This window comes from Dermacentor variabilis, chromosome 4, assembly GCF_050947875.1.
Source record: "Dermacentor variabilis isolate Ectoservices chromosome 4, ASM5094787v1, whole genome shotgun sequence".
NCBI classification, from domain to species: Eukaryota; Metazoa; Arthropoda; class Arachnida; order Ixodida; family Ixodidae; genus Dermacentor; species Dermacentor variabilis.
The window spans coordinates 50509947-50582035 of NC_134571.1; the positions used below are offsets into that span (position 1 = coordinate 50509947).

At 45.8% G+C, this 72089-nt stretch overlaps 1 protein-coding gene across 1 annotated transcript; it reads left to right on the forward strand.

The window, feature by feature from the left end:
• The first annotated feature begins 3921 nt into the window (after positions 1-3921).
• LOC142578194 (cytochrome P450 2B1-like) lies at positions 3922-39773 on the forward strand. Its single transcript, XM_075687596.1, has 8 exons — positions 3922-4139; positions 6389-6513; positions 7638-7744; positions 10415-10719; positions 19570-19685; positions 25331-25589; positions 37535-37725; positions 39597-39773. Exons 1-8 carry the CDS (start codon positions 3922-3924, stop codon positions 39770-39772), a joined length of 1497 nt encoding a protein of 498 aa, XP_075543711.1. The 3' UTR covers position 39773.
• Positions 39774-72089: the final 32316 nt, after the last annotated feature.

The following is a 72089-nucleotide window of genomic DNA, read 5'->3' on the forward strand; positions in this document are numbered from 1 at the left end:
GGTTGAAAAGAATAGGGCTTAGAACACCGCCTTGGGGAACACGTCGCCATGTGTAGTTGTCTGTAGTTGGACCATCTTCCGTACGTACGAACAAGGACATTTGTGTCAAGTAGTTTCTGATCCATTGATATACCCGCCCTCCAAGTTCGATTCTCAAAAGTGCGTCTAGACTGGTTTTATGGGAAACGTTGTCGTAAGCGCCTTTCACGTCAAGAAAGAGTGCTACAGATGATCGCTTCCAAGATTTTTGCTCTTCTACAGATGACACTAGAATGATGACACTGTCAATCGAGGAAGTGCTACTAAAAAATGTTAAATAGAAGAAATAGTAGCTGAGTTACAAACGTGAACCCAAGTTAGTTCATTGTTAAAAGGGTAAGGAGAGCGCAAGGGCTGTGTTTCTTAGGGCTCCGCAGGCTACCTCGAGTTATCTAGTAATTTCTGAAGCTCGTCAGCCACCATTTTGGTTCATACGAACGTTTGAAACATGCTGACATAGTTATCGCATCTTAACCCAAGCCGAGAAGCACCCATTAAACCTCGCGCTTACCGACCGAAACGAAAGCTAAATTTATGATGTTGTTCACGAACATAAAGCATTATTACCAAGATTTGAATTATGTAGAGTGGATGTTAGTTACCCTCCTTGTATGTTAACAAGTCCTGAAATAGAATTATCGGTCGACGGGATATATGTGAGAGACATGTACATGGTAGCCGCACAGCAACTCATTATATCCCCACTACACCCACGTGTGTACAGACGGTTCGTGTCATAAAAATCCCTCGACTTCAGCATTCGTCATTCTACATTTAGCGCTAGCGCAATCATTCAAGTTATCCCGAGAGGCATCTTCCACCGTGGCAAAACTGTTTGCAATCCTGTGCGCTTTGTGTTTCATAACATCAGAAAAGCATGCGCAACAATTTATTATTTTTAGCGATTCGCAAGCCGCTCTCACATTACTACAGAGGAATAAAAAGAAGACTGAAGACCTTGCTATTGTATGAGACACTCCAATAACATACAAAAGCAAGCACAATGAACCATGTAATTGCATTTCAGTGGGTATCTGGGCAGTGCAATATTTCTGGTAATACTGCAGCAGCCGCAGCTGAGAATCAGGCGCACAATAACGCAGAAACAATCAATCTTCCACTACTGCGCAGTTAAGTCCGTCTAATCCTGAGACAGATTTCCTGTCATCTCAGCAAAGGTACCAGGTTTGATCAGCAATCTAAGAACTTGGAGTTATACCTTATAGACCCATGTATAAGCCTATCAATGCCGGAAAATCTAAAAGATAACAGAAAATTTGAAAAATTGGTGCACCGGAGGCGGCTCGGTACTGCATTTACGAGACACTTCTTATATAGGATGAAACGTGCCCTAGTCCGCAGTGTTCTTGTGGCCATCTAGACGCAGATGTGTATCATCTCCTCCTCAAGTGCACTAAATACGATCCACAACGAAGGGTATTGGAAGCAAATTTGTTGCTTTTAGAAGATAATTCACTCTAAGAAAGATACATGGTCCATGGCCAACTGCGCGCCTTCAGAATAGAGCAATTCTTGCTTTGAAGAAGCTTTTCGAGGACACTAAAATTCTGGAGAAATATTAAGTTTCAGTTGATCCTAATAAGCTAAATGAGTGATATGGGTGTTGTTCTAGGTTAAAGATTGATTTATGTGGTGATCTTGATTTTTACGCACTGTGGCATTGTGTTCCGTGCTTGCAGTGTAATTACATGTGTTGTGGTGCATATCATATCTGTCTTTATATATGCCATTGTGCACTGAACTCATGCACAAAACTTTGCGATTCATGTACTGTTAGACTGTGTAGTTTTCATTAATCTGGTGTAATATTGAGTGGCATATTTTGTGTCATTATTCTCCCTTATTACGCAAATTTGTTTCCGGTGCCAAGTAACAAAGAGTAGCCGGTGCCACCATAGAGCCGCCAACTTCTCCTATTATTCATTCCAATAAAAAAAAAGAAGAGCGAAATAAGCCTGATCGTGTCCAGACGTGCAACCACTACTCGGGTACAAACATTCGTCGAGCATGGTACACCGCAGGCCTAGGAGGTGTTAGTCTCTCTCCATCGGCATGCTCTGCGCACTGAAAGTGGGACGCTCCAACATAAGGTGCTGAAGTGTATCGCAGCAACCGCAAGAGGTACACGACGGGCTGGCTACACGTCCTTGTCTGTATAAAATTCGCCCACGTTCACACAGCCAACTTTTAGCTTCAGTAGTTGTGCTCATGCTCGACTAGGCAAGCCTCGACCGCGAACACGGCGCACAGTCGCGATGAGCACAAGTTGAAGCCAGCCGAGCAGCTCCTTCATTTCCGACGATCTATAGGTATCAAGGTAGCCAATGGGCAACGACAGATACCCCACCTGATGAAATTTTCTTTGCAGAATCAGTAATGCTGAGCACAACTGGATAATCAATCTGACTGCGTTGTAATCTGCTAAGGACAGCGCGGGAGTCCGCAAAGGTGGCAATCTTCGAGGCGGTTAACTCCTCTTGCTCATATTGCAGCACGACATAATCGCGTTAGCTCCGTAGTTGTTTACGAGGCAGGATGGGCTATAGGAAACTTACGTCGTATACTTGAGTTGAAGGACAGCAAAAAGCTATATAAATATACGAATTAAAGTATCCGACCAAATTACAGTTTCTCCATTTACGCGCATCAGGCTGCAACGCACCCGGTTCATTTTCTCCCTTTGTGGAGATCGTTGGAACTTGAGGGTGTGCAGGGATTGGTTTTACTTCAGACTAAGCCAGCATGTCATCGGTGTAGGAGCGTTACATATTTAAACGACTAGCCTCGCCGGCCCTTGGTGGGAAAAAGGTTAAAGCATCATTGTGCAAGCCAACGGCTTGAGACACTTGGCACGTGAGCAGCGTCGCGTGGCAGCAGCAATTTACTGATAAAAATGAGAACACGCGCTCTTCTAGCTGAAAACAAAAATTACTTTTGCGCCTGAAAAAGACTATGCATTCACGCCGTAGTGCATCCAAAGCCAGATATGGTGAAAACGAATTCTGCAGTGTCAGCGGGATAAAACTCGCTACGTTTGAGAGGCCACGTTTAGGGAAGTCTTTGTTCCTTCAGAAAGTATTGAATCTAAATAAAGGTACCTACAGCAATACTGAGTGCTTCTACATTGCTTGAAAGCAATCACATTCATATCGACAGTCATCGTGAGAAGATTTTTCCCAAGGTGTTTTAACGCATTTATTTATTTATTTATTTATTTATTTATTTATTTATTTATTTATTTATTTATTTATTGAGTAATCTATTAATGAGCCAAATGACATCGCGGAAACGCTTAAGACCACAAAGAAGAAAAAGAAAGTGAGGTAAACAATAGGGGGGGGGGGGTGAGGTGCACATTCTTTTTGCTCTCATGCACTGGTAAAATGGGATCAAGAGCATGAAAGAAAAATAAACGAACCTGGGCTCATTTCCGGAGCTGTATATTATGTCTACAAACAGCAATGCGTCCTGGCCTCTATACAGCTACATGCACTGTTAAATGTCAAACGCCCTGTGTATATCATTTTATTTATCGTCGCAACCACCTGGTGTGACATGCTGTACGTGACGCCAGGCAAACCTCTCCAGTTTTCATTACAGTACTCCTCTCTTTAAACTAGATCACTCTTAAAAGGCATATCGCCGCCACGTGGCTTAGTGTCCGATCGAGTGAAGATCGTCGTGTGTAAACTCTTACCCCTTCACCGAGATCACGACTGCCAAACGAACGTGCGTCTGGTTGAGCACCCTGCTCTGACTTTATTATTTCTTTCTCCCTCTCTATTTCTGTCTTTGCGACAGAGACGGTGATATAAATTCTTAAGATTACGTTGCGGAGCCGTAACTCGTGGACGCACGACAATGATGGACTGGCTCACGCTCGCGGGCAGCCTGCTGGCGGCGTCTCTGCTTTACCTGGTCACGCGGAGTTGGCTACGCGGCAGGAGCATGCCACGTGGCACACGTCTGCCACCAGGTCCGCCCGGTCGACCACTCGTGGGCCACGTGCAGTTCACGCACGAGGACTTCCACTGCAACCAGGCGATGAAGTGGGCCAAGCAGTACGGACCCATGTACAGGTGCGCTCGCGTCACTTCCTTCAAAAGGCTACCTTGCGTCGACAGTCCTCCATTGTGGTGTCGCATGTGCAGCCTCCCAGATTTTATTGGGATAGTAACTATACGCACCCTTCATTCCCTTTGTACACGTTGAAAGAAGAGGCAGCATGAAGGTGAATTTGCTGGCTGCTACTGCTCTTCCTCATGCCTCCGTGACAGTGACGATGGCATTTTCGCCATCGTTGTCAGAGTCGCCTTCACCGTAGACATGATGCTGCAACATCACCGCCGCGCACCGCATGCAGTGTGTGCGAGTGAACGCGTGCGGAAAGCAAGGCGAGAAAGATGGCGGCTCGACCTCGCGTGCATAACAGAGGAATTCGGGGAGGTGGCGTGCGGTCTTGCATCGTGCGCAAGACATCAAGGGGAGGGGTGGAGGACGTTCTACTCCAGCGGCGGCTCAGCGCGGCCGCGTGGGCCTAATCTTCTAAGCGATCAGCGGTGGGTACCGACTCTATAGGTGCGCCGAAGTCTTCGTACGCGCGGCATTATCTTCACTTTGTACACGTTGAAAGAAGAGGCAGCATGAAGGTCAATTTGCTGGCTGTTACTGCTCTTCCTCATGCCTCCGTTTTGACAGTGAGGGTCTGCGGTCGTCGAGTGAGATGTGCTCGTGTTAGCCGTGCGCGGGACATCATGCTTGTTAATTTAGTTATTAAGCACGTCTTTACGACCATATACGGCGATATAAAGCTACTATCATTACTTCGTAAAGATCTCTAACAACTTGCTATCGCAATAGAGGCTTAGCTTTCCAGGTGAAACCACGATATATTTTATGATACCGAGCAAGCGTCGACCGCACGGCATGTCAGCGCCTCCTAACAACGAGAAGTGGCGGGATCGACGATTTCGCGAGTACAGGCGCAAAGCTTACTTCAGCTCGAGCATTGTCTGCTATGCGCTGTTCACTTCAGGAGGATACACGCCCTGCCAGAATTATCTGCGCAGTCCTGTTTAGAAAAAAAAGCGGTCTGATGCAGAATACGGCGTAATGTAGATACATGCATGACTAAGATGTGTCATCTGCGATGCGCTTTCCACTTTCATAGTCTAGATATGCACATTCGCCATAGAACTAAGATGAAAAAAAATCTGGGTAATTTATCAGCACCGGATGTTATTTATCTGACCGTGAATCATGAGGCCTCACAAAGAAGAAAGGAAAGACGCATGCGCCCCTAAAAGGAAGCGCGTCGCAAACGATGCTTCTGCGTACTGTTGCCGAGCTTGTTGCTTCTCCACGTTATGAGGTACGAAAATGCTGTGCCCTTGGCGATCGCACGATATTATTAAAAATCTAGGAAGCTGTACAATGTGTATTTTTAATTATTTATTTTTTTGCGGTCGCTTTTAACCCTTTGATCACTGCTGGGTCATTCCATGTCAGACGCAGCAGATATTGCCCTCGACGTTCTCCAAAATTGCTCTAGAGAGCATGATGGATCTCGCTATAGTGGCAAATGCATCCGTAGCGTAGTGAGAGCCGAAACATTTCTCTTCAGTTTCTGGACGCCATTTTGTTCTCGCGGATGTGTTTTTGTGGATGCGTGCACAAACTACCCGAATCAGTGGACGAATTGATAGCCGTTGCCTTAGAAGAATTGGCACAACAACGCACGCGTAATGCGGAGGTTGTTCGTTCAACTCCCATCGGCAGCAAGCTATCTTTTATTGCACTTTCCTTTCCATTTGCTACATTATTTTCTACTCGTTACAGAATCATAGGTGACAGATTACAATCCCTCAAGTAGAACGTAGTCGAGGTGTCGATAAGAAGTAGCGACTTTTAAAAAAAAGGAAAACTTAAGGCCCTATGCATAAAATTGCGACTGAAAAGGGCTTGCGATAGAATGCGATAGCATAGCGATAGCATGCGATAGCATAGCGATAGCATAGCGACAGGATCTTTAACAAATGGTGTCACCGACATGCATGCTCTTGGGCTCCGCCTCAGTGCACATTCCCACGTGCAACTAGCGCAAGAAAAAAACATGCTGCGAGATTTGAGCGAAATTATGTGGGTGCTAGGCGCAGAACCTTCTGTTGAAGTTGCCAGGCTAAAAACACAGAAAGTTGCATCTATACACACCTAGCATCACGAATCTTCGGGCAATCAATGTAACGGGTTCATCCTTCGTTAATAATTCGCAAATCGGGCGATATAAATTTGTATCGCTGCCAAGAGCACCGTCTTTGCCTTCTTGCAGAATAAGCACCGGTTCAGCAGACATGGTCATACTGAACGACTTCCCATCAATAAAAATGTTTCTCACGAAGAAAGAGGTCCTGTACCGTCCCCAGAACTGGCTTTTCAGGGGACAAATATATGGAGGTAAGAGTGGCGCTACCTTGCCTTAATATCCTCACTTCAAATCGAAGCTTTCTTGTCCTTTTGCACTTAGCCTAGGGTCAGTTTAGGGCCGTTTTGTTCAGCTACCGACTTGCTGCGAACGCACTCCTTGCGGTCCACACATCCTGCACCCTTTCGCACAGCTAAAGCTCATGAATATCTAATCAGCTTCGGTCGACTGGGGCGTTTCATTGAAGCAGTTGCGCTACATTTGCTCACAGTACACACAGGATTCGTGAGACATGCGTTTAACAACAAGCGATATGGAGGCGCCAAAAAGTGTCAGCTAGGGTTCTTTCGACAGTAACAAGGGCAGTCGCATATACTAAATAACTGAGAATAGGTGCTGTGTGCAACAATGGCATGTGAAATACGCTGTTGACATCATCAGGCGGATATAAAACAGGCTTCAGAAGACCCTTTCGGTCGTGAATGGCACCCCTTCAGAAAAGTCAGACAACTGCAGAACAGGAACGAAAGAAACGACCCCAAACATAGGCAGGTCGTAATATGCAAATAAAGAGGCCCGCTATGCACACTGTACAGTGCTTGGCGATCGAAACTCGATACATGGAGCGCATGGCCGCCGGCACTTTTTACGCCACCGATCGGCACTGCCAGCACCGTGCTAATGTGTTGTGGCGCACAACGAAAGCGAGAGGTCATCTACCCATTATGGCTGCATTTGGTTTTCCAGCAAACACCCTGCGCTCTTCGGTGGCGCAAAAAGGGCCGGACACCGTTTGCATTTACTGTTGTCTAACACTAAGAAAGCTTTCGTTATTAGGACATATTGCGGATGTCATGTTCCTAATCTTTTGCTTAAGTGTCTCTTTTCACACCGTTTTACAGTATGCCCCTAAATTCAACCCCTGTTGAAAAAGCATCACTCTAGGATGCCCTATGATACGAAAAACACATGACGGAGTTTCCGGTAGTCTCGAGAACTCGCCTTGTAAGCAGAAGAGCCAAGCTTTCGACCATACCAACTTTGTTGCGACCTCAATAAAACAGGCTTGACTGCAGGAATTCCCGTCCTAACACCAGCAGTACGTTACACAACAGAACAAAAAAAAATTTATGTTGTGTATGATCTTTTTGACCAGGTGTGGCGACGATGAATGGCGATACCTGGATGGACAACAGAAGGTTCTGCTTACATGTCTTGCGCGATATGGGATTCGGCAAGACCTCCATGGAGGAACACGTCAAGGCAAGCACCGAGCATGTTCAATACGGTTATTCGCGTAGCGATATATTTGCAGTCTTCAGTGTTAACTACATCGTCATGGCAAAACGAACTTTGGAATTACACGCTGCCCCAATGCATATATGAGCTGCTGATAGAGCATGGCAATTTGCTTAAGTTGCGTGTTGCTGCCCCGTCTCACTTGGTGTGGCAATGGGTACTGCGGAAAGGAATTTAGCTATGATATATTCACAGTTGTGACTACGTTTTCCCCCACCTTTTCGGAAACATGGGTGGCACCTGTCTCATAGATGTATATTGGTATTGTGCCTGTTTTGTTATTCCGAAGTATAGTTGGGAGTCCGCGCCCGTCCTATTTACGTGCGCCTTCGTGTTGCCCTGTCTATACTGAAAGAATGAACCAAGTAGCGCAAACCAAAGATTTATTGTAGCAGTAACAATATGGTTGCGCAGCGCAGGCCGACTATTGGAAACGACGTATGGCTCACTAGCGCCAGCTGTGTGGCCGACTAGCCCTGAACGGACAGCGCAGTATGGCACATGGCTGACCAGGCCTATGCCACTACGACAAGACGGAACAAGCCCGGTTACTGACTAGCGTTAGAAAACACAGAGCATGTGGTTTACTTTCTATAGACGACTATAGGTAAATATGACATATGGCTGACCAGCTCTCCAATGGGGCAGCTTAGCACAATCTATGTGGCTGACTAGCGCTGGATGACTAGCGCAATGCAGTCATCCATGGTCCGTCATACGTTGTCTTGCCTCCTGTCTGTCCCGTCCCTAAGTCAAGGCTCTGCGCTACAACACAGGATCGTTTTCATGTGTAAGCATTCTTTGGTGGGTACCCCAGTGAACTCTCTCACACGAAAAGTATAATGCCTTGTATCTGCACAAGAATACGCAATTTCCGAAGACATTCAATTGTTATAACACTGCAAATGTAGATGACTGGTAGCTTTCTAAGTCATACGGAACAATTGAAACCGAAAAGATAAACGCTGGGGGCGAAATCTATACACGAAGGCGAGCTTTCTGATAGAAACGTGGGCTCTTGCGTAGGCCCATCTTCTGTTAATCTTTCGCACTTCTGATATTCAAGTCTGAGAAAATTTAACATAAAAGGCATTCGCTGTCAGTGTTTTGTTTTATGACGTTTGTTTGTGGGCTGCCTTCTCAAGATTTCGAGGAATAACTTTGTAGTTAACGTAGGCAAGGTATGAGCAACTTTAGTGATAGAAGAACAACTTTATTGCCGTATAGAATATGTGTCCGTCGGAATGATTTTCTTGACCGCAGACGCCGGCGCCGACACAGGATTTTCTTTGAGACAGCGCCCTCCACACTATCGCATTAAAAAAGATGATCAAGCAGAATACCCATATGGGTACACATGCCCTATGTAAGCATATGTATCCGCCCTGTTGATTGTGGTCATCTTGCCATAAAGTCACTCTTGTACTTCTTGTGTGGACAAGATTACACTTGCATGTATTGCGTCTACAGTACACAACCGCATATTGGACGACGTGTACATAGTAGCTAATTGTACCATAACATAATCACCTGCCTCCTACCTTTGCCTGTATTTCCCAGTTTCCCTTTGCGCAGTCAGGACTAGCAGGCTGAAGACACGCTCTCCAGGTCCACTTCTCCTCCTTTCACTTCACTAAAATCTACTCATCATGACCCTATGCACCCATAGAGAAAATGCTAGGATAGAGTAGGGGTGGGCCTACTTAAATTTGGGGCAAGGCTAACTAGATGGGCCAACTTGAAATTTTGGAGCGGGCCAAGCTCAATTGGAGGATGGATCAACTTAATAAAATCATCGGCTTTTACGTGCAAAAATCACGATCTGATTACGGGGTACGCCTTAATGGGCGACTCCGGACCAATTTGGACCACATGGAGCTCTTCAACGGGCACCTAATCTAAGAGCACGAGTGTTTTCGCATTTTGCCATAATCTAAATGCGGCTTCCTTGGCCGGGATTCGATCCCGCGACCTCGTGCTTAGCAGCCCAACACCATAGCCATGGTGGGCCAACATAAAATTTGGGTTTGTGCCAACTGAAATTTGGGGTTCGGGCTATTGAAATTTGGGGATGAGCCAACCTGAAACTTGCGCTTGGGCCAACTGAGATTTAGGTGTATGCTTACGCATACTTAGACAACCTGAGTGCAGCTTCTGCATAATTTCTAAATGCGAAGCATTTCGTTGCCTAATTGGATGTGAGACGCCGAAGAGATGCGGGTGATCGGGGAGCGCGGACAAGAAGAGAAGCCCACCCTGACGACGTTCGCCAAACGGGCCGCCAACACCAAGCGGCGCCTATTGGAGCACCGCCACTTCAGGCCGTAGACGCGTACTTTCAAATAGCAGTTTGTTGATGACAAATTCTGCGCCGCTCGTAGCGTCTGCGTCTCCCCTCCCCCGATTCCGATCGTACGTCGTCAGGGTGTCGCGGCCCACGAATGTGGTGGTCCTCGAGCGAGAGTTTCGCCGGGAGGACATTAGTTCGTTCGCGCCTTGCGCGACGTGCAGGGGGAGAAATGCTTCGCACTGACTTAGATAATCGTCGAGGATGGCTTCTGCCGTAATTGTTTTGTTTTGTTTTCCTTTTCTGTTTTTCTTCTTTTTTTGTTCGACTACCGTCGTGCACTGCAGAAAGAGTGTCAGTGCCTGGTGGAGAAGATCGCCGAAGCCAAGGGAGCGCCCCTCGCAATCCAGGAGTACATCTTCCCGAGCACCTCGAACAACATCGCGGCGCTGGTGTACGGCAGTCGGTACCCGTTTGAGCACCCGCGCCGCCGTTACCTGGACGAGCTGCTCAGAGAGCTGTTCAAGGCGATTCGGGCTGGCAGCACGGTCGAATTTCTGCCCTCGTTTGTGCGCAACGTCATCAGTTGGCTGCCTTCAAAGCGGCGCACCGTCATCAAATCCAAGCTCTCAGAATTCATCGAATACACAAGGTGCTTGGTTTCGTTCTCTTTCAAGTTCTCTTTCCTCCTTTGATGCACAAATTCGCCGGCTATATTTTTTATTAAGGTCAATTGCATCATAGCCAACATCCCTGGATGAAGTCTCTAACACGCATGTTTCTTTTTACCTGGTACTTTGAATGTTACTTTTTACCTGCCTATATCCTTTCACGAGGAATTTGCAAGAACGAAACAGTGGCGCCATCTCGCAATCAAACAGCAAAAGAAGGCGCGTGCCGTGTTTTGCCCGAACAATGACAAAGGATGCCACCGCTCCGTTTCCACGAGTAGTGCATTTTTCGTTATAGCACCCCCTCAGATGGGCCGTATGTTTATGATTTATCATAGACAAAAAGAAAAGACGCAGGTCGGCACGGCACGCGCTACACAGTCACAGCGTAGGCCGGAGGAGCGGCCCCCGTGGGAGACCGTCGTAAACTAGTTGAGGACGGTAACCGCAAATACTGAGTATACGGAAAGAAGTGTTTCAGTTGGCACACATTTATTCAAACATACTCGTCGTCACGAGAAGGAATTGAACTGTCCGCCCAGCGTCTGCGACGAGCTGCAACTTGTGATGCTCTCTGCACTGCTGTCTGCTGTGCCCGACGTTGCCGGGTTGCAGCAGCGTGCGTAGCTCTATGATTCGTACTTTGCGAGGAGGCGCGATAACCCGTACCCTAGAGTAAGAACAGGTATCGAGACTACGAGGCGGCCCACATGTCACATTCCTTGGCACGTGGCACGACACGATGCAAATGCTACATGTTGTCACACGTGGTGGAATACAACATCACCGCCATACAAAGTTTGCACGTATCTGCGGTGGGTACTGTGGCCTATGCGGCGGGCATCTCCCATCGCCTGACTGCTCGCACGTTGGGACGCCTTTTACGGAATGTTTCTGAGTCGCAAAAGATATCAAAATGTAGGTCACAGGGAGGCAAGACGCGTACGTGAGTCACAGAGTGCTAAAATAACGGCAGGGGCGTAATTAGTACCATTATAGTAGAACAATAACCACATTGCATTAAAAACTGCACTATCTCCGGGATCGGCTAGCCTGGCCTCATTGCAAAAAAAAAGTAAGAAAGGGACAACCAAAGGTCGACGAAAAAGAAAACAAGGTATGCGCAAGTGCACGTGAACTAGGGTTCGAATAAGATATGAAAGGAGTGAATATTGATCATGAGAAAGAGACAGACTAGAAATATACAACCAATGCTTATTCATCGAATCCTGCGAGCTACCATATACGTTGACCTATGTCTTCTTTAGCGTTGACGCTTGGTTGACCTTTCCATTCCTTCTGCTCCATATGCCTGTATTGTCCTTGCATTTTTTACTTCCTTGTGAATCCCCAGTTAGGGGGGAATTATGGGTCTCGTCGGACTGTTCACTCAGATTTTTACCAGTTATTCTTTTCAGGGAGCTTTCTTAAAAGTTGAACGTAATTGAATTAAATAATTATGTCTACGGTAGAGCGTAAAAAAGGAAAACAATACATATATGAAGTCTGAGTCGAAGCGTAAAAAAAAAGAAAACAATAGTCAGACGATGTAGACAAAGTATTTTCTAGCTCTTCATCCGTTCTATTTTTCACTTTATTAGATGACAGGCAGAAACAAAACGGACATAGACCGAGAGCAGAGACGACGTCCTGTGGGTTCACCCTTGTCTTTTAATAGCTATATTTTCCCCAACGTAGCGCAGCATAAAATATTACTTTTCGGACTTCTTAGTCTTGATTGATAATTACGATTCGGTACTTTAAAGTAGAGAGAGAGAAAGAAGGAAAGGCAGGGAGGTTAACCAGATTGACTCCAGTTTGCTACCCTACACGTGGGGAGGAGAATCGGGAATGAAGTAGAGAGAGAAAACGGGAGTCTATACATCACTTTCACATTCACTAAGTTAGGTGAAGGATGTCTATACTCGGGCACTCAACTCTGTTGCCTTCAGGTAGTGAAGAAGCGCTCGAACTGCTTTCTGGGCTAATGAACTGTGAGGCCAGGCTCCCAAGATCTTTGCTTCCGTAAATGGCCTGTCATCCAGTCTATTCAAGGCACACTGGACACTCTCACGTTGATTATCAAAGCGAAAACAGAGGCACATAAGATAAGTGATGGTCTCTTCACACTTGCACTTAGCGCACATTGGTGAGTCCGCCATTCCAATGCGATAGCTTTAGGAGTTGGTGAATGCTACTCCTACGCCCAGCCGACACAGCAGTGTTGCGTCACGTCTTGAAAGGTTTGCAGGTAATTTAAGCTTCAGTGATGGGTCGAGGCTGTATAAACGACACTTAGAGTTCTGTGGTGTATGCCAGTAACTTAACGTGATGGCACGAACGAGACTGCGAAGCTCTCTTGCAGCGTCTACCCTCGATAAAGGTATAAGGAGTGTCGGTGCACCAGCCTCGGCACGTCGTGCAGCGTCATCGGCGAGGTGATTACCAACGAGGCCACAATGTCGCGGCAGCCACTGAAACATATCATGTTCTCGTTCAGAAGCGCAATGGTAAGTTCCGTTGATTTGTAACACCAGCTGTTCATAATTGCCACGTCGTAAACCTCGCAAGCTCTTGAGGGTTGCTTTCGAAACACAAAATATTGCCCATTTGTTGGGCGGTTTTTTTTTTCAATGTATTCGACAGCAGCGCGAAAAGGGGCCAGTTCGGAACCTGTAGATGTCGTTACGTGTGAAGTCTTAAGCTTGATCACGATCGATTGAGAGGGTATAGCAATGGCTCCCATCGAATTTTCCGAGATGGAACCATCCGTGCAAACATCCATTCGGTTAACGTATGAACAATGCACAAATCCCAATGTGATCTACTTGAGAGTCGCGGTGGTCAGGCTAGCATTCTTCACTATTCCTGGAACAGAAAGGTACACAGGAGGATTTTTCAAGCACCACAGAGGGAATGGCTTTCTTGTTACGGGTGAGTGCCTCAATGACAAAGAGTGACGCTTAGCCGCAACTGATCTGGAGAACGCTGCCTTGGGTCTTTTCTCAGGCAAGCGAGCGAGGTGGTGGTCAGGGACTCTGGATATATGGCGAACATGCGCCCGGAGTGCGTTGATAGCTATACAGGTAATTATTGGGTGGTCTCTCGCGGTGGCAATTGTTGCTGCTGTTGAAGCATTTAGAATTAGCCCCAGACATGCACGAAGGGCTTGGCCTTGAATCCTCTGTAGGACATAAATGTTAGTTCTGTTAGCATTGGACAGCACTGGTGTGCTACATCGCAAGTATCCTAGGAAAAGCGTCCTGTATAGTTGAAGTATAGATGCCACGGATGTTCCCCACGTTTTACTGGAAAAAAAACCTTAGTATACGGGTGATAGAAGTAAGCCTATTCTTCACGTATGAGATGTAGGTGCTCCATGAAAGGTCTCTGTCGATAATAACACCTAGGAATCGCTGAGTTCTTGTGCAGGAAGTTGGTTGGTGGTCAATAGAAATGGGGTACCAGGTCATGGGCTTGTGGGTAAAAGTTACTAAGGCGCACTTCTCGGTCGAAATGCTGAGGCCTTGAGTACGGAGGTACGATGATGTTAGAGTCACTGCCTTTTGGAGCCATGCACGCACCTGGAGACGTTTAACTGCCGATGACCATATGCTTATATCGTCAGCATATATGGAAAGGTCTACTGAATGTGGTAGAACATCGGCAAGTGCAAGGATTGCAAGGTTGAACAACGTAGGGCTAGGAAGCCCCCCCCCCCCCCTTGAGGGACGCCACGGCAAGTGTAATGGCCAGCGGTTCGGCCATCTGCACTGTGCACAAAAAAGGATCTTTTGAAAAGATAGCTCCGAATTCACCGAAACATGCGTCCACCAATTCCATTATTCTCCAGGGCATCAAGGATGGCTTCATGGGTTACATTATCATAGGCGCTTTTCACATAGAGGAATAGTGTAATCGATACACTCTTGCGGTATTTTTCTTGTACAGACGAAACGAGGTTGATGAGGTTGTCAATAGAGGGGCGGCCTCTTCTAAACCCAGCCATGGCCTCGGGGTATACGTTGTGGTGCTCAAGATACCCATCTAGGCGTGTGAGAATCATTCTTTCCATGACCTTCCTAACACAGCTGGACAGCGCAATGGGTCGGTAGGATGCTAGGTCAAGTGTCGACTTTCCAGGCTTCAGGAGTGGTATCAAGCGGCTGGACTTCCAGCGCTCAGGAACGACGCCATCATTCCATGACTGGTTATAGCATTCCAGAAGTCTACTACGGCCATCTTCACCTAGGTGGCATAAAGCAGTGTAGGTGATGCCGTCTGGTCCTGACGACGATGAGCGCCTGCATGTGGCCAGGTCAGCGTCCAATTCCTCAAGTGAGAAGGACACATTTAATTCTGGGAAGCCTGTTGCAGGAACCTCACCCAGAATTTCGCTATTGTGCTACTGATGGTGACCACACCACCCGCAATCTTCACACAGAAATGTTCGGCTATATCAACCTGCGAGCGGTCTTGATGGAGGGCTAGAGCTGAGAATGGGTGTCGTTGCTGGGGAAACGAGCAAAGGCCGCGCACCGTCCTCCATATGATAGACAGTGGCTTGTGGGGGTCAAGTGATTCGCAGAACATCTTCCACCGTTGTTCCTCCAGACTGTCCATACGACGTTGGATTTTCTTCTGTATACGTCGAGCGGCTCTAAGGTCACAAATTGACTTGGTGCGCGTGTAACGCCTCTCGGCTCTTCTGAGAATCGTTCGAAGTCGCACAAGTTCCATGTCGAAATCCGTACGTTTTTAGTGGATGTAAATGTGTACTTAGACGATTCCAGTACGCTTGTAATAAGGTTATCAATGGTGCCGGTAAATCCTTTTTGCATGCCTCTTCCACATTTGCCTTATATGTTGACTACATTACTTGTCGGGAAGTAGAAAAGGAGAAGCTTCGAAATCCAGTGACTCTTAAGTAGGTGGGAATATGGTCACTGCCATGAGTGTCGATGTCAGGGAACCATCGAACATTTTGACCAAGTTGCCGTGACACCAAAGTCAAATCTAAGCAACTGCTATAGTTCGAACCACGCAGGTATGTCGTACTGTCATGGTTCATAATGCTGAGTTCGTGGTCAGAAGCAAATTCCACAAGCTTCCGCCCACTGGAATCTATTCTAGAGCTTCCCCAAGCCAAGTGATGAGCATTAAAGTCTCCCGTGATAGTCCAGGGTCCAGAAGTCACCGTCAGGATGTCTCGCAGTCAGTCGCCGTCAGACCGACTATATGAGATGTAGGCGCCGATAAGGGTGAAGCCACTTTATTCTTTGTAATGCGGAGACACACGTATTGGTTTCCATTATGAGGCTATACCAAGTGTGGAATGTAAGTTAGTTCTGTACGGATGTAAACAATGACTTTGCTGGATTGTCCGCCCGTCGACGCCATAAAGGCTTCGTATTCAGAGAGTCTTAGCGCTTTTGACAGGTTCGGTTCACATGTTACCATTATAGGAAAGTGGTTCGTAAAAACCTATTGGCGTATTCCACTGGAAATACTTCATCACGGAGTGAAGGCACGGAGCACTTCATCACGGAGTGAAGGCACGGAGCACTTCATCACGGAGTGAAGGCAGTGGAAGAGCCATTGTACTTACGCAAGATTTGCAAGCACTGGGCTCAGGGCATCCAACACTTGCACTTCGCTTCGATCTGTTGGCCTATTCGAGTTGCCCACAAGCGTGCGAATCGCATTTATCAAAGAGTTGACCATTGTTACAATTCGGCGGTCATGCTCTGTCAGCTCATCTAGGTGAGGGGGGAGCATTGTGGTGCCCCTACTTGTTGAGGTTTTTCCACAGGGCTTATCCTTGGCAGTGGTGGCCATCCTTCATCCCCGGCATTCTTTTCAGCTTCTCCGTTATCTATGCGCGGTTTAGACACATTCTGCACTGGGGTTGGAGCGGATTCCACAGCAAGAGACTTTGCGGCACGCGTATTTTGTGTGCGGAAAGCGTAATTCCTTGATGAGCGTCTGCGACGAGAACAACGTTGCCTGACGTCAGCAGCTGCTTCACGATGAGTCGACCGGTCCCTCACCCTTTTCTTTAAGATGAAGAGGTCTCTCTTAACTCTTGGACATGCCTTTGATGAGGCGTCGTGGGGCCCTTCACAGTTCGGACACTTATAAATTTTTGACTGGCAGTTGCCTGCAGAGTGTTGTGCTGCACCGCGGGAACATATCGCATACTTTCCGCAGGCGACGCTCACGTGACCATATTTCTGGCAGTTTCTGCACTGAAGCGGCTTGGGAACAAAGGCCCAGAAAGCATGTCGGAAATAACCTACCTTCACATGCGACGGAAAGCAATCACTTTTAAAGACAATGTTTATGCACCTGGAATTTCCTAGATGGGCCACCTGCAGTATTTGGGCCCTATAATTGGTAGGCTTTATCAAAAGTGGTAAATCCTCGCCTGAGATGGCCAGATCAATGTCATATATCACACCTGCAGTAGCCTCTTTTCCCATCGGGATGATGGTATGAACGTTCATGCCACCGAGGACAGTGACCACTTGCAGAAAATCTAACGCCGACGCTTGAGCGACGACCTCAACAACGTTCTTCCGAGGGTTCACTCAGATGTCCTCAATGCAATTTGGCAACAGTCTCTCGACTTTAACCGATGCACCTTGCCTGTTGAGGAACCTCATGTTGTCGGAGGGTAGCACAGGTAAGAAAAGGATAATGTACCTCGGCGAACTCTGCGGAGTCCTCATAGTAGATGCGTCCACAGAGGCCCTAAACATCCGCCGCTTTGCTTTCTGACTCAGTACAGTCAGGTAGTCGTCGTCGGAGCTGTCGTCGCTATCGGTCGAGTCTATGAAGGTAGCCTCGCTGTCGCTCGAGAGGCAGTTCCGCTTCCTTAGGGCTGCCGACGCGGACACCGCTACATCAGGTGGGATGGCGCTCCACTTCCATTCCCATCGAGAAGGGAACACTGTTCCCCGAAAGAAAGCGAGAATTAACAGAAAATACTGGTGACGGAGAACAAACACTCAGCAATAGGATCCCTTCGTCGTCTTCAGTTCACTTTAAAGTAATTTAACCACGCTCTTCCGACGCCATTTACGTGCACGTGTACGAAGATCAGCCCCGAGAGAAAAGCTTACTGACTCAAGGCAACTTACAGCCTCCACTCAGCGGGCTCTTTCGCCTGATCATCATACCTTGCTGGTGAAGCAGCGCACTGACGCAGACACGGTGAAGGCACACGAGAAAAGACGACACTCGCTGTGTGTCTTCACCTTGTCCCTGTCAGTGCGCTGCTTCACCAGCAAGGTATGATGATTAACCACCAACTTTCCCAACTTTCCACATTGCTTATCTTTCGCCTGAGTTGCTTCCTTCCTTTACGCTACTTTTTTTCCTTTTCCCTGGCTCATGGTTTCCACAGTTGGCACCAAACGATGGCCACACTCTCTCCGTTATTCTGTCGATGTGTACCTTTTGCTATACTTCACGCTTTCTGATCTCATAACCAGCAGAAGCACCAATATTTCTTTGCGATGGAAATTTCTCTTTTTCAGCTCAATTCACGCGCACTGTGCGTCTTCCTTCAAAGAGATAACTTAAATAAATGCGCCTGGTATACCTCTGCACAAGCGCTTTCGTGCGCCCTATGACTGCGTTCGATTATTAAGGAAATGCTAGAGGTACTGCTCAGACTTCTGCTTACATATGCGAATGGAGATTGCAGCAATTACGGTTCCACGTGTCTGGATGAAATTGCTACGAGGAGTTCTTTTCGCTTCCGAATTCTCGTGGCTGCCATCTCAGGGGTGTCTATAGTTCGTCCAGTTTCATCAAAGTTGAAATAGCGCGATTCAAAGAGGGCAAACAAGAAACCAGTTTCTGTTGTAGTGTTTGCTTCACTCAGAGTGCTTGTCATACTCTTTCCTCCGCTTCATTTCGTTATAATTTCCTCTTCCTTTACTCTAGCAGTAAAACGCGCTCTGGCATCGCATCGCAACGTGTCACCGGTGAAGGTCACAAGGTGAAAAAGCTATTTCGAGGTCATCTCATGTACAGAGATAGAAAAAAAAAGGATAAAGAAGAAGAGACAGCAGCCACCTAAAACAACAACAAAACAGAACGTACGACGATCACGATACCCCGTAATGAGAAATTAGAGCGCAGCTTTATATGTGCTTTTATTTCGAGATATATTGTGGCAAAGAATCTGAGACCGAAATTACCGCACCGATTGGTCAATGCCGTCAGCGCTTTCGCAGAGGGAGGGGCAGTATGGGAACGTTGGCATGATGAGCGGCATCGGAGTCAGCTGTGCAGGAAGACGACTACGAACGCGCGAGCAGTGGCAGGAGCGCGTTCGCGCGTTCACACCGGCGGTGACGCTCAACCCAGGGAAGGGCTGCCTAAGATCTGGGCTCTAAAATGAACCTACTATAAAATGAAACGTTCTTTCACCATTCCGTTTCCTTGGGGGACAATGTGTGACGTACGAAAGAAGTCCATTTCACTTCATACAGGTCCTTACAATGAATGATTGCCATCAGAAATACTTTGTTTCTTTTTGCTTTTCTGTTGCTGAATATTTTGGGCGCATCATGGCGCAGTGGTATTGATTCGTCTGAATCAATACTTCAAAGCTTCTGTATCAACCATTCAAAGCGCTTTATATTCTACATTTTAGTTGCGTATTCACTGTGTTTTGGCGCATATAAATTTCTTTATTCCTTTCGCATTTTTCTGTTCTACTCTTCGCAAACTTGCGCTGAGTGCAAGTTGTGCAGGTTTAATTCACGTGATTCATCCATGCCTCAGAGCGATTCGGAAATTTACGCATATTATTTCAGAGGACAAGTGGAAGACCACAAGGCCACAATCGACGAGCATTTTAACCGTGACTTCATCGATGGCTACCTGAAGAAGATCAAAGAACATGAGAAGGAGCAGAATCCCAACTTTCAACGTGAGTAGCCAGTCGAAAGTGCAGACGCTGTCCTGTGCTCTCTGCCAAATGTTTCCGCACCGCTAGCACCCCTCAACCTATCTTACTCTCCAATCTACCTCGACACATTAAAAAGAGAACGTGCCCCATTTGTCACGTTCTCGTGACTCTTGTGGCAGAAAGGTTGTTCCGCATCCGTCACCAAGGTTTGTGAGTGGAGGCACCGACTAACACTCCTAGAGTTCTCCTAGGAAACATAAATACCCAAGAAAGTGGATTTTGAAACCGCGCCGTTGTAGCTCAATTGGTAGAGCATTGCACGGGAAATGCGAAGGTTGGGGTATCGTTCCCCACCTGCGGCAGGTTGTTTTTTCATTCACTTTCATTTCCTATAATTCATCGCTTCTTTATTTCATTTATTAAGCACAGGTAATTTCCCCTATGTTGTCCTTGGTGTCAGTGTTTGTTGGCTTCTTATGATATGACACAAAAAATCGGGGTCCTCGGTCAACCCCCTTTGTTCTCGTATATATATACATATATATTGTTTGCCTGTGTATGTGTGTGTGTGTGTGTGCGTGTGCGTGTGTGTGCGCGTGTGTGTGCGTGTGTGTGTGTGTGTGTGTGTGTGTGTGTGTGTGTGTGTGTGTGTGTGTGTGTGTGTGTGTGTGTGTGTGTGTGTGTGCGTGTGTGTGTGTGTGCGTGCGTGCGCGCGCGCGCGTGTGTGTGTGTGTGTGTGTGTGTGTGTGTGTGTGTGTGTGTGTGTGTGTGTGTGTGTGTGTGTGTGCGTGCGCGTGTGTGTGTGCGTGCGCGCGTGTGTGTGTGTGTGTGTGTGTGTGTGTGTGTGTGTGTGTGTGTGTGTGTGTGTGTGTGTGTGTGTGTGTGTGTGTGTGTGTGTGTGTGTGTGTGTGTGTGTGTGTGTGTGTGTGTGTGTGTGTGTGTGTGTGCGTGTGTGTGTGTGTGTGTGTGTGTGTGTGTGTGTGTGTGTGTGTGTGTGTGTGTGTGTGGAAGAGTATGAGGTGGTATCAGAAATTGTCGCGAGTGGCTCAATTTGGAAGAAATCTATTTATCTGCATTCACACATTGTCACTTTGCAAGTCACCCTTCCGCACGAATACAGAGCTCACAGACTGTCTGGCAAATTGCGAATATTTCGTGGACGTCTTCTTTCCGCAATTGGTTCGTGACAAGGCACTGCTGCGACAAAACATAAATGGTTATAGTGAAGATAAAAAAGAAAAGCTCAGTATATGGTGAATGCATTTCGCGGAAATCCATAACCTGCACGATTCATCGAATGCAAATTTAACAGCCGCACAATGTGGTTCTTACCTTTGTACTGCGATGTCCTACTTGTAACTTTGAATGAGGATTTAACATCCGCCTTCGTTTGTAGGACGTTGTTATACAAAAGAAACACTTGGGTTTCCATCGTAAGTTGGCGGCGTTAAGGCACCGTTGCGGCAGGGCATTATAGGTTATATGAAAGATAACAAAAAAAGCGCTGCACATGGTGAATGAATTCCACAGAAACCCACAATGCGCAGGAAAATTAACAAAGCGGAAATTTGACCAATAGCAAGAAGGTACAAGGGAAATAAAATCGATTATCCGCCGCTTTGGCATAGCTGCTATGGTGCTGCGCTGCTAAGCACGAGGTCACGGGATCGAATCCTGGCCACGGCGGCGACATTTCGATGGGGCGAAATGCAGAAACGCCGGTGTCCCGAGCATTGGGGCCACGTTAAAGATCCCTAGGTGTTCGAAATCTCTGGGTAGTCCCTCAGTATGTCCTGGCTTATCTTCATATTGTGGTTTCGGCACGTTAAATCCCGCAATTTAATTTAATTTTTTTAACAGAAAGTCAATACAGGTTACTCAGAAAAGATACTTCATGACAGACGAAAAATGTTTTCTCAGGTGCTATAACGTAAAGCTAGTCCAAGTTTTTCTATTGCAATTCTGTAATCAGCCATCCACGAGAGAGAGAGAGAGAGAACAACTTTAGTGAAAATGCCTGCAAAGTCGGTTAGGCTCCCTCCATGCAGGGAGGAAAAGCTTTTACCGCGACGCGGCCACTACGTCAGTCTCGTGCATGGTGCTCCTCGAGGTCTTGGTTCCTCGCTACTTCCGCGGATCCGAGAGGGCCGCCCGCCCCATTCCTGGGGGTGGTGCCCCTCTTCTCCTCGGTTTCGCGCGGTCGCTGCCTCTCTAGAGCTGCCGAGACCTGCTGGACGGCCTTGAGTTGTGTCTGTTGGTCATAGCTCCTTGTTGCAGCCTCTATCCGCGGCGGGATCGATTGGTCAAAAAATTTTCGGGCGAGCCCTACTTCACCTCTTTCGCACGCGACGTCACGAAAACCGCGAAAACGCCCCATCTTATAGATATATGGACATTGATTACGCTTGATTACACCGAACGAAATAAAAATAAATATTTCAGATTGGGCCCCTTTTTTACTATTATGCTCCTACTGTTGGTCAAACTTTTGCGGGATGCGTAAGCTTCGCCTGTCTGTCATGCGACCATCCCAAAACCTCGAAAACTCATCCTGTCAAAGTTACGTGTACGCATTAAAGGAGCGTTAATATGCCGAACAAAACTTCTTTAATTTTACTTTTTTTTAGTAGCCCGAAACTGCACCGTTCAGAAAGGAATAGAAGATGGGTGCCCGCCGGTCGCTCTACCACTAGCTACTCAGAGCTCCCAGAGAACATGGATTCATTTGCACATAATAAAACTTTTGCGTGCAAGTATGACATTGTTGAGACCCTTCGGCACGTTTACGACTTCGCTCTGGCAACTATTCTTTGCTGAGGATCCGTCCTGCTGCCATTTTTAATGTTCCGTTGCCCGTCGCGGGGGTCTTCAACCAGCCGCCACAAGCTAAGGATGGGATATCGGACCAATCGCAGACGCCGCCACCAGCCTGCTTATCCGGTTATCTAATTTCACTGTGGTGGCACGGCCCCACCGAAACCCGCCCCACTTGAGCGTGCTTCTCACCTCTCGTCAGCCAATTACATACGAAAAACCGCCTAATGAAGGTAATGCTATTCGCTTTTAAAGCAAAACAAAAAGTGACCTCCTAAAACGAGGAGTGCGTTTGATTACGCTATTCAAACCACTCTGCGGGTTACTGCCCGATGCTTGCGTCGGTGGTTACGTAACGTGGACGTCAGCAGATCGGAGTAAAGACAGATTGGAACAGGTTTGCATTATAGGATCACTGGTCCGGACATTTAATCCGGAACCAACGCCTTTCCGATATGGTTGCTCTACCATCTGAGCCAGAAGGCTAGCAGATCGCAGACCGCTGCAGAATTATTTGAAAGTGGAAGCTCAGCAACACTGAATACGACAAATAAGATGCGGAAAGCCCTATTCATCATCCATCCGACAGTAGCGTGAAGCTATTGCGTCCCTGTTCTTCAGTTGTCTATTAATTCTTCCTTGCTCTGCGATCGGCTAGCCTCCTAGTTAGATGAGATGGTAAAGCGACCGCCTCTAAAAGGAGTCGGTTTCGGGTTCAATTTCCGAACAGGAACGAATGTAGTTTTGATTGCGAAGCTTTGTTCCTAAGAAACGGGTCTTCTTCGTAGCTTCGTGCTACACTCTCGAATGATGGACAAATTGTCCCTACCAGTACATGGTGAATCAAGTAGAAATCCGTTGTGTTGGAAAAAGTTTGTGGTACTTCGTTGTGTTCCGTTGTCAGCAGTGCGCAAACTGACAAAACCGACTGAAGAAGAACACAGTAAGAATGCTGTCAATTCACTAAAAGCTTATTCAGCAAAAAAAACGTTCTAATACGAATATGGCCAGGTTTGTAACAACTATAGAAGAGTCCTGAAGCCACACGAATAAATACTTATAAACCGTCAATAAAAGTCACTTCTTCTGTTGGCATTAACGAACCTTGGTTAATGCACATACCATGAAGTTTTACAATGCGAAATGCTTCAGCTATTTCCAGCCACCGCTTATCACGATTTTTTGTATTACCAATATGTTTTCAGAAGACGACATGCAACCACACAGGCTTCAGTGAAACGACTAGAGAAAAAATGGCTTTCATTGATGCTTCCCCAGTTCTTTATTTTTCTACTTCTTCTTGTCAGCTTAAGGGTTTTATAAGAAGCCAACAAACACTGACACCAACGACAACATAGGCGAAATTACATGTGCTTAATAAATGAAATAAACAAACGATAAGTCCATCGAAATGAAAGTGGATGAAAAAACAACTTGGCGCAGGTGATAACCAACCCACAACCTTCGCATTTCGCGTGCGATGCTCTACCAATTGAGCTACCGCGGCGCCGTTTCCCGATCCACTTTCTTGGATATTTATGTTTCCTAGTAGAACTCTGGAAGTGGTAGCCGGTGCCTCCCCTCACAAACCTTGGCGGAGGATGTGGAACATCCATTCTGCCTCAGACGTCACAAGAACGTGATCTTTTTGGGTGGAGGCAACCGGTCAATAAACCCACACATGCTACATGAAGGCATCAATGTTGCCGGATTCGAGACCCTCGTTATGTAATGAACGAGAGCAAAGGAGGTTAACCGAGGGGCCCGATTTTTATAGCTTAAGGCACGTGTATCGTGTGTCAAGTGGGCCCAATGCCTTAGCGATTTCATGCAGATTACTGTGTCATCCTATATTTTATGGTTGTGCTTTAGTACCTGCGTTACTATATTTATAGGTCTCTCATTTTCCTTTATTCAGCTGCACAACATTATTTTAATGATTGCCTGTAGCAAATAGCATAATCTCAGTTATCTAGAGAAAGTGGCCATTGAGGCAGCCTTTACTTTTACTAGAAATCAAAATGCTTAATTTTTAAATACCATAATAATAATAATAATTGCTTTTTTAATAACGTACTTTCAAAGCACACATTCCATTACACGAATTGTAGGTAGGTAGTATGCAAAGCATATCGACTTGGAATTATGTTGCTACAGGTTTCGAGATATGAGCCGCGAAGCTCTGCAGTAAAAATGCACTGTTGTCCGATCAACATTTTTATGAAAATACTGCTTTTTGTCTTGAAGCGCAAAAGTAGCTGGAACACCAGTGCATTTTGTCGTACACATGGAAATTATTATCTCGAAACTGATGTAGTTCTGTTAATTTGTTCCAAGTGGATACGCCTCGCTAACTCACTAGCTAAACCTCTTAAATTTAAACATTTGCGGTAACATATTTATTTAAGGAAGGTAACCAGTGCAATTATGTTACTCATTAAATATAGCATTCTGATTTCTCATAGAAGTAATGGGCACCACATCGAGTAATTCAGCTCGATGGTTTCGAATTCTATTATCTGTCAAAGGCTATTTTTCTTTAATTTGGCGCGTCCTCTGGTATGTCAAAAATCTGGTCGCATCCGCATCTTGTTTACGCGTCGTGTGCCTGTGTGTACCGTCTTAGCAGCACAGCCTGACACTTCAAGGTTTTGTTCGTTGTTGCTATTCCAAGGCTGCCGTATCCATATTAGAAGGTTTCTTTTTTAACAAAGTTTCTGGTCACAGACAGCGTTCGTCCTGTATCCTTCTTCAAGTCTACTTGGTCACTTTGCGCGCAGCTTACAAAGCTTCACTGCCAACTTGTCCACTTCACCATCTGTGTACGCTGCGTTGCTTTTCTTCTGACGCAGATCGGTTTCTCCTTGGCAATGTGCTCAGTTTCTTCCTCGCCGGCTCGAACACGGTGGCCGTGACCATCCACTGGCACGTGCTCAACTTCGCCAACACTCCGGACACGGTACAGGCAAGGGTGCAGCGAGAAATCGACGAAGTGGTGGGCAGAGAGAGGCAGCCCACGTGGGAGGACAGGAACAAGATGCCGTACACGATGGCCTGCATCTGGGAGATGTACCGCTGGAAGACCGTGTTGCCTCTCGGTGTGCCTAGAGGGTACGTGGAGATGCTCTCACATTTTCAGCTGCGCAGAAACTCAAAGTTTAGGTATCGTTTGCGATCCGCGAGTATCAGCGACTGCATATTATTTCTAGTTCTGATTTATTTATTTATTTATTTATTTATTTATTTATTTATTTATTTATTTATTTATTTATTTGTTTATCGGTGCCTTCAGATCACAGGATAACGCTCTTACATTTGTATGAAATTGTCACCGTCTTTCTCTACCCACTGCTGACTCCCTGATCTATGTGCGCTTTCACTTCCTTAGTATTTCTTTATTTACATTCTCTTCTGTTGAATACATCAACCACTCCGTTTCTCAATTTCTTTCTTTCTTATTCATTGGGCTGCCTACCTTTCAACGACTAAGTCACTTACCTCTCTACTCGAAGGCATAACCTAACGCAGACGCGCTACGTTATCCATGGTAACGTACGTCTGTGTGCAAAGCCTAAAAAACACTCTGCAAAAGTCCGCCACCACAGCTGCGCCACAATGCAGATCTGCATCCGGGCTAGAGCTCCAATGCTCTGGAACGCCTACTGTAATGCATACTCTCAATGCTTTCAGCTCACTGTGTACTACTTACATTCCGCATTACACGCCCAAAAACTCTTCAGCTGCTTGTTCGTATCTCCTCTGAAATCAGTTTCTCGCGCAATCAAAGCACTTGACTGCTTGGAGTAGCCCGTAAGAAAAGTGGAACACTGGTGCATTTGCCTATTGACCTACGCTAGCGTAAGAACCAAAAAGGCAACAAAAATCATTGGCCAGCTTCTGTCTCCTTCTCTTCGATGTCTTTATTAGCTACAATCTATGCTATTGCTGTAACCCGCTCATTCTTGACATATGATGTCTCTGCTACATTGTAGGTCAACAATTAACGCCTCGCACAAGTCTCTCCCTTCACGGCTGATGGAAGAGTACCGTTTACACCGAAGGATCACAACAACGCAGCTGCCGGCTAACAACGGTCCTCTAATTCATCCCATGTCCCGCCCGCGTCCCACAGGGTTGTTTCGCCGACGCCCATCTGAATCCCACAGTCCATCTTCTGAGGGCTGGTCGTCCCTTTGCCTCCAACCTCAGCTTCACGCTAGATGGTCTGCGTGCATGTATCCCAGCTCACTTTAGTTGACCGTGGCAAGTTCCGTTCGGGCGTGTCCCTTAAATGTGTCACCGCGTGAAACTTTACTATTCTGCATTTTACTGTTCACCTCTGTAATGCACGGTATGCACTATTTCACAAATATCAATGGCTGAAATGATTCCTTAGAGTATATACAAGGCTCAGTGCCAACCGGCTTATTTGGGCTCCTTGTAGACCTCCGATGTGGAGCTGCTAAATATGTACTGCATTAATTCATTCAATCATTTGATCAATCGTTTGATCTGTTTTACATCAAACATATCGAAACGCCTCAAATGTGTGACACCTGGTCTTAGGGAGACATCGGATTAGCTGCGACTACATTTCGTTTGCATCCTGGTGAGGTGACTTTACTGAGAAATAATGCCACACGTAACAGAAGCAGTGCGCATTCGTGTGTCGGGTTAATTTTTTAACTAAACGCAGTTTAGCGGAATGAACTACAACGGACAGTCACTGTTTTTTGTAGTTGCAAAACAAAGGAAAGGAACAGTGCGTAGGAGATGCCTTTGTCAACTATCGTGGTTCGAGTGAACTGCTAAAACACAACTAGAGAAAAGAGATAAAAAAACACGATCACATAAAACATAGACGTCGAAACGCACACTAGCTCTAAAGATTTTGGTTCTTGGTGATTTTGGTTTAGCTCTCTATCTCTACATTTATACTTTTTCAGCATTCTTAGCAGCCGGAGGGATAAGGTTAACTAAATATTAGGTTCACGCAATTATGCATTTCGCTGCTTTTGTGCCCTTTTCCATTTACGCCGCGTCTACTATCTGCACTAAACCTTGCTATAAATAAGAATTTTTTTTGTCTGCCGCACACCAGGAATCCTACGAAGGTAAATGACGCTCAATTTATCGTCACTAGTGCTTGGGGTCCTTTCCCTACCTTTCTAAGAGTCGGTGGATAACAACCACGAGTCTGTAGTAAAGCATGGTCGTGCGATAAAAATAGAACGTTATACGAAGATAATATGTATATCTAAAACAGGCTCAAATACGTCAGATCGCGTGTAACCCTCTTTATAAAGAGCTTGCGAGCAATTTCTTTCACTACCACGTAAACCCATTTACCACGGCGAATGTTGAACTCTTCCCCAGCGACTTCTTTAGCAATGCTCGTTCGATTTACGCAGCCTACCCACCCCATTGCTACAAAAAAAAACAAGAATCAGGAATTACATTTTAAACAAAAACGCTGGTAGAGTCCTAAAGGTTGCGTAAATAATTCGGATCCACATTACCTCGACAGAGAGAGAGAGAGAGAGAGATGCAAGTGAAAGAAAAGCAGGGAGGTTAACCAGAGTTAATACCTCCGGTTTGCTACCCTGCACTAGGGCAAGGGAAAGGGGAAGTAAAGACGGAAAAAAGAGCGGCGACAAAAATAAAAGCGCGAGAAAAAATGAAAAGGGAGGGAATGGGATCATTATAGTCTTCCTAATAGGTCACTGCCACGTAAAAAGGTCAACAAGGCCTTGACCGACTTTCGGTGCGACGACACATCATGTCGGCATTCCAAGACTGACTGTTGTGAAAGTGGCCTGTCGTCAAGGCGTGACTCAAGCAATGTTTCTTACGCGGATGGTAGTGCGAAAAATGCCATGACAGAAAAAAATTCTTCAGAACCCATCTTATGATGACTGTCGACGTTAATGCAATTAGCATTTAAGCAATGTAGTGACAGATCATATTGCTGAAGACACCTTTATTTAGAATTTTTAGTGGTCATTCAGAGATTTACATTGCTTCGGCTATATGCGACAACACTGTCTCCTAGATCAGTCCACTTGGATATGACAGTGGCTCGCCAGTGATCGCCATGACCATGACGGCATGACGACGACTGTATGACGACAACGCAGTGACCACAATGGAATGGCGGAGCAAGAATGATGTTGATGGAATTACGAAGGCTGTACGATAAGGACGGCATGAAAACAATTGGGTGACGATTCAGAAACGATGACTGCTGTACAACAACAGCGTGACAACGAAGGCTTGGGGACGGTGGGATCACGACGAGTGTACGACGACGATAGCATGACATTGGTGGCATGACTGGTGATGTTGGCGCGACGACAATGGCATGACCAGGATGGTATGACGCGAATCGGATGACGAAGCTGAAATGACGACGACGAACCGACCATGACGGGATCACAATGACGGTATAACGACGAAATTTTTGAGAACCACTGTATGACGACGACGCAGTGACGACGATAGCATGAAAACGGCGGCATAATCACGATTGAATGACGACAGCATAATTAGACTAGAATGGCGTCGATGGAACGATGAAGCCGGCATGACGGCGAGATTATGACGACACTTGGATGACGTTTCGGAAATGGCAACTGGGGCATGACAACCGCGAGAGGACCACGGCATGACGAGAGTTGGATGACGATACTGGAATGATGATGATGATGATGATGATATGATGATGATGATGATGATGATGATGATGATGATGATGATGATGATGATGATGATGATGATGATGATGATGATGATGATGATGATGATGAAACAACTACGAGAGCATCATGATCACGAGCACGTGTACCCTAGTGGCAGAAGCTAGTAGTCAACTTGGGTCACTGGGTCGGCGTAAGAGGCCATATAAAGACTCGAAGTGCTGGAAGTAGACTTGAAGAAGAATTCTAATGGTATTACAACGTGTGCAGAAACCATGGAAAAAAGATTTTCCAACAACTTCAACTCCAGGCACAGTGAAATACATAGAGTTAGCTGAACACCTCAGCGCTCTTTCCACCACAGCGCCACACCACAGGATTCTAACTAGAGCCCTGTGGTTTTTATCTATGTCCTTGCTTCTGTGTTTCCTTGCATGCTAAGGAGCCCAAGCATCCAATCCATCATATTCGCGTGACCGCGAAGTTCGACGGGCAGCGCGAATATAGTTCCACGTTCCATTTTACTAGAGCCTCCTAGACAGCAAGTTCAGTGCGGATTTTTACCCGCGACGTATACGACGACAATCCATATACAAGAATTATTTGCGCCCTTTGGATATCTGGATTTTGGAATATTGCAGATCACTGAATAGGTGAATACATCCTTAATCCACAGGATGGCCCTATCTTTTAGTGGGCTGAAGGCAACGAAGGAAAGTCTACATCAATACTCGTATCGACACTGCACGCCACCTTCTACGACTATGTTCGGCAGCGCGTTAAGAGCGCCGCGTGCGTTAGCTGCAGGAGGCTATAGCCACTCGCTGAAGGCCCGCATTGTCTTGGCCTTCTAATGATCCCGGAATCTTCTATGCAGGCCTGAACACTGCCACAGCAATTGCCCAATATCCACACAGCGCATCATGGAAGTGCATCTGAGTATTATTTGCTTGTATAGTACTTCATTAAGGAACAAATATGATAATGAACATCAACCTTAATAAACTCGAGACAGCGTAAAGGCCTTCTTTCCACAGCCGGCACGGTGGCTAACGGACAATGCGTCTGATGGTGAGCAAGAAGTCGCCAGTTCGATGTTTATTCGCGGGGGTCGCGTTGCTTGTTGAAAAGCTGGCTACGGGGACATCCTTAGTGCGGCTGTACTTTTGAACTGAACTCTGCAAGGTTTCACCTTCCTGTTGGCTTCCGTCTTGTATGCATAAGCTGTATCGTAAATCCATCTTTTTCATTTTATTTTTCTGCAAGAAAAAAATAAATAGACTAGCGGTGCTATTTTCTACGTCCGTCTCTCCCCAACAGCTTGTTTAAAACCGGAATGAACATAACAGCTGTTCGCTACGACTTTTCTCAGAGCCCACGGGGCAGCTGAGATAGTGGACCTTTTTTTTAGTCATTATGTATCACTCGCGTTGTCACACAATAACCGCTACAGACTGTCTCTGTCTATATCTGTGCGTGCGTGCGTGCGTGCGTGCGTGGGTGCGTGCGTGCGTGCGTGCGTGCGTGCGTGCGTGCGTGCGTGCGTGCGTGCGTGCGTGCGTGCGTGCGTGCGTATCTACATGACTACTATACAACTCGCCTTGCGAAAGAACAATCGAAAAAAGACAGGATAAGGTCAACGTTACGATCTGAATAGGTTAACAGTGCTAGCGCCCGCATGAAAATGAACAAAATAATTTACAAGTTCACAGCTGTCATCCTATCTCGGGTTTAATACTTCATTCCCGCTCGCAGTTCCCGCGATGCTTACTTTCATGTCTATTTTTTTACTATGCATGAGCAGGAAATTGTGGTGTATTCCTGCTTCGATGTCGTGAAAGTAAAATATCAGACTCGCAGCTCGTGACCCCATCATCAAATTTTTTTTCTGTTTTGCCTGTGGAAAAAGAGACGTCAGATTATATTTATGGAAGTTTTTACTCAGTTTCCCGTCTATACTCCATCTCAGAAGTTGTTTTCAGCACGGTGGAATCTGCAGGACTTCATAGCCAAAAAGAAGGCCAAATACCCCTCAAGATGTGTTCATCCGCGCATCATCTTCCGTTCACCACCGCAGCAATTCGCGATATCCCGCAAGTGCTCTAGCGTGTCACATATCGCTGTATCGCCCCATGTACCAACCAAGAATAAAATTCTCTAATCCCGAAAATAATCAGACAGTTACACCCGGACCTACATTTTCACTCTGAAAGAACGTTGTCTGTCTATCCCTCATACCTTCGGTAGTAATGCAAATGACTTGTTGAAATGAAGTTGTTCTTGGACATTAAAACGCATGGAAGCAAACACAACCCCCAAGATCAAAGGAATGTCTAACACGTATACCTCCACCACGATACGAAGTATAGGTTGGACCATTTTTAAATCTTAGATTGAGGGCGCTTGACACAAAGACCTCTCGTGTGGACTTCAACAAGATATCAACGAAACGGCACAGACGGCCACGTGCACACTCACGTGTTCTCCAAGGTACTCTGAATTCGACCTGGAATTGGAGCGGCTTCACGCGATTTGCCGTCGTGCTGAAAGAAGATACCGACGCCCTAAGTCAATTCAGGATCTAAGAACAGCCCGGTGAATGCAAAAAAAGATGCAACGGCGCATGGATAAACTAGAGGCACACTGGTGGTCGAAATTTTGTACGTCGCTAGATCCCCGCAAACCGATATCTCAACTATGGAGAAATGTGCGAGGTCTACGTTCTTTTCCGGAACAGGGCTTTCCGTTTAAGGCCCTAGCACTGTTCCAGCGCCGACAAGACATTGATGTGGTGGAAGACTTCCGTGCTATAATTGCAGGCCAGCCAACTTGCACAGGTTCGCTTACATTGAACCATATTCCAGATTCACGAGATTCACGCATGGGTGTGCCTCTCACAACGCAACAGCTTGACGCGGCACTCGCCCAATGTAATTGGTCGTCGTCGCCTTGTCCGGATGACATATCTTACCGTATGCTATGTCACCTCGCGGAATGGGCACGAAGGGCGCTCCTAATATCTATAACGAGTCCTGGCAGGACGGCAAAGTTCCTCAAGACTGGAAGATCAGCCACCAGGCACCGCTTCATTAGCCTGGCGAGTCTACCTTAGAGATTATTTCATACCGACCGATTGCGTTGGCAAGTTGCGTTGGAAAGGTAATGGAGCGAATGATCCTCCCCAGACTTGAGTGGTACCTCGAACATTAGGAAATCTATCCAGATGCCACGGCTGGCTTTCGTCGTCACCGATGTTCTATCGACAACGTTATCAATCTGATAACGTATGTTCAACATCAAAAAAAGTGTAAGAAATTATCTGTCACAATACTCTTAGATATAAAGGGAGCCAATGACAACGTTCTTCATGACGCCATACTTGAAGCATCGGAATCGGTTGGCCTAGGTGGTCAATTATATCGTCGGACACGCAGTTATTTATATCGGCGGACTGTATTTGGTAACACTGAAGCTGTCCCAACCTCGCAATATTACACGGACCATGGAGTTCCGCAAGGCGGTGTCTTGAGTCCAACGCTCTACAATCTTGTACTCATTGGTCTCGTGCAACGACTTCCGAACACGGTTAACGTATCAATGTATGCCAACGACATCTGCGTCTGGACATCTGGTGTGACACGGCCGCAGGTACGCGCAAGGCTTCAAGAAGCTGCGACGTCAACATCGACATACCTAAATGAACAAGGTCTCAAGATCTCGCCAGAAAAATGCGAATTGGTTTCGTTTAGCCGAAAGCCAATTAGATCATACGATGTCTCTATCGACGGTCAAAGCATACGTTACATCAGGACGCACCGATTTTTAGGTGTAATCATTTCTCGTGACTTCTGCTGGAGTCCTCATCTAGCCTATCTAAAGAAACGCCTGAGGGATGTTTCTAATGTGTTCAAGTTTCTTGGAGGAAAAGCCTGGGTCAGTAAATGCAATGATGCAAATGTACAGGACGGTCTTTCTTGGATATTTGTGATACAGCTTGCCTGTGCTGACCAACATCTGCAGAACTAATATCCATTCACGGGAAAGCGTCCAGGCCCAGGCATTTAGAGTGGGTCTTTGATTGCCCCGGTGCTCGTCACAAGCTGAAACAATTGCGATTTCCCAGCCAAGACCCATATAGTCATGGAAGCGCTCGGAGCACATGTAAGGCACCTTGCTCGAGCCCCTGTCCATCATCTAGCCTTCCGCCAGAGAATCGACCACGTGCCTCCTTTTGTCAGACAGTCCTGTCCTATCGTTCATATCTTACATCAGGTGAAACAGCTCCAGCGAAAGTTCCGTTTCCATCATGGTGCTTGGCTCAAGCAAATGTTCTACTAATGGTACAAGGAATACAAACAAAAGCAGAACTCTCGTCTCCAGCACCCAAGGAGCTTTCACTGCTCTTGCTGCACGACACATACAACGACCATCATCATCTATATACTGACGTTTCAACCATGGTGAATGGGTCTGCAGGATCGGTGATCTATTCTGCGTCGACTGCCGCGGAACTCGCTGTGATTGGTTGTGCACTTCGCGTAATTTCTGATGAACTGCCCAAGAAATAGAGCGTGTTCAGTGACTCCAAGGTTGCTCTTCATTGTTTGGTTTTTGCCTTGCGCCGAGGACCCCACGAACAACTTCTAGAAATCAGACTGTTGCTTCACCGCCTCGTCGAGCAAGGACACGACATCACGTTACAGTGGATTCCAAGCCACTGTGGCATAATGGGAATGAGCATGAAGATGCAGCAGCACTATCTGCACATGAGGAGGGCTTGCAAGGCTTCCATTCACAAGAACAGACGCAGCAATGAACATTCTTGTGCTTGCAAATGAAGCCATAAGGTCTTCATGGAACGCACCAAGCTTGAAGCACCCACGTCTGCACCGACTGGACCCTACCCTTCGACTTCGACCCCATCTCGACTCTCCCGACTCGAGACAGCTGTACTTTGCCGACTGTGGCTTCGTGTCGCTTTCACAAGATCTTTCGCCTTCCGAGTGGGTATGGATGAGAGCGCGGCTTGCAGTCACTGCGGAGGCGAGGAGACTATAGAACACGTACTTTGCCATTGTCCTCGATACAGCACGCACCAGCTGTCATTAGCGGTCGTGTTGGCATGCCTTGACGACAGGCCACTTTAAGAACAGACAGTGTTGGAATGCCGACATGAATTGTCGTCGCACCGAAAGTCGGTCAAGGCTTTGTTGGCCTCTTTACGTGGCAGTGGCGTATTCGAAATACTATAGTGATCCCATCCCATCGCCCCCTTTCAATTTTTTTTAACGCCTTTCTTTCTGTCCTCGTTCTTCTTTCCGTATTTGCTTCCCCTTTCCCTTCCTCTGGTGCAGGGTAACAAACCGGCGGCTTTATCTCTGGTTAACCTCCCTGCCTTCCTCTCGTTTGCATCTATCTCTATTTATAACCGCAATATCTAAATGCGACGGGCCTAGAGGCGCTCCCGCTGCTATGCCAACGATCTAAATAGAAGGCGAGTCAAGTATTATATTGTCGATACGTAACGTATACATGTAACGTGTAATTGTTTTATATCTAGCATTGAACTCTGTTCAGCTATCACTCAGGCGACAACAATCAGGTGTCTCCATATTTCATGTGGTTTGCCGCACCAGCGTACATCCAAATCCATATAACTGCGAAGCTCCGAGGAAACGCATTTTGCCAGCTTTCGTGCTCCTAAAAATTTTTAGTACAATTTTCTAAACATTGTTTATCTGGCATCCGGGCATCAAGCTTTCTATCTCGATCAAGAAGCTGTTAATATGAATAAAATGAGCTGATGATAGTGACCGCGAATGTGCCACGATCAACCAGACGCACGCTCGCGTCGAAAGATTATGCGCGCTCTTAGGTCTCTAGTGGTGCGTGTGCGTGCAAGGGCACCTCGCCGTCTCGAGAGAGCTGAAAAACTACGAACTTACTCTTTGCAACATCCACATTTTATATTCTGCAGTAATACAGTGCGCGATGAGCGGCGTCGAGAGCTTGCCGGCGAGATTCAGAAGCACAGCTGGGACCCCATGTAAACTAGGGCCGGCCGGCACACGGTAGGCATGGTTTCGGATACGGAATGGAAAAGAAATAGCACACCTTCTTTTCTTGGTTAGCGCGCACTGTTTTCATAATACGTCCTCGGTCAACTTCCACTATAACGTTGGTTGTCAAGCATGATAATGTTAGATCACGTTTGAGGAGAATAAGTTTAATGTGCGTGCACGAAGAAATACTTCATCCATTCGCAACAGCTGACCGACTCGAATACGCACCTTTCTTTCATATCCCAGTTCGATCATGGGTGCCGAGTTCCGAGTTTGTCGCCGAGCACTCACTGCGAACGAAACCTTTCGAACAGACACGCGATGGCATCAAGTCATTTCTGTTTATGCTGGCAATACAAAGCGGACGCTTGTCTGCTATCGCAGCGGCAGTGACCACTAAGTCGGCACGGCGTGAAGATGCACTTCACGCTTGCGTCCGAAGGTTACTTTTTCAGCCAAATACTGCAGAGTGGCAGCCAGTCAACCTTGAGTCATCTGACATCGCATAAATTCCAGACAGAGCACGTTGGAACTGCACTAATTCGCAATTAAACCGCTACCTTTCGAAGCTGTCGCTGACAGTTCCTCCTCGCCGATAAAGTGGTCTATAGGAGGTAACATTTCTTTGCTTTGAAAGCAAATAGCACTGCCTACATTGCTGTGCTTTTTTTGTTTTTTTATGTAATTGGCAAACAAGAGGCGAGGACCACGCGCAAGCGGAGATGGAGTCGGTTGATTTGAGATAGTGCAGTTGAAAGTAAATTACCGGACGAGGAGTATAGTGCCGCATTTCGCGATTGATCCACTTCTACTTGCTTAGCTTATTGTTGCTGCTTGAAAGTAAGGGCGGCGTGCAACGGAAGGTTTAAAAATGTCGTTAAAACGCGTCCTCAGGGAAGAATAGCGACGTCGTTTATATCCCGAAAGGGCTCGGCAACATTCTACTGCAACCCATAAATTTTACTCTACGCTGAAAAATTCATTCTCCCACCAGCTCCGAATAAATCCAATGCCGGAGCCATCAGTGGGCAGCCATCTTTTATTCCTTTCGGAACGGTGCAATCTCCGGTTGTTTAAAAAAAATTCAGTTTTGTTCGGAGTAATAAGTAATTCTTAATGAGTACACATCGCCTTGACGTAGTGAGTTTTCGCGGGTACGTGACGTGGTGTGACAGATAGACGGAGTGGGCGTGTTCTCAACCTATGCCGGGAAGAGAACTAGCATTCTTTATCGTCAACATCCTTGTCATGTATCTCAGTTTATTTATTTATCTATTTATTTATTTATCTACAACACACTACAGGCCCATTCTGGACCCAGGGAGGCTACGTAAATGTAGAAAACAACAAAAAAAGAATTCTCACGAGCATTCAGTAAACAAACAGGGAAGGCGGTGTGATGTTCGCGCAACCCAACAGCAGGCTGCCAAGAGAGAGAGAGAGAGAGGAATACAGGAATTAAGGCAGAGATATACAAAAAACACCTGCATAATTTTTAAGTAATTACCGTATTACATGTATTTCACTATACAAATTCTAGTGGGTTAGACTGCAAGAAATATTCACTTGAAAAGAATTATGTGAATGACACCATTTACGAGACACCATTTCTCCGCAACGTTCCTGAATTTTCAAGCTGGTGTCATCCTGAGACTTCGTTCTAAATGGATTAGCCTTAGAGCTCCACGGCTAAATTTGTAATTTGCAATATTTTATATTGTTATATTTGCAATTATTTAGAAACTGAAGTAGGGATTCTTTTAATTAGTTGATAATGAATTTCAATTTTTCTAAAGGCTCATGGACTAGAATTGTGCTTTCTGTCACAGGCAATTTTTAAAAAATTTCTTAGAATGCTCTCTGAAATACACGGTATACGCCCTTCTCAAAGTGGTCTTTAAGGCCACATAAACGTCCTGACAAAACGTAGATACGTACAAACCGCGAAGCAGGAGGAAGAACAAAAGAAAGCTGCCAATTCAATATTTAATAGCCCGACCTTCTGTAGGAGATATTTTTTTCAAATGTTTTCCGTTAATAAGGAACAATAACAGACCTCTCTTTAGCAACAACCACATCTGTACAAGATGTCGAAACCATATTATAAAACGTGCTCTTAGCAGGTTACAGGGCAAATGCTCAAAAATCTACCGCAGAAATAACGGTCAGCAAAATGACTTTCGTTTCATTGAAACCATTGGTTGGCCACTAAATCATCAAATTGTGATTAAGCAATACGCTACCCGTTCAACTCTCGTGATCTCACCCTTATGGACGTTCTTTTGAATCTGATCCACAGTGCCGGTGAGGACACCGTGTTCGACGAGTACTTTATTCCCAAAGGAACCACCGTAATTCCTAATGTGTGGGCCGTGCACAACGACCCGACGCTGTGGAAAGAACCGTCCAAGTTCGACCCGACGCGGTTCTTCAGGGAAGACGGCTCCCTCATCCAGCCGAAACCCGAGTACCTTATTCCTTTCTCTATCGGTAAGACAAGTACTTACATGGTTTACTTCACTGAATCGTTGGAGTTCCGCCGCCATTGGTTGTTAAAGGGGCGCTAAAGAAAAGTGAATTAATTCTGAGGTTTTACGCACCAAAACCATGATTTGATATTGAGGCACGCCGCAGTGGCAGAACTCCGTATTAGTTTTGACCGCGAAGGGATCTTACGTGCCCCCAATGCAGGGGTCATGTGCGTTTTTGCATTTCGCTCCGTCGAAATGCGGCCGCTGCAGCCTGGATTTGATCCCTTGACCTCATGCTTAGCAGCGCAACACAATAGCCGTTAAGCCACCGCGGCGGGTCACTAAAGGAAAATACTGCTGTTGTAGCTCGTCTGCAACGTATAAGAATGCGGTGGCAAATTTACCGTTGTCTAAATTGAAGAGAATTTGTATAGATGCGCCAGCCAATGAACCTTCGCCCATTCCCATGATGTCACGGAGGAAGCCAACGTCTTGCAATAACGTCGTTTCTCGGGAACTATTTCCGAGCGCGGAGGCAACGCGGGAAACTAGAGAGCGGTTCTGAGAGCGGAACTACTATTTAACTCGTGGGCAGTCATGGCGTATAGTAAATTATGGTTTTGCAGCTTATACTGTCGCACTTTTTCCAATTGGTAAGCCAGAAAATAAGCGATAACAAAAGACCGGTCGCAACACCCCTCTTGCGTGCCCGAACCTTCTCGGCGAGATATCAAATGTTCATTTCGAGCGAATACTTAGCTGAAGTTAATATTTTATCGGTGAGGCAAGACTTCATCGATTTCTAAAGAAACCAAATGCGCGAGCTATCAACTTTCGAAAGTTCTTTCAGCGCCAAGATGGACTGAATAATGTCAGTATGTATATTTTGAAATCCATGACATCAGACAAACATGTCGGCTCTTTATATTATGGCAAGAAATTCGATAACGCGAAGTATGCCTTTCATTTTCGACACTGCTGATCAATATTCTCCTGCCGAATTTCTGACAGCCATGTTTTAAAGATAATTTACCTCTCTAACTGACTAATTATTTATTTTTAGTGCTAACACGGGCGTTTTGATAGCTGTATCAATCAATGCACGGCGTTACAGTCGATTTCTATGTATGAAAATCTTCGGTCATGTGTGGTCGGTGTTGCACGACCACGTTAATTGGATGTCGCTGCAGACATAATTGAGAAGTGCCTCACATAGCAGCAAAAGATGGCTGAGCCAATGAAGAAAAAACAAAATTGCCTATGCAAAACAGTCATGGCACCCTCGACTAATCGAACCGGGGCACCGTTTCATCCATTGTGCAACTTGTCTAGTGGTGCAACTGGTGCAATTTGCCAAGGATAGCATTAGCATCACAATGGAGTTGGCTGTCAGGAATGGCATTTTGCAGATGTCACACGCAGCAGGCGAGTTTCTCTTTTGCGACGTACACAGACTGCTACTCTAGACCTCGGACTACCTGCAAATCAGCTGCGTGCGTAGAAGTAATACTCGGACAACATACAGCACCTACTTCAGAGAAATTGAGAGATTTCAATTAATGATAAGTGAAAAATGCCGCACTACGCGCGACATTTTGTGCTGTCAAGCTGGGCAAGACTTTGCTATGGCCATTAACGCAATTTCTCGCATATTAAGTTTACCTGATGCATACAGATGCCTCCAAGAAATTGTGCTCAGGTGTTATTACACGAGTCAATCATTGTGCTTCAGCGTGAGCGCAGTGCACACATTTTGTCGTCTTACTCTGTATGTACAAATCGCCATCCCATGTCCTTTCTTTTTTTGCTTCAGCGGACTCTCTAAGATTTCAGCCGGCCTCCGTCTCGGAACATTCACATTCTTTTATTTCCCACTTCGTTTGTGCTCAGGAAAACGCATGTGCCCCGGCGAGATCCTGGCCTCCGTCGAGATTTTCCTGTACATCACGTGTCTTCTCCAGAGGTATCGCATCCTGCCCGAAAAAGGGAAGATCCACGATCTCGACTCCATCGATATTCCACTGGTAGAGCTAAACCACTACAAGTTGACGTTTACGCCGCGGTAGACATGCATGCAGAATACAATGCCGAGCGCAAAATTTACCCTACTGCTTTGTTTGTTTATCCTGTGTGTCCTGGCTTGTGTCAATATTCGCAACGTTCAATGTTCCTTTTAATATTGAAGCCATAATCTTCGCCACCTTGCGACACTCTGTACAATTCCACTGGAATTTTGTTCAATCACCACTGAGTTTCTGTAAGATATATTGTGTAAGGTTCTTAAACTCTTTTTTTGGAACGCTGTGATTTGTCTACGGAGTGTCAAGTCCTGTATAAATGTGCAACTTTGCTATCAAAACTGTAATTCTAACTGTAAATTGTAATTTTGCTATTAAAACAAAGTTACGACCAAAATATTTAAATGTATCCAATGTCTCTGTTGATTCCGCACTCGGTAGCTTGATAGCTGATCTGGCACTTTTACTGTGTCACAGCGACGTTCAGATTATCAGAAAATTCTGTTCCTTACTTTAAGTTAACATTTTTGCATCATGGGCGTTAGGGCATCTCGCCTTTTTGCATTTTGCTTACATTTTTACATCATGGGCGTTGCCGATTAGTGCAAGATGTTTCGACACAACGCAAGTGACATAAGAGAAGTCAAAACAACCACATTCAGGGAGAGAGTGAGAGAGCGATATAAAGCAGGCTGGCATGTTAATCAGTCAGGAGTCCGGTTGGCTACCCTACGCTGGGGGAAGGGAGCAGGGGAAGAGAGATAAGGGGATATAGAGGGTACAGTGACGTGCACGGACAGTTTTTGAGTCAAAGCCGCTCGCGCAAACCAGACGTTCGCAGAAAGCACAACAGTGCCTTCACTGCCTTCTGAGCCGATGATCGGTGGGGACGGTGCTCTAGTACTGTTTGTTCACTCAGAGGAAGATCATCTAGTTACGTCAATGTGTTGGTCAAAGATTGTCTTTGTGCTTGAAATTGAGGGTAAGTGGTCAATGTCCTCTTCGCATCCGCAAGCATCAGATGCAGGACTATCAGCCATTCCCCTTAGTATTATAGAACCTTTCGTGAAAGCAACTCCCAACCACAGCCGACACATAAAAGACGCTTAGCGTCGGTGCAGTCCGGCTGGAGGTCCAAGTTGTAGTGAAGGGTCTAGTTTGTGCTGTCTGGTGCACCTTGTATGTGCGGTATTCCATTCTGCTAAGGGGAGCGTGGGCGCTAGACTGCGAAGCCGTCTAGCAGCGTCGGTGCTTGAGAGAAGAATGGGGACGTGGCACTCATCGTTTGACGTCCGACCTGCCTGACCTGCGTCATTTCCAACGATACCGCAATGACCTGGTATTCATTGAAAAAATATATCATGGCCTTTTTCTCTCAAGTGATAGACAAGTACGATTTCGCACATGAGCTGACCGTGAGTTCCATGTCGTAGAAAGGACGGCACACATTACAAGACCGATCATGAATCGCAAAAGACTGCCCAATTTCAAGGACTTTCAGCAATTATCACATAAAGCGCGTCACGAAGAGCCGCGAGCTCTGCAACTGCAGACGAAGTGATATAGGAAGTCTTGAACCGCCGGGTTATTCGCATTGTTAATATAAGAACAGCTTCACCGGAACTGGTTTATGCAGTTGAGCCATCAGTATAGGCCTGTGTGCAGTCGCTGTATTTCTCGTACAGGAGGAATAAACTAACTTGCTTGAGCGCAGATGGAGGTAAGTCCGACTTTTTCTGAAGTCCTGGGATTGTTAGGTTTACTTGAGTACGGCTCAGACACCACGGAGGAATCCAAGGACTTGCTGCAGGTGTGTAACCTGACCTGAGAGAGGCACGGTGTGCGAAGACAGTTGCACTGAATGTCGTTTGAGGCCTTTCTACCGGGAGACTTGTGAGGTGGTGGGCAGAAGTGCAGGCGAAGTGTCTTATGTGCACACGCATTGTTTCAATGGCAGTGTGCGTTCTAGTAGTGTAATCTTGATCGACTGCAATACCTTCAATCGTTGACGCACTCCAAGGTAGACAAAGGCATATCTTGAAGGGCTTCGGCTTGGATCTTATGGATTGTATTCAGGTTAGTTCTGCAGGTGTTGGAGATTACCGGTAGGCTGTACCGCAAGAATCCAATAAAGAGGACCCTGTACAGTTGCACCATAGATTGTATTGACACTCCAGGTCTCTCCAGGTCATTCCTGCTAGGAACTTCAACACATGGCAAATTACCGTCAGGTGTTTTCTCCCATAATTCACATGAGAGGTCCAGGAAAGATTTCTGTCATGGATCACCTCGAAAAATATGTGACTTGTGCTGCACTAGGTCAGCTGTCCGTCGACAGATATCACGTATGGAAACATTGGTTGCTTGGTAAATGCCATCGCTGCACACTTTTCACGCGATATATCAAACCGTTGTTCTCGAAGGTAGGATGATGTTAAAGCAGCTGCTTCCTGAAGCCGCGCTCGAAGCTGCAGTCTCCTTACACCCGACATCCAAACACAAATGTCGTCGGCATAGATGGAGAGCAAAACGGTGTATGAAAGGATGTGGATGCTGGGAGTTTGATTCATCGTCGGTAAGTATCAAAAAGGCTCTCTTATGTAGATAGCTACTAATCCAGAAATATATCTTGCCTGCCAACTCCTGATCTCTCTAACGCGTTGAAAATTGCTTCGTGCGTTACGTTATCGTGTGCTCCTTTAACATTCAGAAACAGGGCAGCAGATATTCGTTTGCAGGACTTCTGGTGCTCGACGTACGTCACCAATTCGATAACGTTGTCTATAGAAGAACGGCCACGCCTGAAAACGGCCATCGCATCTGGATACACCTGGTAATGTTCGAGATACCATTCTAGCCATGCTAGAACCGTCCTCTCCATTAGTTTTACGATACAACTGGCAAGTGCTGTTGGTCGGTATAATGCAATGTCTACAGGCGTTTTGCCAGGCTTGAGTAGTGGAATTAGGCGACCGGTCTTCCATTCCTGGGGAACCGTACCTGTCTGCCAGGAGCTGTTGAACAAGAACAGGAGTCCTAGCCCCTTCGCCATGATTACATAGGCCACGGTAGGTTATAGCGTCGGGTCCTGGTGATGATGAACAGTTGCCCCAGGCAAGTGCACCCTCGAGTTCTTCCATGCTGAAATGGCTGTCCATGCGGGGGTTGCGCGAAATCGGTGAGTGGTCGAGCGTCGATGTTCCAGCAGATCCAGTTTCTCCAGCAATCCTCCTGCAGAAATTGTCAGTGACGTCAATCTCTCTGCATTGTTGGTGAAGGGCCAAAGACTTGAAAGGGTGGCGCTGCTGAGGGGTTCCACGGAGACCCCGAACAGTTCTTCACACGTGAGACAAACGTTTTTGTAGATCTATACTCGCAGAATGACACCCATTTTTGCGATGCAAGTTTGTCGAATTTTCTTTCGAGTTTTTCTGGCCAAGCTCATGTACAGACTTTGTACGCTTGTGTGTTCGCTCTGCATGGCGGCGAGTTGCACGAAGCTTCTCCAGCTCAACGTCGTATTTGGTTCTATGAATTGAGGCGGCAATCTTTCTGACAGAAGATGGCGTGACACTATCTGCAGCTGCGGTATTTCGTTAACGTTTTTGGTGTCGATGCCGATGTCACCGAAGAGCGGCAGCAGCCTCTCGATGCGCTGAATTGTTCAGCACAATTCGTTTGAGGATCGCGAATTCCTTCCACACCCGCGGGGCAATCCGTTGATGAGGCCTTGTGAGCACCGCTGCAGTTAGGGCACTTTAGAGCATCTGTGCTGCAGGCGCCTTGTGAACGGAGCTCAGAGCACCGCGGACACACGCGGCGCTCTGAGCACCGCCTGTTCCCGCAGACACCCTTTACGTGGCCAATCTTGCAACACTTGAGACACTAGAGGGGTTTCGGTTCGAATGGTCGTTCTGGATGGCGGGCATGTCCTACTTTGACGTGGAAAGGAAGGCTGTTTCCTTCAAACAAGATCTTCACACAGTGTGTGCTTCCCAGTCTGAAAATCTTCGTGATAAAAGTGACTTCTGTCGTTGGTTTGATTAGTATTGGCAAGTCGTCATTCGGTATGGCAACGTCGACGTTATAAATGACGCCCGCAGATAACATTTAGGAACATCTCTTAGATTGATAAATGATATGCAGAGAGGATAACCAGGACTGAACCCTGTTGACTACCCTGTGCTATGAGAAGGAGAGGAAAAGAGCAAGAGAAGGAAAGAAAGTGAGCAGTTTATCAGCGTCAACAGCTTATGACTTTCACATAAGGGTCGCAAAGATGGGCACCAGAAATGGCCCATGAAGCACCCGACACATATGTACAGAACGGTAGAATGAACACTCAAGCTAAGAAAGATGACCTTTCTGTCTTCAACAGCGGTGCCACTTTTCAAACATATTCAACAAGGTTTCCCATTCAATAACAGTCAATGACAGCCATTTAACATTGTCAATAATGTATGCTTTGCCGCATGTAGAAGCGGACACGCATTCTTTAATTGGGTGGAAAAGCGCAAAGTTACACTTAGTAGAAATGCAGGTAGGTATATTCTAGCAATGTGCTGAAACCTCGCAGTGATTTGAGCGATAGACAAGACAACATCGGCCAGGCGGTACTGCTGTGCCATGCTAAATGCGCCTCATTGTTGAAAAAAAATTGCTTCAGTGCTTGCGCTCCATCGTCTGGTTTCTTTACATTGTGGTTGCCTGCTCTCTCTCTCTCTCTCTCTCTCTCTCTCTCTCTCTCTCTCTCTCTCTCTCTCTCTCTCTCTCTCTCTCTCTCTCTTTCTTTCTTTCTCTCTCTCTCTCTCTCTCTCTCGTTGCTCGTGGCGCTCGCGCTGTATGTCGAACATCAGTGCTTGTACATGTCGGGAAAAGGCAATGTACAGACTGCAGTGCCGTTTTCTAGAAACTGTCCTTCGCCGAACACCTCCTTCGCGGCAGCAACACCAAGAAAGGCGAGTGTCTGGCTTGCCTGTAATTTGGGACATCAGATGAAATGCGGATAAAAGACACAAATATCAGGGCGAACAGAAGGAAAGTGGGGCCTCTAGATGCCGAGCAGGATCCCCTTCAGACGTGGGTCACCCAGCTCAGAGAGGGCGTCAAAGAGACCACTAAAGAAATCAGGACAGAGGAAAATATTGAGGCTATGGACAGCTGGCTGGCGCATCTGATTGAGGCCAAATAGTCTATATTACAGAGATGGAAAACGCAGAGACTTAACAGAAGGCTAAGGAAAAAATTGCACAATTAAACAGAGAAATTGATGATCATTCGAAGACCCTCGTGAAGCAACAGTGGGATGAGATCTGTAATTCGGCTGATGGTATAGACTCAACCATGGAGGTAGCTGGAACCTCCTCAAGCACTTGCTCAACGAGAATGAAACAAGGACAAGCAAGAGAACAGCTATATCTAAGTTGGTTCATCAGGAAAGCCAAGATAAAACACAGAAGGATATCATGGATAGTCTCGCAGCCAAATATCTCCCACTTAAACAACCAAACGAAGAAGACGAGAGCCCCGAATATACGGGAGGCATATGTGAGGAACTTGACCGGGACTTCACTGAGAGTGAAGTGAGGGCGGCTCTTCACAGTCCTAATAGTAGATCGGCGGCTGGACCTGACGCAATAACTAACAAGATATTAAGAAATCTGGATGATGAATCAATTTCTTATCTAACTGAACGTTTCAATGAATGTTGGAGAAAAGGGGTATACTCAGAGGAATGGAAGGTGGCCAATACTATCCTCATACCAAAGCCAGAAAAACAACTCACTCTGGACAACCTCCGTCCTATTTCCTTAACGTCCTGTCTAGGCAAAGCTATGGAACATGTCATCCTAAATCGACTAACTAAATACGTTGAGCAGAACGACATCCTCCCATACAACTTGATCGGCTTTCGTCCCGGGCTGTCAACTCAGGATGCTATGCTGCTGATCAAACACCAGCTTATACAGGCCAGCCCAGCGCATACGAAAGCTCTTTTGGGATTGGATGTGGAAAAAGCTTTTGATCGTATAAAGCATAAGGCAATACTTGGCGTCCTCTCGGAGATGGGGTTCGGTAAGAGACTATTTAACATGATTAAGGACTTTCTCAGAAATCGAACTGCACAACTCATGCTAAGTGAGCTTAAATCAGGAGCTAAGAATTTGGGAAATAGGGGCACTCCACAAGGGGCTGTGCTCTCACCCATGCTATTTAATTTAGCAATGTCCAAGGTTGCAAGAAATCTGGAAAAAATTGAGGGTATACATTATGTGGTATATGCTGACGACATAACCATATGGAGTGCCAAGGGTAATGTAGGACAGACAGAGACCAGATTACAGGAAAGTTTATATGTTGTAGAGAACACACTGGAGGACATGGGGTTGAAATGCTCGGCAGCCAAATCAGAACTCTTGGTCTTTAAACATCGCAGAAAAGGTCGCAAACCAAGAGGTTACATTCCGGAAGATGAGCCAAGAGTGTGCTTATACACTCATGAAGGATCCGCAGTCAGGCTAGTTGAAACAATCAAGGTTCTTGGGTATCACATAGACGGAAACAATGCTAACTATAGAACAATACAACATATCTCGAATAAAACAGATGAGGTCATTAGGTTACTAAGGAGAATTATCAATAGACACAGAGGCTTAGGAGAGGACAGCGCTTTGAGGCTAATACACGCCTTTGCTCTCTGTCACTTCACTTATGTGGCTGGATTATTCAAATGGAAGCAGGCAGAACTTAACAAACTTAATGTGATGCTCAGGAAGCTTGTTAAAATAGCTCTAGGGATACCCAGTAACGCTGCAACTGACAAACTCATGAGTCTAGGGGTGCACAACACAATGGAAGAAATCGCGGAGGCCCAACAGCTAGCGCAACACGAAAGATTGACAATATCACGAGCTGGCAGGAACATATTACAGGCAATAGGTGTAGAACTGAATACATCAAGGAGCCCAATAGAGGCTGAAGTAGAATTAAGGGCTGACGTTAGAAACAAGATCAGAACCAACCCTCTCCCCAGAAACATGCATCCAGAATATATTGTCGAAAGGAGAAAGGCAAGAGCTAAAGCACTCTTGCAGGAAATAGAACAGCAGAACCAATTGGTAGCTATAGTTGATGCAGCCTGGGTGAAAGGTAAAGAAGCATATACGGCATTGTCTCAAATTATCAAGGGAAGGTGCAAGATGCTATCACTATTTTTACCAAGGACCCCATGGTGGTGGAACAAGCGGCAATTGCTCTAGCCATCAGGAGTAATAAGTGGGCCTGCATTTACAGTGATTCGAAATCCGCTATAAAGTGTTTTGATAAAGGCTACGTAGCTGGTGTTGCAACTAAACTTTTTGAAAACATTGGGATTATGAGAACTGAAATTCGATGGTTTCCTACGCATATGGGGAAAGTGGACGAGACTCGCATAAACCTCAATGAGGTTGCCCATGACTTGGCACGAGGACTTGCTAACCGTGACAGTCACAACCGAGCCGTTCACCATCAAGTCAGGGAATCTAGAGATCATTTAATAACATACAATTACATTACCAAGCACTACTATTTAGGACGCAGGCAATTCCCATTGCCACATTCAAAACTGAACAGGGCTCAGCCAGTCTCACTGCGCTTATTGCAAACAGGTACATATCCCACACCGTACACTATTAATAAAATATATCCAGAGAGGGAAATTAAGATGGACTGCAACAATTGTAATGGCATCATTGGAATCAGACATATGCTGGCGGGGTGTCCCGCGACTCTCCCCAACCTCGTTGAAGAATGGACACAGTGGGCGAAAAGGATTCAAAGCCCATTGTTTCAGGACCAACTAAGGGCCGTCCAGAGGGCCCATGATGTCACTGAAAGGCTTGGCCTGACAGTGCCAACGTGGGAGCGGCCCGCCTTGACTTAAGAAGTCGAGCCTCCGGACCTCATTCCAATAAATGTTTTCACACACACACACACACACACGGGAAGAATTCCCGGAGGACACCCAAGAGAATCACCCTTGCCGTTTATGCCGAAACATGCTATCGCAATTAAAGCGTTGCAAACATTGCGTCTTGCGCACTTAACCGCGACAATGTTCGCCGTCAGTTGATCTTGCAGCGGGCTTCTTCCTAAAAGAGATCAGCACTGAGTTAATGCTCCCATGCTAGCTGGGCGGAGCTTACTAAACTTGATCACTGTGTTCGTAAGGACCACTCGACTCACGACACGACCCGAATAAAATGAAGACATGTGAACCGAAAAATGCGTGATTTGACTCGGCGTACAGCTTGGCGCTTATCTGAGAATTTGGCCGACATATGCAGTTTCCCGGGCTGATCTGTGTTTCGCGTAATCGACGCTGTTATAGTACTAAACGACAAAAATAAAAATATTGTGCACGAAGCTTGTGGTATGACGAGATTACGCTTGGCATCGTAGAAACGCAACCACCAGTAAGCATCACGCTCTCCAACCCAAACGGGCGTGTCATAGACCCCTGGCCGCATCCGACGGGACAGCAGGCGTCGCTTAAGGTTCACGTCAGCCCGCGAGAAAAGAAATCGGCACTGGTGTCAAGGCCGACAACTTGAGGTTGCCTCGTCTAGATATTCAGAGCCTGTAGTTAGATAATTGTACGCCGGGGCTACCTATATACGGGAGAAGGCAAAAATTTGACAGAAACGAGAATTGTTGTCGTTTGAGAGAGAGAGAATGAAACCTTTATTTGAAGCAGTGACTTGTCAGTGTCGTGTACTTTGAAATTCTGACAGCACGCTCTCTATAGCTTGCATTTAGGAGAAAGCACCACACCAACAGCTATGGCAGCGTCAAATAGAAACTCTGGGCCCTATAAGGTAAAACTATCCCAATATGTTTTTATTCCAGTCCCCTGACGTCAAATAACGCTAATAAATAGCATTAACATCGATAGCGTTATACGGCCACGCAAAGCATTTTGTTATACGCAGATAAACCCATGCTCTCTGACATGTAAGGGTAGCGAGTGCCTGAGCTATCGGTGGCAGTCATCTTCTATTCCTTTCGGAACGGCGTAGTGTCTGGCTATTCAGAAAAAAAATTCGGTTTTATTCGGCATATTAATGCATCTTTAACGCGTAAACATCACTGTGACGCAATGAGTTTTCGCTCTTTTTTAACGTTGGGTGACAGACAGGCGAAGAGGGATGGTCCAAAAACGTTTTTTAACAATCGCGGAGGACTGACTGCAGCATTGCAACAGAAAAGTTTGGAATAGCTTTACGTTATAGCGACCTTTATGTACACACAAGCTCGCACACTCTGTCAACAAAACAGGTTAGATCCACCAGAACTGCTGATACACCTTTTCATAGGGACATGACAACAGTCCTGTGTGCACTTCAGCGCGTAGATATACAATAGGTGCATACTGCCATTATTTGTAATCTGTTGTTCACGATCGCTCACAACCCGGAGGGCATAGAGCCAGCGCCACGGGAGCTCTCTTTGGAAAGGCCTGTACGCCAGTGCATCTTCCTTCATATCTATCCTTGTTGCTCTATAGCCCCTCTTTGACATTTGCCAGCAAAATAATAATACTAATAAAGAAAAGAATGTATTGTGCAAGTGTGCCTTGAGCCAACAAAGCCCGATCGTATGTTATAGACGCTCTCTCTTCGTGAACTTCCCAAAGAAAACAAACTTGTTTGTGTGGCCCCCGCTCTGGTATATCGCAGTGAATATGAAACCAATGTGGCCTAAAGGTATATGCAGGTTGTTTCCTATTGCAGCCGTGTTCTGCAATTCTCCGTAGTTGCGTTCAGTGCTCTGGGCAACTACGTGACTGACTCACCAAAACTGAAAGCCAGAAACATTGGAAGTAAAAGTTTGATTCTGTACACGACATCTAATCCCTGTTCATTTATTTTTGTTTTAGAGCGCAGCTCTTTGGCGTCCGTTCCTGGGTTTCGCGTCGTCGTCGGCGTTGTCGTCGGCCTCGTAACCAGCTCCGCCCCCCTTTCATCCCCCCAGCGCTAGCAGCGACCGACTGATACCGCTGGATGCCGCTGACGCCGCTAGAGAGTCAAGATAACGTGACTGCATAGAACACCGTCGCCGCCATGCAGAAAGAGGAGGAAAGCCCCCCCCCCCCTGTTCTTCTGTGGCGGATAGGGTGCTCTTCAGTTGCCGACGCGCCGGTTATTTCACGTAGGCCCCGGCACGTCGACGAATACGTGACCACCTTCCCACGGCTACACCTGGTTCTTAGCGCTGCGGAAGCGAGGGTATCCTATTGTTTGTGTCGGCATCGGCGGCGTTGTCCCTGAAACCAACTCCGCAGCTGGGGTTGACTCACTATCGGCGTCAGCGGCATCAGTCAGTCGCTGCTATCTCTTCCCTCCTCCCTTTATCGTGTTGTCCGCTTGCTGCGCGCGCTTCTGCCCCCATCGTTTGCCGCTGGGTGTACACGCCGCCCCCCTCCCCCCTCTTCCTGCGAGTCTCCGGTTGTCAAAGCGCCGGCTCGAACTTAATTCCTTTCTTCGCTCCTCCTCCAATGCAACCCCTGTGCGGTGGCAATCAGAGAGCCAGATCGGTGGCGGCGGATCTGTATATGTGCACCGCCCGAGCCAAAATTGCCGCTGCCGTTCGCCCTGTGCGGTGGCAATCAGAGAGCCAGATCGGTGGCGGCAGATCTGTATATGTGCACCGCCCGAGCCGAAATTGCCGCTGCCGTTCGCCACTGCGAAATTATCTGCCAGTTCTTTCTGAGCCATGAGCGAGACGACCGATGGAAGTCCTCCGTCTGCTGCTGCTGCTGCTGCTGCTGCTGCTAAACGAGCTGCCAGAGCAGAGGCCCAGCGCCGTCGCCGTCAGAATCCAGAGGTGCGTGCCGCAGAAGCAGAAGCTTACCGTCGCCGCCGTCGAGATGATCCAGGAGTACGGGAAATATAAAAAAAAAATTCTGTGATAGCGCATACATGTGTTGCTCGATTTCTTTGCCTCAATCTATCGAAAAGGTGAAACAGCTTATTTGCTGCGCTCAAATTTCGCATTAGGAAGTAACGTAATCGTCGGTAATTTTTATTTATGGCGCCCTCAAGGTCCTAGGGCATTACAGAGGCAAGTGGTAAAACGGGAACCCTAACAATGAAATACGACCGATAAAGCAAACAATGTAAGATATTATGACAATCCCTAATTATACAATGCTCGAAAGAGTTTGTTATCAACGATGGTGGCAATTTCACCGGGAATATGGTTTCGTTTCTGCAATAATGTGGGGAAAAAATACTCACTCAACCTTTTAGTAAAGCCTGTTTGAATTTCGACTTTTTCACGATAATCGACACGTCGCGACAGGTAATGATGCTGGAAAATCATTTCAAAACTAAATCCAGGGGTATCACGAGCCAAAACCGCGACATGCTTATGAGGCATGCCGTAGAATATTGAGGGCTGTGGATAAATTTTTACCACCCACTGTTCTTTAACGTGGACGCAATGCATGGCACACAGGCGTTTCTGCATTTCGCACCCATCGAAATGAGGCCTTCGAGGCCGGGATTTGATCCCGCGAAGTAGCGCAACGCCAAAGTCACTAAGCAGCCATAGTGGGTGACTGAAAAATGAAGTGAAGGACGGCAATAATATTTGTGAAACTTGGTCAAACATTGCTATTGTTCCACGAGATGCACGCGACGGAAGGGATCAATTGTCTTTCAAATATATTATGCTAGCGCTACGGTTATCATTTCAAAATATGAATCTCACCACGCATTGTATTGAACAAGCTCGATGAGATGTTTGGGGATGGTAGTAAGGTTTTTCATGGTACAAGTTCCACATAGCTGCAGCGTATTCTAACTTAGGACGCACTAATGATTTTTAGTGCAGTAAAGGTGACCGATGCTGTCTTGGAAGAGTTGTGGCATAAGTAAGCAAGCATGGTTTTAGTTTTATTTGCTATGTACTCATTGTGAGGTGTCGAGGTTAGATTGGCGCATCCATATGAACACCGCAGTATTTGTATGAATTAACATGTTCGGGAGGAATTTTATTCCGAAAGTAAATAGGAAGGGCGTTAGTGTGCCAGTGCACACGCATAGCCTTACATTCAATAATGCTGAGTTCCATTAGCCGGATATTAGACCAATCAGTCACATAGTCCAGGTCAGATTGCAGAGTATTAGTGTCGTCGTTATTAATTAGTTCACCACATTTCGCGCAATTATCGGTAAACAAGTGAATGTAAACGATGTAGGTAGGTCGTTAATAAAATCAGGAAAAGTGGCTACCTTAATAGTGATTGATCCCTGAGCCACACCAGAGCGAACCTCAGTCAATGATGAGATGAGTCATAATTATTAAGAATAACAAATTGAGGGCAGTTAGTCAAGAAACACTCAGTCCAGCATGGCTCAGATTGAGAAAAAGCAGCTCATGCGAAACCCTGCCAAGCGCCTTGCTAAAATTTGGAAAAACACAGTCAGCCAAGGAAAGAGTATCAAAAGTACGGTGTCATTTATGAGTAAAAGATGTCATTTGGGTTTCACGTGAGTAAGTTTTGGGAAAACCACGTTGAAGTAAGATAAAAACGAGTAGGTGTCGAAAAAGTTAACGACGTTTGTAACTATCACCAGTTCAAGAAGTTTGGAACAGGTGCTGGTAAGGGATATCGGACGGTAATTTGTTACCAGACTTATTCAACGGGACCGCCTTTCCTGTTTTTTACTGTGTAGGAAAAGCAGATGAATATATTGAGAGTTGAAAAATATTAGCCGGTGCTACCGAATTAAAGGCGCTAGTGCGTATAAACAATTTGCTATTAATACTATCACAACCGGGAAATGAGTAAAACTCAAATCCATTAGTTAGCAAACCAGTGGAATTAATAGTTATGTGATGCATAATAATGTAGTTGTAGTGCTCCGCGGAAGGTAGATAACTCTTGGGTGAAACGAGAAAAAAGTATTTGCAAATGTTTCGTTAAGTGGGACTGCGTAAGCGTCACTTCAAATGACGTCACCCGACACATCTTTCGAGGTTATAGAGCTATCGCAAGAGGAATTAATGACGCGCCAAAATTTTTGATAATCTATTTTAAGCATATCAGATCAGATAGGTATGAGATAAGAAAGTGTCTTTAGCATTTTTTGGCGCAGTTAAGTACTGTTGATTAGCAGAGTTGTAGGATTCCCAACGTGTTTTACTCGCAGGTGATTTCAAACGATAGAGACTTTTTTTTCTGTAATATACAGGCTTGATGTAAAAGTTGCAAGATAATTAAAGCCGCGCTTTGCTGCAATGACTACCTTAACTCTGCTTACGCTTAGATGTTTCGGGATTCTTACAGTGAAGCTGCATATGGCTAGGGTTCTATGCATTTCCGTTCTCCGTGAAGAAAAACTATCACCAATGGCTCATTCCCCCGTAAGCATTCATGCTCCCTAAGCAAGCAAAAAATGGAATGGCTCACAGTCCCGTAAGGCAGAGGCTACAAGCACTCAGCATAGTGTAGCGAACAGTGCTTACATTCTTTCTAATCACGCATACAACATACAGAACACCGTGTCGAAAACGGTCATCACCAATGGCTCATACCCCCGCAAGCAATGGCTCATACCCCTGTAAGGTTCATGGCTTTACGTGGGTTAGTTGCGATGACACTACCCATGTGGTCGTTGTCGGTGATTTCAATGGGATAGTGTCGATACCGAATAGGGAGTCGTTTACGCGTTCCTTGTTGCAAACATATCCATTGCGATGCCACACCGATCCGGCACAACCGACCACCCAGCGGCGTGCGTGCATCGATTTGACATTATCAAAGAATGTGATTGCAGTTGCGGTCGCTTTGGCCAGCACCTCATGAGCCCTGCGCAGCCATCGTCTGTAGTAATCGTTTGTAAACTAGTCTAACTTGTAGAATATGAACTGTACGCACCCATACACGCCAGCAAGGGCGTTCGAAACTGGGGGATGCGCTTTTCTGTCAAGCACAGATTGCAGATAATAACCTACGTTACTGGCTTAAACACCAGAGAGAACTTTAAGCTGCTTGCAAAACAGTCAGTTATTCCACAACCTTAGTTATTCTCTCTTTCTTCTCTTTCTCTTTCTTCTTTCTATTCCCCCTTTCCCTCACCGCTAGTGTAGGGTAGCAAACCGGGCGCTCGTCTGGTTGACCTCCACTACCTTTCCTCTATTTGCTATCTCTCTCTCTCTCTCACCAGGGTGAATCAGAGATATTGCGTTCACAATACCTACAGGACCCACTAAGACACTCAGTATAGAACGAATCACAGTATAGTCCCAACCATCGAGTCGTATCAACGTGCATGAGTATTCATTAGTTCTACGTTAGGAAAAAGTTGGGCGTGCAGACCCAGACACAAGGAGAGGGCTACGGACAAGGCGTTTCCCTCTCCTTGCGCCCGTGTGTGCGCGCCTAAATTTTTTTCCGGCGTGAATCCCTATGAACTAGTTCTACTTTTTGTGGTTCGAAGCTGCATTATTCTCATTCGCAGTAGAGTGTTAAAACAAATTACTGGACATCGCTGTAAACTGCACAAGAGTTGAATCATTTGTTGGTTGTATTCAAAGTATCAATTTTTAGTTGAGTGTACTTGGTGATTTGTGATCGTCTGTGATAATTCTCTTCTTTCGATGCTTCTGATTCGTTCTCAGGTAGGTCTGTGCATTTCCAATTGTTCACCATTGCCTGCTCCTCCTTGTGCGCGAAAAGACTCGCGGCATGCAAAGGTAAAAATAAGAAAAATAGCCGACGCGAAAGCCTTCTTTTAGTCAAGCCGGTGTCATGCGGGCCGACGTTGGCACCAAGCGTACAATATGCACCCTCGAATCTGGTTTGTGATGCAGGCCGATCCTGGAGACAGCGCAACGTCACAGCACCCGAACACCTCTATAGTATTAACCAGTATTGCTAACTAATAAGTTACTGTCCCCGCCAGCATATCTCAGCAAGTCTACCGGAAAGCATTCGCTCCACTTTGACAGCCATCATGCGATATGGCTTCTGTCCATTTCTTTTTGCTCCCTTACAATCGCTCTGGACAATATGTATTCTATTTCTTCGCTCACGCTTTCTTATGCACGTATTTTGCTGTATATATTTCTCCGAGCGCGAGAAGTTATTCAAGAGCCGTTAAGGGAGAAAAACAATGGGATTTGAAGGACCCAGTTGCTTTTTTTTTATTCCCTACATTGAGTTGAAACAAGCAGTGGAGCCCGGTAAAGCAAAAGGCAGAGTTAACTGTTATGTCTGACGTAAAAAATATTAGAGGGAAGTGAAAGCGGTCCAAGAGATTACTTCGCGCAGGTGGCGGCAGAACCCCCGTCCTGCGCATTAGACGTGCAGTGCTCCATTATCGACGTTACCGTGGCGGCCATCCTCCAGTCCGCCCAAGAAAGTGGTTGGAAGAAAGGATGGTTTAACAACGAACATCTCCTATGCATTCTTGGGCTCTATTTCCTGTTTCTTTTTTTTTAGTCAACTTAAAATAACAGAAGGAGATATCACCCAATAATGGTGGTGGCTACTCCTTTTCTCATATCAGAAATAATAATATATATAAAAATATATGTAGTAGGAAAATGTTCTATTCATACGGTTACTATACCATAAAAAACATACCCAACGCGCATATTGCAATAATTAAATGCTTTGCAACTAGCGGCGATACGTTCAATTATATTTACTTTCATCCTATGTAAATAATAACCTCCAGGAGCGTTGTTGTTTATCCGCTACAAGGATCACAACTCTGTTGTCACGCAATCTTTATCTTTGTGGGCTACATCGTTCGTAAGCTATGCCGAAGTACAAACTCCAAATCTGGTGGATGCGCCGGACGAGAAATATAAGGATCAATGTCGCAGGGAGTGATACGATACATGATGCTTGTCGAGAGATGAATGGCGATTAGAGGTCCATGAACACAAAATCACGACACGTATGGTGCAACATGTAGGAATTCTGTACTTCTTATGTCACAGTGGGACATACACATATTCTCTAGGATTGAGCAAGAACGTGTACACCTTCAGTGGAACACACCAAATGGCTGGATCAGAGAACGTAAAATAAATCGAAGAGTCTTAGAAACATATTTTCCCATTCTATTAACCACCTGATGTGCTTTAGAGACATGTGTGAGCCGACATTATATGTGCCGGCTTTACTAGGAACCGTAGAAGGGAACACGCCCATTCAGGAGGATTGGCCAAGAACGGGCACACACCCAGTAGCACAAACTGGGTGGCTAAACCAAAGGAAGGAAATGAAATCAAATAATCCGTTATATACATTCCACCGTTCCAATAACAGATGTCAATGCTATTGAGATACCTATGAGCCGCCAATATATAGGGTGTTTCAGCATACGCTATAATTTTTTTAAAATTGACTGTGGCATATAGCACCACTCTAGTCCATGAGTCCTTCTACAAGAATAGGCGGACATTACTGGCACAAAGATTCGAAATGCATAATTGAATAATTAACAAAAAGTATATAATTAGGTTTCTAACTCATTACTTTATGACACATATTCCAATCTACAAATTCCATTGGGTGAGAATGCAAGGCTTGAAATATTTGTGTGGATGACACCATTTACGAGATATACGCCGACAAACTTAGGGTACTAATTCAATGTCTTTACACTTACTTTCTTAACAAAACGTCGTTTTATGCATTGAAGCACAAAAGTAACTGGAACGCCAATGTTATCCGCAATGTTCGGGAAATAATACATATGGTGTCATCCGGAGAACTCGTTCCAAGTGGATCCGCCTTGCGAACTCCCCGGCTAGAGTTTGTAAATGGCTGCATGTGGCATGCGGTAATTACTTCAAAACATAATTAGTGATTTTTTTAATTAGTTGATTATGCATTTGAATTTTTCTTGTAAGTAATATTCGCCTCTTCGACTAGACCTGCTCATGGACTGGAATTGTGCTATCTGCGCAGGCCATTTGAACGGACTGAGAAAGAATTTTTAAGGACCTGAGGTGGAATTCACTAAGCAGCACTGTTCGTACGCATTTTCTTAGCCAAAAAGTTCTTACGCTAAGATAAGCGTGCATCCGACGTGGCAGCGCACTTAACTTACGGCGTCGTATGAGAGCGAGGAGGAATCAAAACTCGGATTAAATGACAAGAAATGAAAAAAGCATGCTCAGCTGATAGCCTGATCGCACATCACGCATCTGTAATTGAGGCTTCATTCCTACGGCAACTCACTACACACCCCTATTCGGCAGCTTCCTTTTTCGGGCGTCTGTTACAAATCCAACAAGCACAATCAAGCTCTCCCGTTCACCGCACCGCCGTCTAAAGAATGGCAGCGGAAGCGTTACGCATTCTTACATTTCTGCGAGACACAGAACTGATGGACACATCGTGGCACACTTGGCGCAGGAAAAAGACGTTCAGCGAAGCAATAACCAGCCAAGTCTTCAAGGCTAACTCCGCCTGCAGCAACATCGCCACCACCACCACCATATTACAAAACGACTAAATGTCTTTACTTCGATGCTAATTACGGAAAAGGTAAATAGAAAGCTGGATATAGTTTACATAGTCTCAAGGCAAGGCAACCAGCGCCCGTGTGTTCATGAGCATGGTATGTGATCGCGCTGCCCAGGGTTGCAAGTGCGGTTCTAATGCAGCTCACTGGCTCAATATCAGCTCCCTCGGCAGCAAGTAACGCCTAGAGGGCTGCTCGACGAGGCCGTCGAGCGTCAAACGACGACGAAACACGCCCTCCCTTCGCAGAGGATCAGTCGAGGGCACGAATAGCTATGACAGCAGCCGTAAGAAAGAGAGGCAGAAAGAAGCTGTCGCTACTGACACGGCCAAATGATCACAGAAGACCTCACTTCGTAACACCCGCAGGGCGCGTTTCGCTGCCTATCATATTTTGACATCGTATCAGCATTCATCGCTTCTTCTTGACTTCTCCTCAGCTGATAAAACGCGATGACGACTCTCAGCAGGTCAATAGCTTGTCTTGCAGGTTCAGCTTCCGACAAAGTTGCAGTTTCCAACAAAGGCAAAATGTACAAAGGAGCGCACACTTGAATTTTGGAGACCGGTAATAAATCATAGGTTGATGAGGTCAGGGCATGTAGCCCCTAGCTACGTCGTCTGTCATAGCCCAAGTGGTACCTCATGGAAGTCAAGGCTAATCAGCCCATACCACCGCAATTATCAGTGCCAACGTTGCCATAAATTTACCACCCTCGTGAGAACACATTCTCAAGTGCTCGTCAGAATACTGCACCGCACCATACATGAAGCACATAGTGGTTCAACATTCTTGCTGGTTTCGGATCAAATCGGTTCAAGTAGCCAATTTCGCGACACAAACACACTTTGTTCAGAGCAGTCACTGCACATATAGTACGATGCCAAGGTGCGGGTAGGGGCATCCAAGCGACGCCTGACGGTATTATACAAACATGGAAATGCGGCCTCCCCGGACGAAACGAATTACGGCGGCTCAAGAGCAACAGTCTGTTGAAATTCCGCACGAATTTCGGATTCTCATTCGAATGCCTTGTTACTTCTTACTACTTGTTTCCTCCCACAAAAGGTCACAGGTTCGACTGCTTAATTACCTCTATATTGATTAGCTGTCCCTAACCAACTTTAGATAACACAAAATGACGTGGTTTCTACTTCCACATAAGCTCGAGGGTTCGACTCCCACCGAAGGTCGTGGGTTCGAGTGCCTGAATTAACTTTATATCCTAATAAACTTTGTTTTGTTTGTTTTTTGCCTGTGGAAGAAGACGACGACGACGAACGCGGGAGCAGTGGTACGAGTGCTTGTCTGCTCGAGGCGAGCTCACGTGACTTTCTGTACCGCGCGCCGCGTTTTCCAGACTATAGGGGGTACGAGCCGCTAAAGGTTTTCGCCTTAACGCAGTTCATTACAGATAAACACCAGGAACCACGTCCATTAATAGAAGGTCACGTGATGGGCCCCTTATGCACCTTCACGTTTTGGCGCGCGAGGCGCCAAAGGTCATTTTTTCGCGACATTTAGTTAAGAATGAAAAATGTAAATCCACGTTTGACAAGAAAAAACATGCCTCAGTTTTAACCAATACGATAGGCAATCTTTCCATCAGCGGGATTATCTCGATTCATCTTCCGACTAGCTGTCTGTTCCTTTAAACAAATTTTTGAAAGTGATCGCAGAAGTGGCCGATACGTGTATGATTCATGTCGGAAGATAGTTTTTTGTTACACAGAGCAGGTGGTATGAGCACAATTGTGTGTGTGTGTGTGTGTGTGTGTGTGTGTGTGTGTGTGTGTGTGTGTGTGTGTGTGTGTGTGTGTGTGTGTGTGTGTGTGTGTGTGCGTGCGTTCAGGGTGTCCCACGTAACATGAGCCAAGCTTTTAAAAATGAAAGCCGCGTCTCAAGCGAATTTAACCGAACGCATACTATTCGCACTAGCCTAGAGTAACTCAGAAAAATTTTTGTTTTCCCCATAACTCACTAATTAATTAAGCGTAATTACTCAACCTTTATTTATTGGCTGAGGACCTTTTAGGGTGATAGGATTTTGAGGACATTATTATGCACCTCATTTTAAACAATGTATAAGAATGTTTCGCTCACCATCATCAAATTACTTATACATAAGATGCCATCGCACTAACATCTTTCTGCCCTATATATGCATGTTTTAATCCGCACTGTAATGTGAATGTACAAAATTAAAGAAAATTCGAAGTGTACAATGTCTTTTCACGTAGTAATTGTATAAGGTGCAAACTATCTTGCTTATTTGTATTTTATACATCGCACTCACTCGTGCTTGCGCTATATTTGCTTTTTCGTGCATTGAGTTATCATGTAAGCCGAACGCGCTTAGGAGCAAGAGCCCCTGTCAGGCCATATGACCTTTAGCTCCTGCTTCCTCGTCCTGTAACAACGAAATATAAATAAACTTCAAACTTCGAGTATCTCCTCAGCAGCGCTCGGCCAGCAGCATGCATTTGCGCTGTCATCCTACGGGAGCTGACGGCCCCCAGCTGCCTACAGCCATCATAACGCCCTGCCGCTTCCCTGTCGCCAGTCACGATGCAGCCGACCTTGTTCACCGAACGGACGCTTGAGTGCAGTACCATACCATTGCGCTGGCGCAACGTCAGGTAGCTGATTTCATATTTCACGGGCTTCTTTTTTTTTTTTTGCAACGCCGGAAAAAAAAGGACTACGTGAGACGTATCGTACGGGAAACAACTCGGTCGGTGGTTTCTGAAAGTGCTCTACAAATCTGCTTCTCATACATGGGGTCGTCAGCCAATAATTAAAGAGTTGGGTAATTATACTTAATTATAATTAGTGAGTTATGGGGAAAACACAGGAATATGCCTGAGTTACTATAGGCTACTGCGAATAGTATGCGTTTGGTTCAGTTTGCTTCCGACGCGCTTTTCATTTCTAAAGTCTTGTCTCAGGTTACGTGGGACACCCTGTAGATCAAAGTATACAGGGTGTTTCAGAGAACACTTTCAAAATTGTTTAAAGGTTGCCTGTGGCAGATAGCTCAATTCTAGTTTACGAGCCGGTCTACTCAAAGCGGCGGACAGTACTTGCACAAAAAAATTGAAATGCAAAATGGTCTAATTAACAACAACTTGCTAATTATCTTTATGGGTAATTATCTTATGGCCCATATTGCAATTTACAAACTCTAGCAGTGGACTTCGCAAGGCGGATCACTTGAAACGAGTTTTCAGGAGGACACCAGTTTCCTGATATAAATTCCCGAACTTTGTGGAGAAATGCATTGGCGTTCCATTTACTTGGGTGCTTTCGGGCAAGAAACGACGTTTTGTTAACAAGTTAACTGGAACGCCAATGCATTTATCCTCAAAGTTCGGGAATTTATATCTAGAAACTGGTGTTATCGTGAAAATTCGTTCCAAATGTATCCGTCTTGCGAAGTCCACGGCTAGAATTTGTAAACTGCAATATGGGCCATAATGTAATTAGTTAAAATTGTAATTGGGGAATGTGTATTAATTAGCCGATTTTGCATCGCAATTTTTTGTGCAAGTATTGTCCGCCACTTCGAGTAGACCAGCTCATGGACTGGAATTGTGATATCTGCCACAGGCAACTTTCAAAGATTTTCGAAAGTGTTCGCTGAAACACTCTATGTCCGCCAAAGGAGCGACCTATACAGCAAACAACCCGCCGTGGTTGCTCAGTGGCTATGGTGTTGGGCTGCTGAGCACGAGGTCGCGGGATCGAATCCCGGCCACGGCGGCCGCATTTCGATGGGGGCGAAATGCGAAAACACCCGTGTGCTTAGATTTAGGTGCACGTTAAAGAACCCCAGGTGGCCAAAATTTCCGGAGTCCTCCACTACGGCGTGCCTCATAATCAGAAAGTGGTTTTGGCACGTAAAACCCCAAATATTATTATTATTATCCAGCAAACAGCAGCCCCTCCAATCTCGAGAAAGTAGGCATAAACAGCTTCTCTTTAACAGCGTCACCATAGCAGAGAAGTGCATCGCGGGCTCTTTTGTATTATAGGTGCATTTGACCCAAAACTACGACATGACTGCATGCTTTATTCGATTTACCAACAAAATGGTTACGGTTAGAGGGGCAATAAAGTGAAATATTAAGCTAACCTGTTTTGTTAGGTAACTTGGGCTTAGTGACGCAAAAGCTAACCTGTATCACTAAGCGATGCTTCTCGAATACCAGAAGCGTCAGGCTTGCCGTCATGAGATCCTTTGTAAGTCAGGACGCAGTCCATAACAGACGAGTAATCAAATTTGAGCGCTATCTCCTTGCATGGCGTCATAATATTTCGACAGTGCCTACACGGGACTATGTAACAGCTAACCAATAAGGAAGGATTACACTGCGTTAAAAAAGGAGCCAAGGATTGGGCCTATTAACTTCTGGCAATTTCTTTGTGAACGGGAACGGCTTAGGCGTGAGAAAGCAGTTCGATATCAGTGAAACTACTCGAAGGCTACAAGCACTCGCTATTACAGGGCGCATTTCAAAATGAGAAACATTGACCTTTAATTTATCCGCTAATGACAAACTTTGCCACTGTTGTCATGTTTTCCTAGCGCGAAACGAACTTATATACCTCCATTAAAAATAATGAAGTCCAGTTGTTGTTCCAGCGCTGTCCATGTCAATGCCGTTGCCCGTGCCTAATGCCATGGAAAAACATCGATTACTCCAAATATAGCATCAAAAATATGCTTAATTCGGACCTAACTATCTTTAACGCGTTAGCATTCTTGGGGTGCTTCTCGCACTTTCAAGGAGACATCTGCCTATGTTTGTACCTACATACGTTTGTATTTAGCCGTTTTCCCGCCGACCTGGGTCACTGGATAGTCCACGGTCGGAGGGGTAGCGAGCGTATCGGGCTGCTTTGCTGAGAGAACAGGGTTTGAGGCCAACCGACACACCGACTTGTCTGACTCGGTATGTGGCAATGTGTACATGTGTGCCGTATGAGTAATTAGGTATGTGCCACTGGGGGTGCGCCTCTCTGCAATGACGTAAACGATCCCTTAATGTACTCCGATGCTGAGCGGAATCGAACCCACATGGCAAGGGTTCCTCAAGGACCCGACGCTTTAGCAGGCCGCGCTACAAATGCACTGATTATGTGCCGCTCTTCTATGAATCTTCACCAACTTGGGTCATTAATCGAGTATCTGCCACTGGGTGTACGGCCAACCGAGGGATCGATTCTCAGCGTTCGAAGGTAAGCGCGCCCCAGGTTTCTAGTCTCGGAGGTAACGCCCGGACTTCACGGCAGCGCCTCTAGATGGTGTGACGTGTTTAGAAATACGCGCGAGATAGGAGCCCGGTTGCCGCGGGATGCGTTTCTCAGCGTTCGTAGACACTGGCTCCCCATGCATTTCGAGGCCACACGCAGGCTTCGCTGCGACGGCACCGCCGAGTGTTCTTAGAGAAACGCGGAAGAGGACTCCCGCTAGAGTAGATGTGTCTTACATAACTCGTTTCGATCGTGGCAATACGTTGTGTCGCTGTATTGATTTAATGCTATACGCATTACCGTCGACATCCATTGTCGGATGGGTACTGTCGAATTCTTTGTACATGGTACAAAAAGACGTCGCTGATCTGTTAGCGAGGCTCCTGTGAGCATGTGAACCGAATATTAATGCACTGCACAGAGCAGGCGTGTCAAAAGCAGTGAACACTCGCTTGCTCTCGCATCCGCAATGTCGTCATCGAAAGCAGTTGACCCACCAACGCTATCGGCTGATTTCACGATCGCGACATCAACCCCAGCAATAGATACATGCTAATCTTGAGTTCGATAAACAAAAATTGTATCAGTCGGCGATCTCAAAAAGACAGCAAAATCATTTCAGCTTTGCACCTTTGCATCGTTGTGTAGCCTCCGAGACGGCAGCGGTGTGGGGCGTAGCCTAGTCTACCGCGGCCGTTACGCCGTTCGCCGCCACGGCACTAAACTTTCGGCCGGGGCTTTGTCCTGTTGGCTTCTCCGCTGTGTAGCTTCCAGCGCGCTAGCGGAGACAAAAAGAGAGAAAGACGGATACCTCTTCGATAATTACTGTGCTAGTTTAAAAACCCGAAATACGTTTGCAGCATGAGATTCGTGGGAGGACGAACTTCAATAGTGAGTCAATTCTATTATTAGTTATAAAAGTGTTTCAGGGCCCCTTTAACCAAAAAATAATCTAACCTGGCGTTAATTCTTAGTTACCTCTAAACATACATTTGTACGAACGTTTCGCATGGACGATTTCTCGCAAAAAAAGGACTTATGATATAATCTGCGACAACGAATGACGGCAATAAGTCACGTAGAAACACACGTACCTCAATTCTCAACAGGAAATCCGCTGGCATAGCACAATTAAGGTCCAGGTGTACCTTTAGTTTGCCGAGCGGAAGACCCAGACGCGTCCTTCTAACAGCAAGCGGATGTGCCAGTTAGCAAGATCAGCAACCGAGACTGCGACACGCCTGCCACATAGAAAAACCAGCTTTTGTTAAACTCCAAGGTTACTGCATGAAGCCTCAGCCTGCGACTTCGACTGATGAAACAAGCAAGTCACGTATGAAAGAACGGGTAAGGATACAACTGTTTTTTTTTTAACTTGTTAAGGGTTCCGTCTCGCGAGAATGGCTGATATAAAGCATGCCAACGCGGGATATTCGTGTCAACGCGGACAAGTCGATGTGGCAAAACGTTAGCACTAAGAAGAGGCGTTTACAGTCCTCGGCTAAGCACAACAATGAGCACTCAGCTTCTTTGGGTCACACTTTTGGCAACATGGCCCGTATTTCACATAGAAAGAAATCTCTTACGGTAGGACTGTGTATAAGAGAAAATTCCTGCCAATTTTTATGCTGCTCATAAAGTTACTGATGGCGGCCAGTCAGAGAGCACTTATAAACACGAAGCTTTATGAATTTAGCCCCTTATTATTCTTTCACACATTCTGGGAACATCGAGTTTGATTTGCTGCAGACTGCAGATATGCAAAGGGGACCGTTAAGATAAGCTTTTCCAATGTTTTCGTACATCACACGGAACATTGAAAGCGTCCAGCTAGTGTGACGTATATCGAAGTAACCAAGACCGAGTTCAGACCGTTAGATCCTGGCGATTTGTTTCACTCGATTCTCTTGTTTTCGCACTGTCCACTACTCACGAACGGCCTATTCTGGTGATAACACAGTATGGAGCGCCATTTGGGCAACTGAGGAAACTCGGGAAGAAAATTAATTGGAACGAAATGCTTGCATTATTCCTGCTACAGGGGCCCAGACGAAGGTCGTCAAAGTTGGAAATTATCGAAGTATTGCGTGTGTGCGGTCACCGCGAGAGCTTTATCAAAAGCGTTAAGGTTCGTCCAACGCGTAGTCCTAAACAGTTCACAGCTGTGGATGGTCACCCGACTACTGTTCAATGTCGACAGTACACCCTACGTTTAATAGGCCGACAAAAAAGAGAGCCCGCATTCACAAAAAAGCAGCAGGTTTCAACGCTAGAGTTGGTTATAAGAGCTAAATGCCAGCTAATGTTGAATATTGTTTTAGTGAAAGAGGCCTGACCATTGACTACACTTTCAGTGGATGATATATATATTATATACATAAGACCCACAGATAGCGTGAGTGTACAAGAAGGTATGAGGCTTGCGAGAAAAATAAATTTAAAGAATTTTGGATAGAAAAGCATTTTATAGTTGCTAAGCTGGAATTAAAAATACGCGTCCGTTCGAAATATCTTCAGAAACTTGCCGAAGGAAAACGCGACATCATACTCGAAACCACTTTGTGTGTTTGACGTGCAAATGAAAATACCTATACTTAATCCAATCTTCATAACATGGAAAATACTTAAGGATTTATTAATACTGTTGGTCGTTGTCTGGCCAATGGAGGGTGAGCATAGTAGAAAGGAAAAAGAAGGCATAACAACATGACATGAGCATATGCACCTCGTACATGTGAGCATACAATGGACGAATACGCTATCTTAAGATAAGCAAAAAAAAAAGTAACGTACAATAATTTTGGCACGTGGTTAAAAGCATTCGACCACTAGCTAAATGACAAAGGAATTATTAATATTATTCCCTCATTACACAGTTGCTGACGAGCGGCGACTCAACCGGGACAACGACTGCATCGCTTGCCTTCCAGTAGCCCGTACCTCGAAGTGGCAGCTTGCGCAGACTGCAATCATGGGTTGGTTGACCCTCGTGGGCATCATGTTGGCGGCATCGCTACTCTACCCCTTGCTTCAGCGATGGATGCAGGGAGAGCGAATGCCTCCAGGAACGCGCCTTCCGCCCGGTCCCCCGGGCCTTCCCCTCGTGGGCCATGTGCACTTCTCGTGATTTCCACTGTAACCAGGCCATAAAATGGATGAAGCAGTGCGGGCCCGTTTACAGGTACGCGTAGGCAGTCTCACCTGGTGCGTAAAGCTGCCGTTGCAGCCTTTATTCTCACGGCTTCTCGAGACCGCATGTGGCGCAGCTGGTATGTCAGAGCATGAAGAATGTAGCATATGGTGTAATGTGTTAGCGTGTTAACGCGCTGTTCTGGCATAGCAAATGGGCTGCCAGCTAGGGATAATAATTTGCTTAACTTTAGAAAGAGACATCTACGTGATAACAAAGGATTATGCGGATGCCATAAACTGTGGTGACGAGCGAAAGCTGGGCGTTTCGACGCCTCGCCTTAAACTCGCACTGCCGAGACGCCGTAGGTCTCGCGCTGCAGGCATAATTGCAAGTACGCGTGAATGTAATGAGAACGAAATGTAATGCTTTCTTTAGCGCGCCTATACCCCTTGCACTTACGTTATCAAGTGCATCTTGAAATCGAGACGTGTTTAAATGTCTTTTAGGGTCGCACCGAACTAGAAAAACTTCAGGTGTGACGTATAAGCCAGCACCACGAAGCAAGGGCTTCCTTTGCAAACTCCTCCACGCTAACGTCAGAAATAGTTTTGGTGCTTATCCTCTGCGCGCCTCAGAATTATGAGGGGCTTCCTTTTCGTCCACTCGGCAAGACGCCAATGCCAAATCCTGCGGAGGATAGCGAAGACTGCAGCATGCTGCACCTGAGCGAGTGTAACGCGATAGCATTATAAGGATCGGCCCACCCATGCTTTGATCAGACAGCCTCCAGCATCGGCCCGCTTCACGAACTACATTACGACCTTTGCGAGAACGCATGCCCTGCACTAGTGTCAAGATAGGTCAAGCAAGTCACCACCTTTCATTGCATCGTCTTTGGAATCATCCTAGTATTGATTAGGCTGTTTACGGAATTTGTCCAAATTACTCGGCGAGACACACACTCGCCAAACCCTATGTGTAGGTGCGCAAATAAATCTACGCTTTGAAAAAAAAAACATTGCGAGGATTCGGCATCTCAAGGACACACCTGGGCGGGTATGAAGGCTGATGTCGTAATGTCTGTGGACTGGTTTTGACAAGGCTGGCTTCTGAACTTACGACAATGGGCAAGGTTTGTTTTATTATTGCTATAGCAATTATAGGGACACCAAGGCACATTTTTTGTCGTTGTCGAAGGCGTCGCCGTGACGTTCCGCATAAAGATCAAGGGCGATAACACCGTCGCCACACGTCGTATGCTGTATGTGCGAGTGAAAGTACGTGAGAGAAGCCGACGATCGCGGCTCAATAGCAGAGAGCAAACGGCAGTGAGGTAGGGGCGGCGTTGTGCTCCGGCAGCAACTGCGCATTTCGCGACCCGGTGCATGGGGAATTGACCATCGCGGCTCAATCTCATGCGCCATGTACGGAGGAAAACGGGGAGGAAGCGCGGCAGCGAAGGGGGACGGCTTCGGCTCCGCCAGCAAGTGTTCTTTGCATGGCCGCGCACGGTCGCGTACGCCATATCTTGAAAGTGATCTGCAGAGGCATCATACCTTTGAGCGTCCTTTGTTCTCGCTGCTCTTGTATTCAAGCGATAGACGGCACGAAGATTCACTTCGCTCGCTGCTGCTGCCGCGCTTGCTCACACCAGCGTTTTGATGGCTAGTGTACTGCGCTCATCGAGTGTGGTGTGTACACGTTTTCTTGTGCACGCTGACACCATGCTTGTTAATTGAGTTAATAGGCGACTCTTTCCACTATACGATCGTTAGATCCTTACTTCGTATACCTGTCTACTAATTTGCTATTGCAATCGATCCTTCAGGGAAAACTGCGACTTCTTTCTTTTTGTTTTCTTTTTTTGTTATTTGCAACAGGTTTTCTATAGAAGCTTTAGAGACTGCGAGAAACATTTTTTTTCTGTGACTGGGCAACAAAACAGAAATGTAGTCCCAGCCCCAACTAAAGGTCACCAAAGGCATCAGCAGCAACTACACCTACGTGTAATGCAACGAACTCAGTTTGAGTGCACACGATGAAATTAACAAAATTTTCTGTCAATGTAGGGAATTCATCGTGGTGGTTCGCAGTGTTACCTTTATGCTTTCCAGCTCTAAGCGATCGTCGGCATGGCTCCAACCTCATTCCGTTCGCGGTAGAATGTGAACAGAGCCGCTAGCCTAAATCTCATTGGACAAATATATTTGTGCAATTAGCCATAGACAATTAAAAGCAGGGCAAAGCTCACCCTCCACTGCAGTATTTCTTATAGGCTAGTTGTTCCTGGGGGGGGGGGGGGAGGCAGGAAAGCATCATCAATAATCTGCACGTTCCTATGTACTTCTTCCAGCTTATCCATTAATACGCGTACAAGGGTCGGCGCAAACAGGCCCGATCGATCTACATCCGACAGGAAACACCTAACGTGCGTTCAAGTGCTTTTGACGAAGGCGTGACTAAATTGGTGTGTCGTCAAATTGCCGCCTGGTACGACTGAGCCCGAGCTTTAGCTAACGCCATTCACCACTCTATTGCCTTCTCTTAAGGGTGATGACAGCTACATCGCCATAAATTCAAATCCGATTACTGTTCCCCGTGGAAATAGTATGCAAAAAAGAACGCGTCACTTTTTTTCCACTTGTTCGTGCTGCTATTTTCACAGCAACCAGCGTAACCTTTTGACGCAAGGTGTCTTCTTATTGAGGACGCAATGATTTGGCCTTTTTTATTAAGTCAGCGAGTAGTAATGAGTAATCACAACAAAGGTCATCGAGGCCATCGTGTGCAAACATACTTCTTCTGTCGTAATTACTTTGCTGGTGTGGGACACATAGGGATGAAACATTTAACGTAGGGTAAACTGTAGCACTAAAGCTGGTAAAGCTATGGGAGTGGTTTCGAGCATCTGGCTTTGTACTGTGCATATCATCCGAAATTCACGCCCCGTTCAGCTACCTTTCGGGCGCGTATGCGCTCTGTCACGTTCCTTTTTGCTGCAATACCAGTGACAAGTTATATATATATATATATATATATATATATATATATATATATATATAGTTTCGGAAGAGAACAGCAGTTTACGATAGGTAGCGAGTAATTGGAAGTGGTAAAGTAATACATCTACTTACGACAAGTAGCGGCCGCAGATCCGGATCGTGAGACTGAAATAATCAGAAGAATAAGAATGGGCTGGGGTGCGTTTGGCAGGCACTCCCCGATCGTGAAAAGCAGGTTGCCATTATCCCTCAAGAGAGAAGTGTATAACAGCTGTGTCTTACCAGTACTCACGTACGGGGCAGAAACTTGGAGGCTTACGAAAAGGGTTCTACTTAAACTGAGGACGACGCAACGAGCTATGGAAAGAAGAATGATAGGTGTAACGTTAAGGGATAATAAAAGAGCAGATTGAGTGAGGGAACCAACGCGAGTTAATGATAACCTAGTTGAAATCAAGAAAAAGAAATGGGCATGGGCAGGACATGTAATGAGGAGGGAAGATAACCGATGGTCATTAAGGGTTACGGACTGGATTCCAAGGGAAGGGAAGCGTATCAGGAGACGGCAGAAAGTTAGGTGGTCGGATGGATGAGATCAAGAAGTTAATCAAGATCAAGATCAACAAAAGGTTTTTCCGAGCGTAAAAGAAGCCCGCGAATACATGCAACATTGCCGCGCGACTGGCCGCTCGAGGCATTTTGAGTGCATTCGCGGGCTCCTTTAAAGCTCGGAAAAACATATTTATGTAGCTGCTGCGACGCACGATAAGTTTCAAAAGGAGCGTACCACCCTAAGAAAAATTCTTCAACGAAAAAGCGGCCTCCATATGCGAATGCTATATGGAACCGGAGGCAGCATTTAAGGCAGCGGAGGCATTTTTTTTTCCTTTTCGGACCAATGAAGAAAGACGATGTAGTGGGCGAGGCTGACAGTGTGATGAAAGACGGAAATAAAAGCCATGTTGCTGCCGGTCCATCGCAGTCCATTGAAGTCACCGACAGCTTGTTCAGTCGATCTCAGTGCGCGGAGAAGCCTTCGCTAATTCGTTCAATTTACATTTCAAGGCACTAAAAGGACGGCGCGTTACCCGGCAGTCACGTGGTACTTTTTTTAGAATTTCCGCGCACTCTTAAGAAAGGCTGCAAAGAATTAAACAGGGCACTTTTCTTTGCAGGGCAGTTTTCTTTCCTTTTCTTTGCTTTTTCTTTGCAAATAATCTGACGCTTCTGAACAAGTGCTGCAACTTTTATATTGAAGATATTTCGCTAGAGATAATATTTAAAAAGTTAATTAAGCAAGCTTTGTTATTTACCCAGCTTGGTGGATTGAAAAAAATCTCATGACGTGCTCCATATGGCTCAGAACAATACTGTGGCAATTCAACACGCGTAGCCCCTATGTTTCTTTTTAATACTTGGCCCAAGTTAGCTGAAGCACCAAGTATGTATGTATGTATGTATGTTTTAGTGGTAGTTTATATATATATATATATATATATATATATATATATATATATATATATATATATATATATATATATATATATATATATATATATATATATATATACACACATTAGGTGTAACAATCTTTGTAGAAATTGCCCGTGGCATAAGCACAAATCTACTCCTTGAGCTGCATGACTCGAAGGTGCTGACGTTGCTCAGACTGGAAATCAACACGCATAAAGGAACATTTTACTAAATTTCACTAGTCAACTTATAAACTAATTACTTAGGCGCGCATATTGCTTCATGAGAATTGAAACCAGTAATTTCACAAAACACATGGACTTGATAGGAATTTTCAACTAGCACCACTTTTGGGATGAGTGCTGTCGAACTTGTGGTAATAATGCGCAGTTAATTGTTCCACTTACTTCTTTTTAACAAGATGCCTTTGTATGCAATAAAGCTAAAAAATTACAGGAACATCATGCAAGGCACATATCGTCGGAAACTTTGTGAACACATACCTCGAAACTAGTCTCACCCTCAGAATTCGTTTCAGGTGGATATGACTTTCTATGTCAGTGGCTCCAATTTTCTAATTCTAATATGCTCCGTAGGGTGGTCTAAAAGGTTATTAGTAAAACATCGTTAATTAGTGAAGCATTAATCTGATTTCTCATGAAATTCCCGCCTGTGATTGTAATCTAGCTCAAAAAATATACTTTACCTGCATTCCACGGGGAATTTTTTTTTAAATTCTGTTAACTATAACGCAAAGCACCTCGTATATGGTGTGTTGCCCAGTTATAACCTTTCAGAAATTTGCAAAGAAATGTTTTTACCCTTCCACCACCAAAATATTCGATACTAGACTAGTTAAGCTTCTTGTTAATATAACAGGAAAGTATTTTTTTTTTCACACATCCACAGAGTCAAGACTGGCTCAACAGACATGGTCATAATCAATTATTTCCAACTATTAAAAAAGCATCTGCCGAAAAAAGCTTATGAACCGGCCACAGGACTGGTTCTTTAATGATAGAGATTACTGAGGTAAGTAGGGAAAGTTGCGCAAATTTAATTTATTTATGGACTTATGAACTTTTCTCATTCATATTATATTTACAAGCTATTTAAACCTCTTGTTGACACAAATGACTACAATTTGTCGAGATCTACCAAGCTGTTGATATTCGGGTGGAAAGGGATGCTTTCAGCTAAAACTTAGGGATGCCATTTCAAGAACCCATATACAAATTACAAGAGTGCACTAGCACGTTTATGATTTTTTACAAGCTACATAATGAATAAGCAAATCTACCACACCGTTATGGCTTTCTTTTTTGGTCATTTTGATTGTTTCTTTTTGTTTGTTTTTTCATTTCTGAGTCACGTATTTACCCTGCAGTGGACCGCTAGCTCAAAAGAAAAACAATTATCGCTCTAAGCAAGACAAATAGCGTTTCATGTTAAATGCAGGCATTATTAAATGTTTCTTTAAGACAATTAATGGAAAATGTACAATACGATCCACAACACCGGTGCGCGCCACGAATCAGACAAACTGCATGATTGAAAACCACACTTATGTCATCATCAACCCCCTGCTTGGTTAATATAATGTTTTGTTCTCATATATTCTACGTAAATTCTACGTAGAACGAGTTTATTAAACCTCGTCTATAACTTTCTGAAAAGTTAAGCGCTTCCCTCCAAAAAGTTTAACGCAAAGTGTCGCTCAAAAGTTTTGCGGAATCAACACATTTGAGTGCACAGCTCGAAGCGTTTTAACCAGGTAGCTTTCCTCTTTTTATCCCTGACTAGGTGTGGCTACGTTCAATGGCGACGTGTGGATGGACAATCGACGGTTCAGCATGCAGGTCCTGCGGTACATTGGCTACGGCAAGACATCCATGGAGGAATACGTCAAAGTAATGCGCCAGTCATAAACCTCGAGCTGCAGGTTTCGCGCTTGAAATGGTTCAGGG

What these genes read in the sequence shown, in the direction of transcription:
- LOC142578194 (XM_075687596.1), top strand. Translation starts at nt 3,922, where the DNA reads ATGATGGACTGGCTCACGCTCGCGGGCAGCCTGCTGGCGGCGTCTCTG. An exon ending in GCAGAATCCCAACTTTCAAC is followed by an intron (nt 19,686 to 25,330) that starts GTGAGTAGCCAG and finishes CTTCTGACGCAG; the next exon opens with ATCGGTTTCTCCTTGGCAAT. An exon ending in CCTTATTCCTTTCTCTATCG is followed by an intron (nt 37,726 to 39,596) that starts GTAAGACAAGTA and finishes GTTTGTGCTCAG; the next exon opens with GAAAACGCATGTGCCCCGGC.